Here is a 54672-nt window from a genome sequence, read left to right as displayed (position 1 = left end):
GTCAAAAGAGAAATATGTTTGATTAGTGCAAGAAGAAAAACGTAGCAATTAATTGGGCTGATGAATGGCAGATCAAAGTGGCATTTTTTTCGTATCAAGTAATGAAATGGTTTGATGTTTATATGACTAGCGTCTATGTATTATATTATAAATTATAATCTTACAATATCATAATATTTTATGTGTCGAAATTATTGACCAGTAGTCATTTTTTTATGGCACGTTTATAATACCAATTGTCTGTGGTAAGCAGTAAAATGACGTGCGATAGAGCAGGCGCACATTTGACTCGAATTAAAAATACAAATAAATTGTAATATGTTAAATATGAAGTTTGTAGTTCGTGTTAGTCTTTTGAAAGAGAGGAGATAAATATTAACTTGACATTGTTTTCTGCTGAAGCACCTGATGACATACATGATGTCCGTTGATTATACATTGTACCCATGTTCTTTAAATTACGCCAACTACAAAGAGATATATATATTGCTTTGAAAAATAATTGTAGTGCAACTACTCTTAAAAAATAAAACAAAATTGTTGTTATAGAACTCAACCCAAGTGGTATGTATCTTTGTATTCCTGAGGATCTTTCTATCAACCCAAGTGGTAGTAGTTTTAATTCTCCTTGATAAAATTATAATATTACAAAGAATTATTTAATCATTTAATCACAAAGAATAAAGAGGTAACATTATAAAATAAAAATATTTAATTAAAATAAAATAAATAAATTTTCTTGTAATATGTATTTACGGTGTATTCATAGAAGATATCCATATGTATTGTAAAAATTGCAATTTTATTTATATATATTTTTAATATGATTTTGAAAATACGTATTATTAGCAAGCTATTTTTTATGTATTTTTACAACATGCGTTTTGTACAATGCAACATTAAACATTGCTATTTTATTACTTGGTCAAATAATAACAAATACCTAATCATAAGTTAAAAATTTACATATCTAAAAAATATATTTAAGTGTTATTATAAAAGTATAAATTATCCTCTAGAATTATAATATTACATATCATATTTATATTTAGTTTCAAAAAGAAGAAAATCATTATACTTGTATAGTTAATCATAAAAGGCATGGTGATAATAGTTTATCGCTGCATTATTATATATCATAATTTAAATAAGACTTCATATGTATCACATTTCGTTACTTGAAAAAAATGCTTTTTAATTTTAATTTATGTAACATACATGTACACGCTTATAAATATAATTGACTGTATTTTTCATAGATGAGAACAGTTACGGGCGAAAGATGGAACAGGAAGTTTCGAAGAAACAATCGTATCATTAGACGAAAGATTTACTAAAGTATTGACACGACTTCTAGATCGAATTTGTGATTTGGGTTGTGATAATAACAATGGAGAAATTACTTAATGTTTATGTCGGTAAGAATTTTATTTATATAAATTTTTATGCATCCTTTTTTTCTCACACAATTGATATAAAATTAGATACTAATAATTTCTAAATTATTTATGTTTGAATTAGACTTGACTTCAACATGTTTTACACCGACATACTAATACGTCGAGGGAAAGAAAAGGACCCAAAGGACCGCCCGCAGAAATATATCTGGCTAGTAATATATTATTTCTCATTTATGCGTACATTGCACATGCAGACGTTGTACGCATGCATGCATGAAAGATGGAGTAGACAATAATCTGATCAATATTACAGTTTTTATTGTTTTTTTATTTTACAAAAAGAAATGATTTCAGGGTATATAAGAGTACATAATATAATGGAAGTATATTAATAATATAATGGAAGTATATATATAATGGGTATATGGAATGGAATATCTATCTATACTGTCTGCCTCTGCCTCTGCCTCGTCTAATGCCCCAATGATAGTATGGTGATGAAAGTCTGTACAGAAAGGCCATAAATCTTTCTTCTGCCGCCGTATCCCCGTGGCTCTGCTCTTGGTCTTTGAACTGTAAAATAATATGTATATTGTATAAGAAATTTATGAATTAAATACATATAATATGAATTAAATTTATATATAACGAGAAGATATTTATTAATTTCGATAAACATATACCTTGTCTATTATCTTCGGTATAAATTACGGTACTGCACAACTTGTATCAGTTGTATTGTGGAGTCCACTCTTATAATGTGGCATACTTTTGAATTGATAGATATATAATTACTGTCATTAATAACAATTCTTTCCACTGAAATATTATATGGTAATAGGAGAGAATAATTATATATAAATAACCAGTACGTTATAGTGAGCTATGTTCTCTTCTAGCTATATTAATTTTTGCCATCATATTGTGACAGCAGGCCATGCACCATTTCTGCTGTGTTTCTGCTGTTATTAGCTCATATGGCTCATGTCCAATTCTTGCTACATTTTTACTATCACATTGTGACTGCATGTTGTGCACGATTTCTGCCGCGTTTCTGCGATTACATTGTGGGCAGCAGATCGTGCTGCTAGAAAATAAGCTTAATGAGGACGCAGGGGACAGGAATCTGCTCGATGGTCATGCTCGGATCTGCTGGCATACTGTCGGCATTCTGCTAGCATTTGGCTATTAGGGAATAGTGTAATAGTAATAGCATAATGTTAAAGCTAAATGGCGCGCGCGAAGCGCGCGCGTCTGTAATGTCTAGTGTCATATATTGAGAGACCGACGTATCTTACGAAGAAGTATCTTAATAAATAAAATTTTTACATTTGTTTGGACTTTACGTCGTAATATCTTCGCTTATTAATTTACCTACTAGATCGATCGATAACAATGCGAGCGCGATATCGAAACTGGCGATACTATAGTATCGCCAATGTCGAAAAAGTGAAAGTTACATTTCTCTATATTATAATATATATATGAGATATATTGAGAGACGTCGACGTTAGTAGAAATATCTTAATATAAAATTTTCGCATTTCGACTTTGCGTCGCAATCGCAATCTCCGCTCGTAGGACACGTAGCGGAAAAATAAAAACACGTTGGCCTTTGGCCAACTCGAACGTGCGTATCCCATACGTATAAAAGTAAAGTACCAGTTCAAATAGACAGATAGCGAATTGGTTTCAGTCATAAAATGTTCCATAATTTATGTGCTTTAAAATATGCACAATGAGATTTCCGTGCTTATTCCCTTTCGCCGACCTGAACGTGAATACCCCATACGTACAAGAGTAAAGAACCAGTTTAAATACAGATAGCGAATTGATTTTAGTTTTAAAATGTTTCACATATTATATGCTTTTAAATTATGCATAATGAGATTTCTGTGCTCATCCCTTTCAGCCGATCCAAATGTAAGCACCCTATACATACAAGAGTAAAGTACTAATTCAAATATAGATAGCAAATTGGTTTTAGTCTTAAAATGTTCCACAATTTATATGCTTTTAAAATATGCACAATGAAATTTCTGTGCTCATCCCCTTCAGCCGACCTAAACGTAAGCACCCTATACATATAAGAGTAAAGTACCAGTTCAAATACAGATAGCGAATTGGTTTTAGTCTTAAAATGTTCCATAATTTATATGCTTTTAAAATATGCACAATGAGATTTCTGTGCTCATCCCCTTCAGCCAACTCAAACGTAAGCACCCTATACATACAAGAGTAAAGTATCAATTCAAATACAAATAGCAAATTGGTTTTAGTCTTAAAATGTTCCACAATTTATATGCTTTTAAAATATGCACAATGAGATTTCTGTGCTCATCCCCTTCAGCCGACTCAAACGTAAGCACCCTATACATACAAGAGTAAAGTATCAATTCAAATACAAATAGCAAATTGGTTTTAGTTTTAAATGTTTCACAATTTATATGCTTTTAAAATATGCACAATGAGATTTCCGTGCTTATTCCCTTTTGTCGACCTGAACGTGAATACCCCATACGTACAAGAGTAAAGTACCAGTTCAAATATAGATAGCGAATTGATTTTAGTCTTAAAATGTTCCACATTTATATGCTTTTAAAATATGTACAATGAGATTTCTGTGCTCATCCCCTTCAGCCGACTCAAACGTAAGCACCCTATACATACAAGAGTAAGTATCAATTCAAATACAAATAGCAAATGGTTTTAGTTTAAATGTTTCACAATTTATATGCTTTTAAAATATGCACAATGAGATTTCCGTGCTTATTCCCTTTTGTCGACCTGAACGTGAATACCTATACGTACAAGAGTAAAGTACCAGTTCAAATATAGATAGCGAATTGATTTTAGTCTTAAAATGTTCCACAATTTATATGCTTTTAAAATATGCACAATGAGATTTCTGTGCTCATCCCCTCAGCCGACCCAAACGTAAGCACCCTATACATACAAGAGTAAAGTACCAATTCAAATACAGATAGCAAATTGGTTTTAGTCTTAAAATGTTCCACAATTTATATGCTTTTAAAATATGCACAATGAGATTTCCATGCTTATCTCTTTCGCCGAGCTGAACGTGAGTACTCCATACGTACAAGAGTAAAGTACCAGTTCAAATACAGACAGCGAATTGGTTTTGTCTTATAATGTTCCATAATTTATGTGTTTTTAAAAACACTACAAAAAAGCGTGATATTCGTACAAAATTACCTTTTTCAAAAAATGCGCCAAGTACACGCATAGTAGTATATATGTATTATGTTGTTACCTCGAAAAAAACAAAGTGGTAGTATTATACCTCGAAATAACATCCTGTACATACTGTTTATAAAATGCGTAATACTACAAAAAGGCGTGATATCTATACAAAATTACCTTTTTTAAAAATGCATATTTACCCTATTATATATAAATAAAGCAAATTATAATTTTGAAAGAAAAAATTTAATAAATATTTTTAACTGTAGAAACGTAAAAAATACGTTTCTTAAATCATGATTTAAATCATATTTTAAACACATTTTTGTTCAAACGTTTCTTAATGGTTCTTTACGGTTATGAAACTAACTATATATACGTTCAAAAAACGTATAACTAATATTATGTGCTACCTGGGTTTTTTACGAGCAGAATCAATCACTATTTGTACTTGCGTTTGGGATAATTTGTACTGTAAAAATATAAAGTTTTATTAGTAGAATCAATCACTACTTGTACACTCGGGATAATTTGTGAAAATATAAAGTTTTAGATTTTGTATCCTTACCGTTCGTTCGGAAACTACCCTCGATTTTCTCTACTTTAAAGTATTTAAAAAAATTTGAAGATTTTAAAAGTAGGGGAGACCGGGGTTAACTCGACACTATTTTTTCAAAGGTAATTTTTAATATTTAATTAAAATTTTTAGGCAAATTTAATGGTATATATTTAAAGAGTGTTCCTTCAGGTACAAAATTGATTCAGAAAGTTTTGCTGTACGTCGCTCTGTTTTGCCGCCAGGAAAGGAAAAATGACGCAAAGACAAATTTTCGAATTGAAAAATGCCGGGGCAACCTCGACACCCCGCCGGGGCAAACTCAACACTTTGTCTGATCGACACAATTTGATTTGGAACTTATTTTTACTGTCTGAAATAAAAATACATTGTTTATTGTGTATTTAAAAAGTACAAAAATTCGGAATAAAGTAGCTAGAACAATCATTTGAAATCATGAGAACAAAAATTGTTGAACTTTCAATTATCTTCATCTAAACTCATTTCTGAAAAACAATTAAGGCAGGTAAACTCACGATCGGACGTACGCATACATTTGTCATGATGAGCCATACGGCTGCATGACAAGCATCGTTTTGTTACTGGGAGCCGATGAAACGGCCGTGGTATTGACTTTGCCTCGGACGTCGTTTTTTACTTTTGTCACTTCAAAAATATGAAAAATTTTGAAAATATCTAAAAACGATTATCGGATTCATATAGAGCATCAAATTTTCCATGAAAATCACTTACATATAGGGTTTGCAAGATTAAAGCTTGATGAAAGAGTAGAAATTTTCGAGAGATCAGAAAAATTACTTTTCACCATCAAAAATGCTTATGTCGCGCTAAAAATTACACCATAACTCAGAATGTCATCAAATCCTGTTGATAATACTAGCACATAAAGACGCATTTACAGTAGGAAAGGCAAGTTTTTACGATAGATTTAAATTAGCAAAAAGTCTAGTGTCCAAGTTTGCCTCAATGTCGACTTAGCCCCCGGTCTTCCCTACATAATTTTAGAGTTATTTAAACCGACCCAGCAACTAATTCCTTTAATATATTTACTTCTGTCATGATGCTAATACCCCCATTCTTTATTCATTTGGTTGAGATTCGTAGTCGGATCTCATTTTTATGATCGTCTTAAGTACAATCTTAAGATAATCAATCACAAAGCATTTTAAGACATTACTAATATGGTCTTGAAATAAGATTTGACTATAAATAACGGGCTATTAAATTAAATTGTATTATGTAAATATATATTTTTCTTTTACAGGTCTTCTGGGAAAAAAAAATATATATATATATATATAATCCGGCTGCTCTTTGGCGCTATATAACGGCTGCCACAAGCGCTGGCAAAACATTGGCTGCTATTAGCGCTACATTTTGGCTGTTTACGGCTATAGTTTTAAAAAAGCTGCATTAGCAGTCATAGAAAAACATTCTTATTTTTAACAACTAACATGTCTGTACACACAAAAAAAATACATTACTTTAATGCATACAGACAGAAATATAATTGTCCAGGGCCAATGGCTGATGGACATACATGTGGATCATTTCCATCGACTTTTACAAAATTGTTCCGATTATAGACCGGTAAAACACGGCAATTGCCTGATACGATTCAATCTGTATCACAAGATAAAAAACACATTCAAATATTGTATAGTAGTTCGTCACATTGGGTGTGTAGTTATTATGATTGGAAAAAGTTGGTAAGAAATAATTTATACAAGCAACATAATATAGATGCATATTTTACATAAAAGCAATGTCTGACAATGTTTATATATATATTAACAACTTCAGACACATTTCTTTATAAGGTGTAATTTTTTTCTGTTAAGATTAAGATGCGTAATACTACAAAAAGGCGTGATATCCGTACAAAATTACCTTTTTCAAAAAAAGGTAAAAAAAAGGCGCCAAGTACACGCATAGTAGTATATATGTATTATGTTGTTACCTCGAAAAAAACAAAGTGGTAGTATTATACCTCGAAATAACACCCTGTACATACTGTTTATAAAATGCGTAATACTACAAAAAGGCGGATATCCGTACAAAATTACCTTTTTTAAAAAAAAGGTAAAAAAAAGGCGCCAAGTACACGCATAGTAGTGTATATGTTGTTACCTCGAAAAAAAAAAAACAGTGGTAATATTATACCTCAAAAAATCTAAGTAACAAGTGGTAGACCTAATCTTGTATCTCGAAAATCTCGAAAAAACCTAAGCAGTAGTATCTTTACCTAAAAAAAACCGAAGTAACAAGTGGTAGACGTAATCTTTGTATCTCGAAAAATCTTGAAAAAACCTAAGCAGTAGTATTTTTATTTAAAAAAAATTATAACTCAAGTGATACACACCTTATTAAAGATGAGTCGCGCTTCAAGTGATCCTATTACAATTACAAAAAAGAAATGATATCTCTTTTTAAATTACAGCGCCAATTACAGAGAGAATATACATTGAGAATCTTTGTATTTCGAAAAATCTCGAAAAAAACCTAAGCAGTAGTATTTTTATTTCCAAACATGTTGTTACCTAGAAAAAAACAGTGGTAATATTATACCTCAAAAAAATCTAATTATATATATACCTTAACCCTTAAATGCCCCCCGGGGTCCAGCGGACCCCAGACCCTTTAGAATGATATATTTTCAAATGTTCCCTCCAAAAATGGAGCTCATATTTATTTATTTATTATTTTTTATTTTTTTGATTTTGGAGCCAATATTTTAACTGTTGGCGATCTTAATTTTTTATACTATGTTGAATTGAAATGTTAACAATATAAGCATTTTATTCTCTTTTCTAAGCCTTGAACAACATTGAAAATAATTTTCATAACTAAATATCAAAAATCAATAAGTAAGGAGACATTTTTCATGCTGGGGTCTTTTAGACCCCATGTGTCATTTACGAGATTCTTGAGAGGTGTGGCATTTAAGGGTTAACAAAATTATTATTATATCACGAAATTGCGTTACCAAACTCAATCCAAGTGATATATATTTCAAAAAATTATCTCACAAAATTGTCTCACAAAAATTGTCTCACAAAATTGTCTGATAAAAATTGTCTCACAAATTGTCTCACAAAAATTGTCTCACAAAATTGTCTCACAAAAATTGTCTCACAAATATTAAATTACAAAATGTTACTTTGTTCAATCCAAGTGATATCTACCTCGAAAACCCCAAATAACAAGTGGTATCTATTTAAAAAAAAATATGTGAAATCTTTTAATACTGCGCCAATTACAAAGAGAGAATATATATATTATATATATACCTTAACAAAATTATTATTATATCACGAAATTGCGTTACCAAACTCAATCCAAGTGATATATATATTTCAAAAAATATATGAAATCTTTCTTTAAATTACGCCAACTACAAAGAGAATATATATTGCTTTGAAAAATAATTGTAGTGCAACTACTCTTAAAAAATAAAACAAAATTGTGTTACCTAACTCAACCCAAGTGGTATGTATCTTTGTATTCCTGAGGATCTTTCTATCAACCCAAGTGGTAGTAGTTTTAATTCTCCTTGATAAAATTATAATATTACAAAGAATCATTTAATCATTTTAATCACAAAGAATTAAAGAGGTAACATTATAAAATAAAAATATTTAATTAAAATAAAATAAATAAATTTTTCTTGTAAAAAACTTGGCGCTGCTTTTTTAACCCTTAAATGCCACACCTCTCAAGAATCTCGTAATGACACATGGGGTCTAAAAGACCCCAGCATGAAAAATGTCTCCTTACTCATTGATTTTTTTATATTTAGTTATGAAAATTATTTTCAATGTTGTTCAAGGCTTAGAAAAGAGAATAAAATGCTTATATTATTAAAATTTCAATTTCAACATAGTATAAAAAATTTAAAAAATTAAATAAACTGAGTACTGCTAAGTGTACAACCGGGTAGGTCAATCACTCAACTATCATCAATGGGAGCATGAGCTCCATTTTTGGGGGAACATTTAAAAATATATCATTGTAAAGGGTCTGGGGTCCGCTGGACCCCGGGTGGCATTTAAGGGTTAATAAAGTCTATCCAGACAAACTTGCATAGGTGCATAAGCATATGCATAAAGAGATGGATTGGTCTATTTCCTTTTGCACATATATCTGAACCAATCAATTTCTTACGCTTATGTTTATGCGCGATGCAAATTTGTCTGGATAGACTTTAAAAAAGCAGCGCCAAGTTTTTTACAAGAAAAATTTATTTATTTTATTTTAATTAAATATTTTTATTTTATAATGTTACCTCTTTAATTCTTTGTGATTAAAATGATTAAATGATTCTTTGTAATATTATAATTTTATCAAGGAGAATTAAAACTACTACCACTTGGGTTGATAGAAAGATCCTTAGGAATACAAAGATACATACCACTTGGGTTGAGTTAGGTAACACAATTTTGTTTTATTTTTTAAGAGTAGTTGCACTACAATTATTTTTCAAAGCAATATATATATTCTCTTTGTAGTTGGCGTAATTTAAAGAAAGATTTCATATATTTTTTTGAAATATATATATCACTTGGATTGAGTTTGGTAACGCAATTTCGTGATATAATAATAATTTTGTTAAGGTATATATATAATATATATATTCTCTCTTTGTAATTGGCGCAGTATTAAAAGATTTCACATATTTTTTTTTAAATAGATACCACTTGTTATTTAGGTTTTTTCGAGGTAGATATCACTTGGATTGAATAAAGTAACAATTTTGTAATTTAATAATTTTGTGAGACAATTTTTGTGAGACAATTTTGTGAGACAATTTTTGTGAGACAATTTTGTGAGACAATTTTTATCAGACAATTTTGTGAGACAATTTTTGTGAGACAATTTTGTGAGATAATTTTTTGAAATATATATCACTTGGATTGAGTTTGGTAACGCAATTTCGTGATATAATAATAATTTTGTTAAGGTATATATATAATTAGATTTTTTTGAGGTATAATATTACCACTGTTTTTTTCTAGGTAACAACATGTTTGGAAATAAAAATACTACTGCTTAGGTTTTTTTCGAGATTTTTCGAAATACAAAGATTCTCAATGTATATTCTCTCTGTAATTGGCGCTGTAATTTAAAAAGAGATATCATTTCTTTTTTGTAATTGTAATAGGATCACTTGAAGCGCGACTCATCTTTAATAAGGTGTGTATCACTTGAGTTATAATTTTTTTTAAATAAAAATACTACTGCTTAGGTTTTTTCAAGATTTTTCGAGATACAAAGATTACGTCTACCACTTGTTACTTCGGTTTTTTTTAGGTAAAGATACTACTGCTTAGGTTTTTTCGAGATTTTTCGAGATACAAAGATTAGGTCTACCACTTGTTACTTAGATTTTTTTGAGGTATAATATTACCACTGTTTTTTTTTTCGAGGTATACATTTTACACTAAAAAAATGTTTCGTATTAGCAAACAAAATTTTCTTACTGACGCAAAAACTATTTGTTGATATGTGAAAAATAAAATATTTTATTACCGGAATAAAAAAAAATATATTAAGCCGTATATGTGCGTATAGCCGTCGCGCGTTTGTCCGAAGAAATCCGCTCTCTCACCGGTCACCCATCCAAGTAGTATACCGGCGCCTTGTCGCTTGACATCGATGATCGATCAGGGTATTGGTGATCCTCTGACTCTGACGCTTCTTTCTTTCTCATACTTGCTTATTTTGTTGAGCATAAAGCTATCGCATAACAATATTAACAATACAGATATACGAATAAATCTTTTTTGCCAGTCAGCGTCGAATATTATTTTATATTAAATATTATTAAATATTTTATATTTTATATTAAAATGCCATATGACAAAAGAGAAAAAAAGCAATAATTATACAATAATAAATTTAATTTTTTATAAGTTCTAAAGTCTGTCAGCAACTTTTCGGAAATATTACAAATGCAATGTTGTATGTGAAACATTCAAAAATATAACGCGTGCAATGCAAACGTAATAATAGTTTTATCATGTATCAGAAATGTTTCTAAACCATTGCATCTGCAATATTTCTCCCGCAATATTGTAGAAAATTCACTGCCTGCAATTCAATTTTTCATTACCGACGCAATCTTTCGGAAATTTTTCACAGGTATTTTAGATGTGGTGTTGCGTTTGATATGTTACAGAAATATTATTCGTGCAAAGTAAACGTAATAGTGCTTTTGAGTGCTTTGGAAATGTTTCTGAAATATTGCATCTGCTACATTTTTTTTGCAATATTACAGAAACTTATAAATATTGTAAACAACTTTCTGAAAGATTTCAGACATATTGTTAATGCAATATTGCAAAAAACATAGTGCAGGTACATTTTGAAATATTTTAGATTCATAGTTGCAAGTGAGATGTTAATGAAGTGTTTCTGCATTGTTTCCGAATATTTCAATATTTCAGCAACATAACATGCCGAGTGGGTGGTATATGTATTTCAGAATCACAAATTAGTAACTGGTAAATACAAAATAAATAGAATGCATATGCTAATTGCAAATGCTTATACGAGTAACCATTAGGTACTTTGTTTATCATGTGATATACGGTTATATAAGATTAATAAGAATAATTCCTAAAATGATTTTATAAAGTAAAATAGCGAAATGTGATAGCCCACTCGGCATGTTATGTTGCTAAAATATTGAAATATTCGGAAACAATGCAAAAACACTTCATTAACATCTCACTTGCAACTATGCATCTAAAATATTTCAAAAATGTACCTGCACCATGTTTTTTGCAATATTGCATTAACAATATGTCTGAAATCTTTCAGAAAGTTGTTTACAATATTTATAAGTTTCTGTAATATTGCAAAAAAAGTGTAGCAGATGCAATATTTCAGAAACATTTCCAAAGCACTACAAAAGCACTATTACGTTTACTTTGCACGAATAATATTTCTGTAACATATCAAACGCAACACCGCATCTAAAATACCTGTGAAAAATCTCCGAAAGATTGCGTCGGTAATAAAAAATTGAATTGCAGGCAGTGAATTTTCTACAATATTGCGGGAGAAATATTGCAGATGCAATGGTTTAGAAACATTTCTGATACATAATAAAACTATTATTACGTTTGCATTGCACGCGTTATATTTTTGAATGTTTCACATACAACATTGCATTTGTAATATTTCCGAAAAGTTGCTGACAGACTTTAGAACTTATAAAAAATTAAATTTATTATTGTATAATTATTGCTTTTTTCCTCTTTTATTAAGAATTTTTTGATATTCCAAATTTTGTCATATGGCATTTTTAATATAAAATATAAAATATTTAATAATATTTAATATAAAATAATATTCGACGCTGACTGGCAAAAAAGATTTATTCGTATATCTATATTGTTAATATTGTTATGCGATAGCTTTATGCTCAACAAAATAAGCAAGTATGAGAAAGAAAGAAGCGTCAGAGTCAGAGGATCACCACTACCCTGTTCGATCATCGATGTCAAGCGACAAGGCGCCGGTATACTACTTGGATGGGTGACCGGTTGAGAGAGCGGATTTCTTCGGGCAAACGCGCGACGGCTATACGCACATATACGGCTTAATATATTTTTTTTATTCCGGTAATAAAATATTTTATTTTTCACATATCAACAAATAGTTTTTGCGTCAGTAAGAAAATTTTGTTTGCTAATACGAAACATTTTTTTAATGTAAAATGTATTTGAAACATCTCTGAAGGGTTTCCGCAATATTTCGTAGATATATTTGAGAAATACTTCATAACATTGCCGAAATCTTTCAGCATGGTCGCATTTGAAATAATTGCGGACATTGAAACATTGCCGAAATGATGTAGAAACGGTCGTGAAAAATTTCGGAAATATTAATGAAAGATGTAATATTTCAAATGGAATTTTGCAGAAATGCCTTTGAAATATTACATGCCGAGTGGGCATGTGACAATAATTATTATGCATTCTATTTATTTTGTATTTACCAGTTACTAATTTGTGATTCTAAAATACATATCATGTATTTACCGACTTGTTTCGGTAAATAGCAACAATCTGGTTGCTGTACGTTATCATGATTCAAACTCCGCCTTAAGCCTTCTCGCGATATGTTATGCAATTCTTCACGTTGGTTATGATGATATGATCACATAACTGAATGAATTAAAATCACAGTCCTTAAAAATACAATGTAGCTACAATATATATACATATACCTATATATTACAATCTGTTCTATAATGAATCGTATGAATTGTACGATGAAACATAGTTATTTATCTGATTATAATATTTACAGTCCTTTGAATCTGAATCCTTTAAACGAAATTGGACAATTCGTTGAATCTTTTGAGAATGCCGTATAATTTTAGAAGATTGTAAAATTTATAAAAAGCAAATAAAAAAGAGAAAAGTGTAGGGATAATAAATAAAGTGTAGGGATGGATGGGTACGTTCTTTTTGAGATATTTGTAACGATGCGCCCCTTATGCTAAGGCATCGCTCCCGGCCACCACCCGCCGGATGCCGCCCGACCGATCCTCCGTCGGGCGAGGACAGGGCGCGGTGCGCCCACATTTTTTAAATCTCCGAAACGCACCGTGTGCGCGGGAAACCCGCCGCACCGGTGCCTTCTCGCACGGCGCCGACGAGCGCCGACGGGAGCCGATCCCCGCCGAAGACGAACGCGCGGGATCGCGCCGCTCCCACCACCACGCGACACGCCTGACGATCGGCCTCCCTCCTGCCGAACGCGCCGCGCCGCGCGGTATATAAGCCGGCACGCGCGGCGAGACGGCACTTCGTCTACACCACGGCATCCCGCTGTTCCTGACGAAGCATACCCGCCTGCTCCTAGGGCGACACGCCAAACGAGGTCCAGAGTGTGGGCCTCGAATGAGAGTTCTCAAGTGTCCCCGAACTCCAGCCCACTTACGCCCGACGGCCACGGCCCGACGAGGTCGAGCGTGCTCAGCCTCGTAGCGAGGGTTCTCGCTGCCGTGACCCCGGGACCCCGCACTCCTATCGCGCTCCGGATTACTTCGCGTAGCACCGAGTGCACATGCACTGCCGAGCGTCGTAATACCGCGGCCCATCATTCGCTGTAAGACCGCGTCCCGTCGTATTTCGCGTAGCACCGAGTGCACATGCACACCCGGCCGTTGTAATATACCGCGTTCCGCTACGCTTTGTAAAGCCGCGTCCCGTTCTTGCATATGCACCCCGACCGTTGTCATATACCGCGTTCCGCTTTCCGCTACACGTTGGAAAGCCGCGTCCCGTCCTTGCATATGCACCCCGACCGTTGTAATATACCGCGTTTCGTTATAATTTGTAAAGCCGCGTCCCGTCTTATTCCCGAGCGTACCGAGTGCACATGCACTGCCGAGCGTTGCAACAGACCGCGTTGCGTTATACTGTGCGTCGTACCGAATCCCGAATCGAACGCCGAGTGCACATGCACTCCCGGCCGTTGTCATATACCGCGTTGCGATATACATTGTGTGTGTAATACCGACTCCCGAGTCAAATAAAATAAATAACCCGTGTGTAGTACAAACTGATTATTGTCTCTGGGCCTTTCATCGAACTCCCGATCCGGCAAACCAGTCCGCGTTCGATATTGAAGTCAGGCCGTTACATATTGATTCGATTAAGTTCCAAAGCTATTATAGCAAAACGACAAACGTAATGTTTGTGATAATGTTAAGTGACGACGATATTCATGATCGCGTTAAGTAGAAAAATCTGCAAAATGTTTGTTGATATGCGTATCTTTTTTTTAGTTTTAAGTTTTCGACAAACAATTCGTATGTACCCATCTGTCGCCAGTGCGTAAAGTGATAGGATTTGCAGGTTTCTTAGAATACTGTTAAAGAAGATTGTAACAATATGGAAGGGAAACTATTGGTATATATAACTTTTTCTAATCCCGCTGTGAATTGACTTTCCAGCTATAACGTATATCTTATGCCTTTGCAAAGCGTAACTTTTAAATCCTTTAGGGAGATCAATCGCTTCAAGACGGCACATTCTTTTTTTTTAAAGCGATTGAAGAGAAAGACAGAGAGCTTGTAAATGTCGCGAATAACGTCTTGAACGAGTATAGTAGCGTATACGTCGAGTCGGGAGGCGAATAGAAGTTAAGCAATCGCTGGAAAAATGTGTTTGTTCCTCTCGTACCATGATCTAAAATAAAAAAATAATATAAGAGAATTATACAAAGTATTCTTTTAATTAATGATAAATACCTAAGTAAAACTTTTCCGGCATGTGATTCCTCGGTTTCGACAGAAGCATCGTGCATAACACGAATATCATCGTGAACGTCAAATGTGATACATTAACTGATCTGCCATTACTGTTTTATGCTCGCTGAATTCACGCCTCAGAACTTCTAAACATCTCTGAAGAAGCTGATAGATAGAATTACCTGTATGTGAAAATTTAATTTATGCAGCAGAACATTATATATCACGCCAATGTTACTCCAAAAGTGACACTGGAGTATTTTAATAACTTAAAAATTCTCTAAATCACTGAGACATTCACCTTTCTTCATTATAACATTCCGACGATGGCCAGATCCATCCCAATAACTGAATGTGATCTCAATTTCTTCTTCCTTCAACGCGTTCTGCTTTCTAGCCCATTCTTGCCTCAATTCTTCCCTAAGTTTATTTTCCTCCTCCTCTCTTTCCTATCTGGCACGAAACTTGTATCTACATCTGGATTTTTCTTAATCTTTTTAATCGCGGGGCCATCAGATTGCACATTTTCTGACTGCGGGGATTTTTCGGCATTGTCTTCGTCAGAAGACATCTCAGCTTCATCTTCGTCTTCGTCCAGATTAAAAGACAAAGCTTGAATCTGTCTCTTCTGTTCTTCTGTTTGTTCTTTTCTGCCTGCTTCGCCGCTAGCGCTCTTTCCTTTTCCTGCTCTTTTTCACGTTCCTTCTATCAAAGCATAAAATATACAAAAACACAAATTATGAGATAATCGGGATCATAAGAAGATCGTAAGAAATTACTTGTGGGTATCAGGATTCGTGAGATGTTCGCTCAATTTAACGGCGGCTTTTCTCTTGTATTCCGCTTCCGCATGACCGACGGTACATGCCCATTTCGTGGCATCTAGCCTTAGCATCTTTGTGATATCGTCATCATTAGGATTTTCTTCGTATCCTATCTTCTGAAGAAGCCCATCGAAAATTCTTGATATGTATGACTAGATGACATTCAGAGCACTGGACAGAAATCACACGCACACACACATACACGCACACACGCACACACACACACACACACACACACACACACACACACACACACACACACACACACACACACACACACACACACACACACACACACACACACACACACACACACACACACACACATATCTATATATATATAAGTCACGTCGTCTGTCTGTCTGTATGTACGCGAACTACTTCCACATTTATGGGCCGATTCTCTCGAAATTGGTACCAAAATGTTGCAAATTTTTCGGGGATAAAAATGTCGCGGCTTTTTTTTTGTTTTACGCCCCCCCCCCCCACTCACCCACGCACGTAATTATTATAAGTACCGTCTTCTGTCTGTACGCGAACTACTTATTCGTTAGTGGACCGATTTTTTACCGAAAGTATATGAAATAGGGGTAGAATTTCCCGGGGAGTGCCAGAATGTGTATAGTTTTTCGTTACCGATTTTCTGGAAACCGGTTTTTTCTAATTTTTCTAATTTTTCGGGAAATAATTGATCGAATCTCAAAGAATTATAGATTATATAGATCAAACAGGGGTAGAATTTTCCGGGGAGTGTTATAAAATGTATAATTTTTCGTTACCGATCTTTTTGAAAGCCGGTACCAAAATTTTTTCAATTTTTCGGGAATTAATTGACCGAATCTCAAAGAATTGTATATAAAGTAGGGGTAGAATTTCTCGGGGAATGCTATAAAGTGTATAATTTTTCGTTACCGATTTTTTTGGAAACCGGTTCAGAAATTTTTTCAATTTTTCGGTTAAAAAATTTTATTAATTTTTCGAAGATGGGTTTAATTGCCACTGGAAACCAGTTCGGATCTATCTATATTCTATCTATATATAAGTACCGTCTTCTGTCTGTCTGTCTGTCTGACCGCGAACTACTTATTTGTTAGTGGACCGAATTTTTACCAAAAGTGTATGAAATAGGGGTAGAATTTTCCGAGGAGTGCCATGATGTGTATAGTTTTTTGTTACCGATTTTCTGGAAACCGGTTTTGCTTCAATTTCGTATATGAACCTTTGATTGCGTATAAGGTTGGGTCTAATCAACCAAATTTAAATGAATTATATATGAAATAGGGGTAGAAGAAACCAAAGAAAAAATTGGTTTTGAATTTTTGATGCTAATATGTTCGGAGTGTTCTAAAACGTCGAAATATTGCATTAAAAAAATGTCCGTATATGTGTGTGTATGTATGGGTGTGCGGATTTGATGTCCGTGGTTGCTCTAACTTTGGCAAATATTGATATATCGGGCTGTTTTTTTTTATCGTAGAGTATTATTCAAGGAAGGTTGGTATTGAATTTGGCGATAATCGGTAAAGGGGTTCTTTTAAAAAAAAAATTTGAATTTTTTTAGAAATGCCCGTCTTTGCTCTAACTTTTGCAAATTTTGAAATATTGGGCTATTTCTAATTTTATTATATTTTTCAGTTTTTTCTACCCCTATTTCATATATAATTCTTTAAGATTTGGTCCGGGGAGCGCCATGATGTGTACAGTTTTTGGTTACCGATTTTCTGGAAACCGGTTTTTCTAATTTTTCCAATTTTTCGGGAAATAATTGATTGAATCTCAAAGAATTATATATGAAGTAGAGGTAGAATTTCCCGGGGAGTGCTATAAAGTATATAATTTTACGTTACCGATCTTTTTGGAAACCGGTTCCGAATGACCAAATCTCAAAGAATTGTACATAAAGTAGGGGTAGAATTTCCCGGGGAGTGCTATAAAGTATATAATTTTTCGTTACCGATCTTTTTGAATTTTTCCGGAAATAATTGACCGAATCTCAAAGAATTGTATATGAAGTAGAGGTAGAATTTTCCGGGGAGTGCGGGGAGAGGGAAAAAGAAGAAGCAAATAGTTGAGTGATTCGAAAATGGTATAATTTAGGCAATCCGGGGACTGCCATAAAGTGTATAATTTTTCGTTACCGATTTTTTGGAAACCGGTTTTAAAATTTTTTTAATTTTTCAATAATTGACCGAATCTTAAAGAATCATATATGAAATAGGGGTAGAAAGAACTAAAGAATGTAATAGAATTAGAAAAATTGCTAATAGTAAAGGGGTTTCCAATTTCTGTAAAAAAAATGTACATGATTGCTCCAATTTCCGCAAACTTTGAGATATCAAGCTGAATTTTTTTTATGGATAATTTTTATAGATAATTTTTTGTTACCGATTTTTTTGGAAACCAGTTTGGAAATTATTCAAATTTCGAGAAATAATAAGTATTAATTGACCGATTTTCTTGAAACCAGTACCAAAAATTTTTTTAATTTTTGGAGGATAAGTTTAATTTTTTATTAATGGATCAATTTTCTTGAAATTAGTGACAAAATTTGTCTAATTTTTTGTTGATGATTTTGATGAAACTGGTACCAAAAGATTACTAATTTCATGGGGATGGCTACTATGGGATTGAAAATTGGAGATTTTATGGGGTTCTATTGGTGCTCCTAATTAATGGGTGAGTTCGGGGAGAGGGGAATGCCGCTTCGCGCGGGCTCAAAATCTACCCAGCAAACACAGATATATAACGATTATATTGCCAGTATATAACGAAATGTAACACCCAATATAACACGATTGTAACAGTTATGCAGACGTTAGTTGTAATTTCGCATACATGGATTATTGCAGTTATATAATATAAATATAGCGATGTTATATAACATTTATATAGCAGTAATATACTTTAAAGCATTTTTGTTATATAACTGCAGTGTAACCGTTATTGTACATTTTATTGTATATTAATTAATTTATAATTTGCCTTTTGTACATACTAATTCCAGAAGGTTTTTAAATTAATTCTAAGCAAAAACAAACTGTTTTATTTACTTTTGCTTGAAATTAATTTAAAAACCTTTTCTGGAATTAGTATGTGCAAAAGACATACATGTTTTTGCGTAGGAAAGGGACAAATATAAATATTTAATAATCATTTTATTAGAAATATTATTGCAAATTTTTTTCAAAGTATACATATATGTAACATTTGCTTATAAAATTCAATTAATTACGAGGGTCGTTCAATAAGTCCTTAGAAAATCTAAAAGGAGATTATTGTTTTTCTATCTTTTTCTAAGGACTTATTGAACGACCCTCGTATAATATGCAACTTTCCATAATTCCGAAAGTTAATAAATATATTTAATATATTAATAAATATATCACTAAAATATCTTCAGCACTCGGAGAATACATATATCTCTTCTCGCAGTTTAATATACATCCTTGGTTTCTGCAAACAAGTCAGCGCAGCTTGTTTCAGAAGCCCGAGACGCTAGTCGAGATGCGGTAAAAGCAATGCAAAATCATTAGAAGCGCACTTCTGTCGTAATTACTTGACGTATCTTACAGCGGCCAATTTCCGAATTGATGAAACTTGATGAAAAATGAAATTCATCTAAAGTAATAGCTGTACGTGCAAATGGTTGCACTGTCTTCACAATCTAGCTGTTTGAAGGCGGTGATGAGTGATATTTTATCACTCCCTCCCGAGCTCCAGCTTAAAATAACATCTTATCTCCCATGCATTGATAAAATCCGTTATAAACGGTATTTGCCATCTTTGGCTATTGATCCTTGCTCAGTCCTCGTCTAATAACATTCTAATACAATTATTTGGTATTGTAAAGTTGCATACAAATCAATTACAAAAAACGAATCAAGATACTAAACAGATAAGCGGAATTTTGATTGATTGCATTGTATCCAACTTATCAGGCTATAACTGACGCAATTTTAATCAGTCAAAACGTGTTTAGGAACAACCACATTAAAACATCATTTAATAGCGTTAATATACACCGCGATGTCTCTCAATATACGAAGGAAGATTAAAATCTACCTAGTGACTAAACCTTGTTGGAATGACCGCTATAATTAATGTGAACCACATCAAATGCATCAACCGTATCAAATGCATTAATTAATGTACACTGATGTACACTGATATACAAATATATGTCGAAAGTTCTATTCCTACCGTGTTATTTTTAATGGCCGATTCTTTAGCCAATTTAGAGATGATTTTTTTTCTTATTAAAAATATTGAATTTGCATATTTGTATTTTCCACAATTTTCCAATATTATATGTCGCAATACATGAAATTAAAATTTTACTAAAATCTACTTGAAATTATTGTAAAAGTATGATTTTATCTATTTAGATAATATAAATTTAACTGTCTATTATTTGTTGTTAATTTAAAAATTATAAAACATTTTCATTGAAAGGTCAACTCCAAATTGACTAAAGAACTTGTTAAAAATGAACACGGTAAGAATAGATTCTGTGTATCTCCATAAAGAAAAAAGTTTTTACTGGAGATCCATGTCTCTTTCTATTTAAGTGTTGTGCCAAATAGTAACGTGTGCCTACGAACTTCGTCTAACATTCGTAATTAAATAGATTATGTTACAAAGCGTCAATTGGATCCCATGGCCTTTATCTTTACATATTCATAGAGCATTACATTCTTGAAGTGCTAAGTATCCGAAAGTAAGTCGGTCGTTGTGTCTTCTTCTCCCAATGTGAGTGGAGTGACTAGTTACATGTTAACCGATACGTACAGAGGATAACATAACTGTTTGTCCAGAGTCATTATCTCGTGCTGAAAATATTAATACGTGACGTAATGCGCACCATATAAATTATATAAGAACACATGCCGTCGTTTTCAATGCTAACTTACTTCTGTGTTCCTCCTCAAACGTAATCTTAACATACGCGAGTCTTGGACATGTTTTACTTGACGTTGTTCATTCAGTGAAAATAGAGACTCTAAAAAAAATTTCATATTTCTGTTATTAACTTCGATCTAAAAGTATTGAATCAATCAACTGATAATCTAAAGCTTACTTTATTAGAATTTTATGCTCTTTGTGATTTGCCTTGATATGCTCACAGTCTAGTCTGTGGTTTCTTTCAATCCGCAGGCTAGTTGTGTCTAAAGTCATTAGTAAATCTAGTCCATAATGGAATGCCTTCCATCTCCAAATGTGTTCGCCTGGCTTCTCGACACATCTGCCGCACCGAAAGCACTCCTTGGAAAATTTCTCTTCCGTCATTTGCGCCGGACTGCACGTGGAGCAGAAAATACGTAGTTCCGTCTATATTAATTCTATTAAAAAAGAAAAATTTAATTGTAGCACTTGTAGACTACCCTCTGTCTTTATTTCCATCCATTCTTAACAAGTGAAGCCACTGTTCTCTGTAAGCACCGTGCAGCCAGTCTGGTGGTATTAAATTATCACTGTATAAGATCTTGTCGTCTTGTTCATGTAACAGCAGATATTTCATCCTCAGTGCTTTAAAAGGCGCTGCATATTCCTTGCTCTCTTTAGTCGTTAAAAACGGCTCTAATTTTTAAAGTATTCATCAATTTTTAGCATCTCCTCGTAATTATAGTGTGCATAAATGTGCAAATAACCTGGAAATAGAGCAATCACATATAATTACACAACAAACACACAGATTCCATTACTTGTTACTCTCAGAAGTCAAATATGAATCATTTATAAACGTACCACAAGCGTAGCATCATGTATATGCAAAACTCTGTTTGCAAAACAACCAAATCAGTACTGGCGACCAATTCTGTCATCAAGTCTGGCGAAATTTCCTTCAAAAAGGACGGATGTCGCCATCCGTAACCCAACAGATTGACTTCCAGCCATCGTTTCGCAGCTGCTTTCACAGTAGACACACCATACGATACAGCTGCGTTATAATACGACACAACAGTCTCACTGTTTGTAGTCTCCACCATTATGTCTACGCACTCATCTATTAAGCCTTGCAGTTGAAACAGTGTAGACGTTGCCAAAATAGAAACCACGTCTTTCGGCTCCAAACTGACCTCGTCTTGATACAACGAACCCAATACCACAGACAATGCTGGAACAATTTTAGATATTATTTCTAGATGACACGATATAAATCCTTTCACATATTATTCTTAGTTATTTTTCTGCAGAGTAATTTGTATGTTTAATTCCACGACGTATCCTTACAATTTATCGTAATATTAGGATCCGTGATTTCGACACTGATGCGTGAAACGGAAAGTACCTCTATATTATATATGTGCACAACGTGTTCTAACCTATAATAGCACATATACATACCTTCAAGTTATCTCTCGTACGAGGTACGAGGGCGAATCAAAGCCACGTCCTTGACCGTCTCTCGCCGACGTCGTGTCCTTTCACGAGCGCCGGGCCGTCGCACGCACGAGACACCCGCGAACGCGGTTCACAATCACGTTCTCCCACGGACGGGCGCGGTCTTCCAAATTAATATCGTCGCGATAGGCACGAGGTACGATGGCACTAGCGGAAGCTGCGGAATTCGTATGTACTTGGCCGGAAATAAACGTTTTTTTAAAGAATCTCTATATGAAATTGTTTGTATTTCGTATGAAGACTTTTGAAGTGCAATTGAAAAGGTTTGTGAGTCATTTGTTTAATTTGTAATTAATTGTTTATTTTTACACCATGCATTTAGCCGAAATAGATAAATTAATAAAAGTTTTTATATGGAATCGTTTGTATTTTGTATGAAGAGTTATGAAGTGTGATTAAAAAGGTTTGTGAGTCACCCAGATAATTTTAATTAAATATTTATAAACTCGGTAATTAGCCGAAATACAGATTTTCAGTTATTCATGTTGAAAGAAGAAAACGCTACTGTTCCCGAAGTTCCATTGACTGTCGCATCACCTACATATTTGAAAATTTTGGCAAATCGCCAAAACACACGTATGCCCCGTATGTTTCAAATTCGATTAAATTAAAAAGTTGAAAAGAGATATCACTGTGGCAAACCCAACAAGGTCAATAAAAAAATGATACAAACATTTTTTTATATTATACATATATTGTGTATATTAATGGTAAATCAAAATAATAATGTGTGAAATAATACTGCCAGTTTTCACGATGCTAGAAACATATGGAGGAGTAAAAAGCCATAGTGCTGTAAGTCAAATTTTTTAAAATATTGACTCGTGTGCTTATATGCAATCTATACAATACATTATATATATATATATATATATATATATATATTAAAAATTTGACTTACACCACTATGGCTTTTACCCCTCCATATGTTTCTAGCATCGTGAAAACTGGCAGTATTATTTCACACATTATTATTTTGATTTACTATCAATATACACAATATATAATATAAAAAAATGTTTGTATCATTTTTTATTAACCTTGTTGGGTTTGCCACAGTGATATGGCAAACCCAACCCCCTCTTTTCAACTTTTTAATTCAATCAAATTTAAAACATTCGATCTGTGGGGCATACCGTATGTGTGTTTTGGCGATTTGCCAAAATTTTCAAATATGTAGGTGATGCGACAGTCAATGGAACTTCGGGAACAGTAGCGTTTTCTTCTTTCAACATGAATAACTGAAAATCTGTATTTCAGCTAATTACCGAGTTTATAAATATTTAATTAAAATTATCTGGGTGACTCACAAACCTTTTTAATCACACTTCATAACTCTTCATACAAAATACAAACGATTCCATACAAAAACTTTTATTAATTTATCTATTTCGGCTAAATGCATGGTGTAAAAATAAATAATTAATTACAATTAAACGAATGACTCACAAACCTTTTCAATTGCACTTCAAAAGTCTTCATACGAAATACAAACGATTTCATATAGAGATTCTTTAAAAGAACGTTCATTTCCGGCCAAGTACATACGAATAGCTGCGGAAGCGGAAAGAGCCCACTCGGCATGTAATATTTCAGAAACATTTCTGCAAAATTCCATTTGAAATATTACACCTTTCATCAATATTTCAGAAATATTTCACGACCGTTTCTGCAACATTTCTGCAATGTTTCAATCGGCACAATTATTTCAAATGCAACTTTGCTGAAAGATTTCGGCAATATTTCTGAAATATTTCTGAAATATATCTACGAAATATTGCAGAAACACTTCAGAAATATTTCAAATACATTTTACACTGAGAAAAATGTTTTGTATTAGCAAACAAAATTTTGTTACTGACGCAAAAACTATTTGTTGATATGTGAAAAATGAAATATTTTGTTACCGGAACAAACAAAATATATTAAGCCATGTGCGTATAGTCGCCGCGCATTTGTCCGAAGAAATCCGCTCTCTCAGCCGGTCACCCATCCAAGTAGTATACCGGCGCCTTGTTGCTTGACATCGATGATCGAACAGGGTAGTGGTGATCCTCTGACTCTGACGCTTCTTTCTTTCTTATACTTGCTTATTTTGGTGAGCATAAAGCTATCGCATAACAATATTAACAATACAGATATACGAATAAATCTTTTTTGCCAGTCAGCGTCGAATATTATTTTATATTAAATATTATTAAATATTTTATATTTTATATTAAAAATGCCATATGACAAAATTTGGAATATTAGAAAATTCTTAATAAAAGAGAAAAAATGCAATAAAATGCAATATTAAATAATAATAAATTTAATTTTTTATAAGTTCTAAAGTCTGTCAGCAATTTTTCGGAAATATTACAAATGCAATGTTGTATGTGAAACATTCAAAAATATAACGCGTTCAATGTAAACGTAATAATAGTTTTATCATGTATCAGAAATGTTTCTAAACCATTACATCTGCAATATTTCTTCTGCAATATTGTAGAAATTCACTGCCTGCAATTCAATTTTTCATTACCTACGCAATCTTTCAGAAATTTTTCAGAAATATTTTAAATGCAATGTTGCGTTTGATATGCTACAGAAATATTATTCGTGCAATGCAAACGTAATATTACTTTTATAATGTTTCAGAAATATTTCTGAAATATTGCATCTGCTACATTTTTTTGCAATATTACAGAAACTTACAAATATTGTAAACAACTTTCTGAAAGATTTCAGAAATATTGTTAATGCAATATTATAAAAAACATGATGCAGGTACATTTATGAAATATTTCAGATGCATAGTTACAAATGAAATGTTAACGAAATATTTCTGCACCATTTCCGAATATTTCAATATTTCAGCAACATAACATGCCGAGTGGGAGACTTAGGGCCGGTCTACAATCAGTCGTATGTCGGAGGATATTTTCCGTTTCACGCACGATGCGCATAATGCATAATTTATCCTTGTTATTCATCGAGTGTTAATAAACAATGATAAATTATGCATTATGCGCATCGTGCGTGAAACGAAAAATACCCTCCGACATACGACTGTACGACTGATTGTAGACCGACCCTTAGGGTATTTCCGTTTCACGCATGATGCGCATAATGCATCATTTATCCAATTGTTTATTAACACTCGATGAATAACAAGGATAAATAATGCATTATGCGCATCGTGCGTGAAACGGAAAATACCTCCTAATGTGCACAACGTGTTCTAACCTATAATAGCTCGATCAAGCTATCTCTCGTACGAGGGCGAATCAAAGGCACGTCCTCGACCCCTCGACCGTCTCTCGCCGGCGTCGCGTCCTTTCACGAGCGACGGGCCGTCGCGCACACGAGACACCCGCGAACGCGGTTCACGATTTCCCACGGACGGGCGCGGTCTTCTTAAATGTATCGTCACGATCGTGGCACGATGGCACTTGGCAGAAGCGGAGAGACCGCGAACTTGCGTGCGCCGCTATGGCGCATGCTATCGAGGTTATATAATTCCGGCGGTAATTGAAATTATGTCATATAATATTTATATAATATCAACGCAACCGTTGTTGTATAACACGCATATATAACAGTTGTATTAATGTGCATTTATTATAACATATAAATAACGGAGCAACATAATAGTTTTATAACCTAGTTATATTATAGTAATAATGTAAAGTTATATAACTGTTATGCTACTCCAGTATAGCACCTGTTATATAATCTGTTACTCCCAGGTTATATATCAATTATATTTGGTGTTTGCTGGGTAGTATATATATATTTTCACGCCAAACCGCATATATAATATCGTGTTATTTTTACATTTAGGAAAATTATTACATATTAACTCAATAGGCGTTAAACTTGCATACATAAGTGAATCTCGCGTTTTATGTAAAATTTTGTAAGAAACCGGTAATCTAATCTATACTATACGTTTACGCGAGCGTTACTTAATTCTGTAGTAACTTCCCATACAGCAACTTCCCATACTGTGATTTCTGCCCAGTGCTCTGAATGTCAACGTGAAGATGAAGAAATTCAAGCAAGCGCGGGTAAACGGCGGGAGTAACTATGAAGGTGCGATTTCATGGGCGTCAGTTGACGCGCGTCAAGACGATTTTGTGACGTCATGTTGTTTCTGCGTCGACGCTGAAGAAGTTCAGATTTTCCAACTTCTAGCGTCAAAGTGTCATATCGGTTCGTTCAAAAAGCGAAATGGATTCATTCGATGTAAGTAGTAACGTAGTAACTTAATTAATTACATACTATTGTAAAATTATTTATATATAATGAATATATGAATGTATTGAAGAAATAAATTTAATTTCAGCAAGTTATTTTGGTAAATACATGTGGTGTTTGCGAAAGTATTGTTAATGAAACGGAGATGGCTCAGCACAGTTGTGTGGCAGGATTTCCAAACATCGTCGTCAATAATGAGTCAAGATATTTTTATCCGCAATGTGGTAAATTAATTCAATTAAAAGTATTGATTTTATGAAAATCCTAATTTTAAGGTTAAAATTATATATTGAGGTTCCAAAACGTCCTACGAGGAAAATTTTCCTGGACATAATATAGTATACGTTACGTGTACTATATATTTCAAGTAAAATTTTCCTCGTAGAGGACGATTTGGAATATAATATGAAATAAAAGACATGATAAGTATCGCACCAAGTAAACGTGCAGTGCAAGACCGTCTCGGTATATTTATACAACATAAAAATATTGTTGTTTGTCCTAATTTAAATTAGGACAAACCTATCAATGTTTGTTATTTGTACGTTTTACATTAAACATAATTTGTAATATGTGTAATAATTGCTTGTAGAAAATGGAGACATAATTCGCAAAAGCGCTCTACCAAGAGGCATGGAAAGAATTGTTGTTGACCCGACAACTTCACAACAGGACCCTGATGTACCCGTTTCTGAGGCGATCAACTCTTTTAACCAATCTAGAGATATAGACGAAAGACTGATTGAAGAAGTGAGAAGGCATGAGCCACTATATAACTTTCAATTGCCCCTTGCCCCGTGGTCGAAAACAAACAAAGCAGATGTGGCAGGATATTTCCACTGAGTTAAATGGTAATGCATTACTTGTATGTAAATGTATGTAAATTTATTGCCTTCCCCGCAGGGTTTACAAGGCGTTTTTGAGAGGAACGTTCCCAAACCTCGTACAACACACAGTACCCTTACCCTGGTCTCTTACGACCTCACAATTATTAATTTCCCCTCCCCCCCCTCGCATCCTGCCCTCTCCTCTTCCTCTTCCTCAGCATCCTCCGCGACTTCTTCTGCTACCTCCCTCCTTCCTTTGCGTCTCCCTTCCGCTCTCTATTTTGCCCATTCCCTCTTCCTCTTGCCTTTTTCCTCCTCATCCGAATCCATGAGGATCTTCTCTTCCATTCCTCTAGAAATCTCCTCCTCCTCGGATCTCGTTTCGCTCCTGGCATCCTCCCTACTCCTTTCTAACCTCTTCCCTTTCTCTTCTCTCTCTCTATCCCTCCTCTCCACCGATTTATCTTCATCTAACTTCACCCCCATACTGCTCCCTGCTCTCCTCCTTGCTTCCAGGACTCGCCGCTTCTCCTCCTCGCCCCCCAGTCTCACTAAGAACGTCAGCCACGCACCTCTCTGTCCGATCAGCCTTACTTCCCTTACCTCCACTCTCACCTTTAGTCCTTCTGTGAACAATTCCTTAACCTTCTCCCAATTCGATTCTTTTCCTTCCCATTTCTCTTTCTCTATCCTTAGAATCACATTTCTCTTCCTCAGCTCTTCCTCGTTCTCACCCCCCACCCCCCACCATTTCTTCTTCTCAGGTCTCCTTTCCTCGTACTCTTCCCTCTTCCTTTTACCTCCATTCTGCTCCATTCTTTCCACCTTCCTTTTCAATCTCCTTACTTCCTCCTCCAGCTCCTCCATCCTCTCCTCCTTCCTTTTATTGTCCTCCTTCCCCTCCTTCAGCATCCTCCTCACTTTCTCCTCCATCATCCTCTCTACCGCGTCCACTAAAGCTCTTCCTTTTTCTTCCATCCTGAGACAACTGAAAATGCACTTATATTAACCACCTCTCTTTTGCTCCGCTCTCTCTCTCTCCTTCCTCTCCTCCTCTGACCTATCGCCCTTCTCTCTTTCACCTCCACCTTACCTTCGCTCCTTCCGCCTCCAATTCTTTCTCTGGCAACCGCTTACTCTTTTCCACCACTCGCACTCGTCTCCTCGGTCCGCCTTCTCTACTGCCGCCACGTGTTTACCTTACCTGTTCACCTCGCTCCGTTGTCCCCTCCCTTCGCTCTCTCGATCTCGCCGCTTGTCCCTGCCACCCGTTGCAGTGCTGCGTGTTGCGAATCCGCCTTAACTGTCGTGCCGCTCTCGCCTCTCGTGCCATCTGCTTCCTCTCCCGTGTTCCCGTCGACCTAACCTCATTCTCCGGCCTCCTCATCTCTGACCAATTTCTGCCGTCTCCTCTTCCTATTCACCTCACCTCCATTTGCTCCACCTCCTCTCTGCTTCCTTCACCCCTATCGCTCTTCCTCCGCCTTCCCTCCTCTCCGTGTCACCCTTTTCCGTAACTCTTCTTCGCTCTCTCTCTGTACTGCCTGTTCCCCCGCCGAGGGCTACGGGGGACCTCCCTGGTAATGCATTACTTTATCTTTGTAATTAATTTATATTTTAAATAAATATTTATAAATATTTTGTACTTTAGGAGAAATAAGCGCTGATGGTGCTGCGAAACGTTGGAAATCATTATGAGACACCTTCATGAAGATTATTGCTGAGGAGCGGCAGCCGAGTGGCTCGGGCAGAGTTTCTCGACGGAAAAAGTGGCGGTTTCATGACCAAATGTCTTTTATTCGTGACACATTGTTACATAAACCGTATTTAAACTTTATATCAATTTTTTGCATTAATAGTAATGGTCACAATATTATTCGAGGTATTTCATTTTGCAGAACAATCTCAAATGAAAGCCAGCGGCAATCTTTTTCTGAAGAGGATGCGTCAAATAGTTCCCAAACGGGTAAGCATTTTTATTCACTTAATTCAAGAGAAGTATTTTACAACAAAGTGACTATTATCCAATGAAGGATATACGAATATTATCTTTTTATAGTTTATACCAATTACATAAATTAATTTTTTCAATAAATTGTCCCTAACAGATAAAAGTTCCAGTAGAAATTGGAAGGACTCCATCGAGCGAATGGCTGAAGCAATAAGTACTCCGTTGCCATCTGTGAAACTTCCACCAATGCCTCAGGTCACTGAGTTTGGTATAGTCGTGGCAACCAAACTGAAAATCTGTCAAAAAGAAAAAGCAACGCAACAATGTGCAACATCTTGCAAATACTTTGCAACGCTGAGCTAGAAGAAAACGTTGGTTGTGAAATAAATACACAATAAAATATATTTAAATACACAAAAAGTTTATAAAATATATTAATACATAAAGAAAGCTTTATATAAAATACTCATGTCTACTTGTATCGCTAGGGAAAGCTCTCAAAATGTTTATTCAATACAAATGTTTATACATGTTAACATTTTATGTTTACACAATAAAATGTTTATCAGAAAATGTAATTCAGGGAATTATTACGTCCTTCTATTTACAAATAGGTTATTTTTCAATAATAAAGTACCTTCAATAGTAAACCACTGTTTAATATTAAACGAGAAGAACTATTGTTTGTAAATCTGTAAATATTGCCATGCTACTGCACCCTCTTCATTGAAATATTCGCAAAAATTATTTCTGATAGCAGCGGAAGTACGAGAATGGTTATTTGTTCCACAGGAATCGATATTGTTACGTCCAACCCCGGGATTAGGATAAGAAAATCTGGGAAGCGAGGGAAAGGCTAACCAGAGGGGTCGGGGTAAGGAAGGACGCAACTAGACGCTTAAGAGTACTGCTCGCAGGTATGCGCTCTGAGGCGCGTGGCACGAGCCGAACGCACTTTTATGACTAAGACGCCTTCCGTGAGCGGTGCGATCGTCGGTCCTCTTTCGAGTCAAGGAATTTAATCCCTGTAACTCAGGATCGGACCTCGTGCAATTTCGAGAGGGAGATTAGTGGTGGGTGAGGTCTTAAATTAAAGAATGAATGGAGATATCTTTAACATAAGTATTTATATTTATTTGACATAAAAAGAAGTGTTATTTAGTATAAAAAAAAAATAATTAATTGTAAACTATATAGGCGTTAGTGTAAAATGTATATATGTATACAAAGGAGAGTTAGTGTGCGCATTCTTCGCGGGTGTCACAAAAGTGCGGGGGCGATAGGGCAGGACCTTTTGAGGGGAAATCTATTTGGAAGTGGACATCCTGCCCGCTATTATTACATCGAGATCGGCATTGAATAGCATAATGATTTGATTAAGTGCGCGTGTGGTGTATATGAGTACTTGAAACTAATTTAAGTCGACATTAAGAAATAAATATAAAGAAATGTTTGGGGAGTGAAAACAGAGGGACAAGAATTTATGGATAAAAAAAAATGATTGTTAATCTAGGGTGACTATTTCGGGAGCGACCATTTCCTCGTGGATGTCAAGGGTCGAGGCGGTCGACGGAGTCGGGGATGGTCCTCGGGAAGAGGAGGGGGAATCGGGAGGTTCAAGCAAGGTGGCGGGATCGGGGTTGACGGGGACCACGCGAAACGGGGCCACCCGACAAACAGGCCGATAAGGTGCGGGAACAAGGCGAGAGGGTAGGACAACGCGACGGGGTGCGGCAACGGGGCGATTCTCCCGTGATGAACAACAGGGCTCCTCCGTAAACGCTGGTGGAGGCGGTGGAATGGCGAGATGCGGAGGACCGGGGTTATCTTGTTCCTGGGGGAATTCCGATCCTTGGGTTTCGACCTCCTTTCGCGCCCGCTTATGTTGACGACGTCTTTCGTGTCTCGCGGCGTTTCGCGACTTCTCATGGGTGGGACCGGCCGAATCCACTACAAGTTAGCGGATTGTTAAATATTAAAATCCGCCAACTGCGGGGAAGTCACCTCAGGTTTTGGAGATTAACGAAATCCAAGGAGTGCCTCGAGTCTACCAACGAGTCAGCTAACTCAAAGCAATATACCTCGAGTCCACTGACGAGTCAGCTAACTCAAAGCAATATACCTCGGTCCACCGACGAGTCAGCTAACTCAAAGCAATTTACCTCGAGTCCACCGACGGGTCAGCTAACTCAAAGCAATATACCTCGGTCCACCGACGGGTCAGCTAACTCAAAGCAATATACCTCGGTCCACCGACGAGTCAGCTAACTCAAAGCAATAGAGAAAGACTATGGCGGATCTACCGATAAATCGGCTAATTCGGAAGTAATAGGGTTAAAAATAGTCGAAGGTAGTTAGAGGGATGGAAGGTTATAACTGAGAGACTTCCCTAACCCGTGAATATATAAACGAAGGGGAGCCGATATATACGTATATATATATATATATATATATATATGTATGTGGGACTAACTTTTTGATGAAGCAGGTATATATGTATGCGTATATATGTATCTCTGTCGGGCCTGGTGCTGACCGCAGGTCTCGCCGGGTCGGTAAGATGGTTGGTGGCACTTAGCGCGCACAGAATTTACTCGCGATTCTTTAGGGTGGCGAACAACAGAAAATTGTTTTCAATATAATAGAAAACGAAACTAGAATGAGTATACGGACTCAGAACTGAACTGTCTCGTGCCGGATCGGAAGTGGTGTAAGTGCTTAAAGTCGCGATTTTTATAGGAAAGTTCCAAGGGTGGAAAGGGTGGATTTCCTTGTGGGAGGTGTCTGGTTTTCGTTTTGGGAACTTTTGGTTGGCGGGATTCTTCTAATTTGTGTTTAAGAATTTCTTATTGGGTGGGATGTGGTCTTCACCCAAGAGGTGGACTCTTAGGTTTTCGCCTATCCTAGAAAGCTAGAGACGGTTGTCGATTTTTCCGGCTGTTCATTGGCGAGTCCCCTCGTAAGGCCCCCACTGTCTTGCTGGGGGTGCAACCTATCGCTTCCTCCAGTGACTCATTTGTTTTTCGACTATCGCCGATTTCTCTTTTATTAGGGTCCCTTATTTATCTCGCGACCCTGCTCGAATTACCGACAGACGACGCATATCCTTCTAATCTTAAGTTCAGTTTTATTGCAGTTTTATTGCTAAGTGCAAACAGAAACTTCCGCCACGTGCTCTTACAAGATTTCCAAAAGCACGTTTTAGATCTTGTTTCTGTTTGTCGGAACATTGCGCGGGAAATTTGAGCTAGTCGCACGATATAGTACAGATCCCCATCAACCCCTGTCTGGAATTAAGGCCCCTTTTACGCGTCGTGTCGCCGGGTTTATAGTTATGGGCCCGATAAGGTTGCTGAGAATCTGGTCACCATATGCCCCGTCTGTCACCAATTCGTCATCTGGAGGGTTGGTTTTATTTGATCATAAAAAAAAGGAATGTGAGGAGGTCTAAACTCACTCCCCGATCGATAACCGTCCGTGCTCGGTTTGTGTATCCCAATCTTAAGGGCCACTCTTAGGCGCACAAGAATTCCCGCGAAAAAGGGAAATCGTGGAGTCTGCAGGACGTAACAATGTCATTGAAAGCGTTGTTATTTGTAACTGTACATCTCCATTGTCCTGGTATTATATCATAATTTTCATCTTCACGATCAACCAATTCCGGATTTCCATAATTTCCTGCGTTATTAATATTGCTCATTCGTAAAAAATTATGCAAACAAATTGTTGCCTGCACTATCTTAATCACGTTTTCTACTGATGCTAAGATAGGTCTTCGGAAGATTCTCCATTGGCTGGCAAGTATTCCAAATAAATTCTCGATCATCCTTCTAGCTCGGCTTAACCGATAGTTGTAAATACGCTGCTCCGTAGAGAGTCCATCTTTTCCCGAATATGGCCGAAGTAAGTAAGGAGTCAAAGGGAATGCTTCATCAGCTACGATTACATATGGCAAATCAGGTCCATTTTCCCAAAGTGGCTTAGGTGCTGGCAAATCCATTGTATTGGCTTCCAACTTTTGGCCAAGTAGCGAGTGTTTAAATATACCCCCATCACTTTGTCTACCGTAAGCTCCAATATCTATCGAGACAAATATGTAATTAGCATCACACATCGCTAACAGCACAATACTATGAGCTCCTTTGTAGTTGTAATATGCGGATCCACTTTTATTAGGACACTAAAAGAACACATAATTAAATTGGTTTTGTATTTCAGTCATATAAATTGCACATATGAAACATGCACATCAATTTATATATATTATTCATTACAATTCTCAGTGAGAGTAAAAGTTATGTCAATGTTAATACATACTTGAATCGTTATATGTTTTCCATCCAAAGCTCCTATGCAATGTGGGAATTGACATTTTTCATTGAAACTTTTGGAGACTGCTAGCCATTCAGCTTTCATATTAGGCTTCAAAACTACAGGACACAACGCATTCCATATAGCTTGACACGTTTCTTTAATAATGTTGCTTACTGTTGTAATTCCCACCAGATATTGATATGACAGAGATGTCATACTATCACCGGATGCTAAAAACCTGAAATACCAAAAAGAAATCTGAAAAGTTTGAACCCAATACTTCTAAACTAAGAATGCTTTTCTCAAAACTGTGAGTGAAATCATATTTCTATAAAGTATATACCAACCTTAAAGTCAATGCTAATCGCTCTGGTGCAGAAATTGGATCACGTACAACATATTGTTTGCTTATCGTTGGCCCTACTAAGCACAACAATTCTTCAAATTCAGTTGCAGACATACGACAATAATTTATAAATCGCGAATCTTCTAAACGCAAAATAGGAAACATCGCGTGGTAAAATCCATGCACTGCGCGATTCTCAAAAATCTCTGCAACCCAGTATTTCTTTTTTTTATATTTCCTCCTTTTATTTTCTTCAATTGCAGCTATCACGGCAAATGCTACTGCTATTCGTCTTTTTTGAATTTCTGAATTTCTTGAATTTATAATATTTGCACATTCTACCATCCACTCATAATATTTCATTGACGGCGAACACATTTTTTCGAAAACTACTGTAATCTGCAATAATAACACTGCAGGTTATGTGTATCAATCGACGCGAGTTCCAAAAATTGACGCATGAAAACCTTTTTCATTGCGCGTCAGAATATCGGCGACATTATACTAATCTAACCTTACCCGAACTTGATTTCGAGCGTCAACTGACGCCCATGAAAAGGCACCTTGACTCTCTTAAAGTAGCCAAATGCCTCGTCATCTAATTAGTGACGCGCATGAATGGATTAACGAGATTCCCACTGTCCCTATCTACTATCTAGCGAAACCAAGGGAACTGCCAAGGGAACGGGCTTGGAAAAATTAGCGGGGAAAGAAGACCCTGTTGAGCTTGACTCTAGTCTGGCACTGTAAGGAAACGATGAATATTTTTAAAATATTTTAAAAATATTTTTTAGGAAGATTAAAATAATTTACAAAAATATTTTTAGAATGTTTCTATGTCTGCCAGATCATGTCAGAAAAATATTTTCAAAAATATTTTTAAAAGATTGCAAATAAATATATTCAATAATATTTGTAAAATTTTTTAGAAATTTTGCTTCAAAAAATAAAATATGTTTGACCCAATCAGCAATAATTGTTTCACGTTTGAAAGATTTGTTTAATATTTGAAAAATATCCCAGTAAGCAAGGAACATTAAATTAACGTTTAAAAATATTGACTTTATGTGTATTTTTAAAATGTTTTTTAATAATATTATATAAATATTTAAAAAATATTATTTCGTAATATGATTTTTTTGAATGTTGTTAAAATATTTTAAAAACGTTACAGAAAATATTTTTCAAATGTTACTCTGACATTTATTTGAGATCAATGCAACAGTTCAAAATTCCTTGTAATTTGGACTTAGAAATAACGTTGGTAGTATATTAATTTTCTGTTGTTATAATGTTATTGTTTTATATTGTGCGCAACGCTCATCGCGACAGTCATGATGTACATGATTATCCTACATACGATGCGTGAGTACGTATACACGTGTGTCGATCGAGCAGTGCGGAGTGCTCTTTATTTACAGCATATTTATATATATAAGTAAGTAACTATTATATTCTAAAAGTTGTATATTAATGATAAGAATTCAATTAACCATACGTGCTATGAATAGTAGCTGGTGATGCAGGATTCATTTTCCGATTTACAAGAGAGATTTACAAAAGAGAGGAAATATCAATTAATTTATCTACGTTCGATAATAGACTTGTCCTTGGACATCAAAAATATCATCAAGGTTCGTCAATGCTATTATTTCGATGGTACCGCAAACAGTGTAACTTTCTATAAAATAACCTCAAAATTTGGCGAAATATGTAAATGATAACGTATAAAGCTGGTACAATATGTATGAAGACAATTTGTTGAAGAAGTATTGTACAGCTTTAATACATCATCGTTTGCATGTATCACTGAAAGAGTAATTTAGTATAAAATTAGTATAAAGTTGATAGATGTAACAAACGATCAGTACAAACAAGACCAAAACTGACTTTTTATTTATTTCTATATTTTTTTCCCATATATGTGCTATCACACTCTAAAGTATATAAATATATTATTGTAAGCATATTTTATATGTACAGGGCAATGAATATGTCTTAACATATGGGATCAATTGTTGTATTAAATTCAAGAAACCACCATTTGAAAAATTTGACCCTGGCTAAGATAAACATCAGTGAACAATATATCATAAGGAAAACTCTGTACAAGATACTAAGATTGGAGAATATCTTTCCTTAACTCCTATTAACAGTTTTCTTACTTTTGAGGAAATGCTAAAAGATGACCAAGAAGCTTTTACGCAAGTCGTAAGTAAAGCTGCTTATTATAATTAAATTATGTATATATTAAATTACAACTTTCTCTTATTTAAACTATATTGAATTCTTCTTGTTTTAGAGGCTATTAGACAACAATCCCTTGTAATACAGAGAAAGACTTGGAACACTCTATAATGGAATGGCTTAGATTTGCAAACACCCGTAAACAAAGAAAAAAATCTTAAAAGGTAAAAAAGTAACATAATGTATTTATGTCTGTTAGGTTAACATCCCCCTCCCCACAAAAAAACCGGAATAACACATATGCAGAAATTAAGTGCTCTTTATTTAATTATGTGCTCTATTCACGATTTTTGTGCTCGAGCGGTTTCGTGGGAAATTGCAATTAAAACTGGGAATACTGGCTTAACGTAAGCTAGCACCCCCACTCATTAAAATTACATATAAAATAAAAAACTCAATATGCTAGAATTATTTGCTTTTTATGTGCTTTCAAATGCCTCAAACAAAATTAGTCTATCTGTAATAGTTTAAAAGATATACGCAAAAAAAGATCTATATACTACTGATATAAGAGTAAAGTATCAGTTAAAATACAGAAAGCAAAATAATTCTTGTCTTAAAATGTTTCTCGATTAATGTATTCTCGAAATATGCACAATGAGATTTCCGTGCTCATCCTCTTCGGCCGACCCAAACGTGAGCACCCCATACGTACAAGAGTAAAGTACCAGTAAAAATATAGATAGCGAATTGATTTTAGTCTTAAAATGTTCCTCAATTTATGTGCTCCCGAAATATGCACAATGATTTTAAAAGCATAAAAATCACATTAATTTTTTTGGTCAATGTAATTTTTTGATACACATTTTGATACTCGTTTCGCTCGCTATCGTTCGCTCGCTTGTGGACGGTAGGATGCGCAGTGTCGTGGAGTCGCAAATGATGAGATGTTGAAATCTGGCATATACAGTATTTATTCTTACGTCTAGTATATTTAAGGCCATCGCACACAAAATTGCATAGGCTGCATAAGCATAGCATAAGACCGCTGGACCAATGAGCATCTTATGTAAATCAATATGGCGACTTTATGCTGGATGCTCATTGGTCCAGCGGTCTTATGCTATGCTTATGCAGCCTATGCAATTTTGTGTGCGATGGCCTTTACAGTTTCTATGTACAGGCATGGTCCTGAGAAGGACCGTTTGTGTGGGGCGTTTGTGTGGCCCGGAAAAGTGCCGATGGTATCCCGCTACGGCGGTGGTCCCTGGTCGGCCTCGTCTCCTGACGAAGGCGGCGGAGGTGACGGGGCGTCGGCTCCGTCCGGCGTGGAAGAGTCGACCTCCGCAGCTGTATATCCCGACTAGTTGTCGGCTCCCTCGATGGCTGCGTTGAGCGTAGGTTGACAGGCGTCGCTAATCTCTGGTGGCAGCTCGATCGTTGGTTATCCAAAAAGACTATCACTCTCTGTGCTCCGGTATCAGGAGTATGTGAGCCGTGAATGCTGCTGGGGCTTTCCTGGTGCGGTCTTATATACACGTCCTTGCAGAACATTGAACTCGCGAAAGCTCAGCCGCCTATCGGCGGAAGCTTGTTGTGTTCATCCTCGCGCTGGTAGCGCGTGTTTACCGCGCGCGGCTGGTTGCCGTGCCGCTGGCGCGCGCGCTCTGGCAGGGCGTGTAGAACGGGCTGCCGTTTGGCAGGGGCGCGCTCGTGTGCGCTCGGTGTGGCGGTTGAGCCGCCGTCTGTCAGGGCGCTCTTAGCCGCCATAATAATTATATGTGCAATATCTAAATATTCTATTACCATATTCTTTTATATACATCATAAAACAAATATATCCTTCAAGTATTAGTCGCGCAATTGTAGAGTGAACTGCACTATCTTCATATAATATTGTCATGAAAAACAATACACAAGAGATTCTATATAAATACAAATTAAAGTTTACTAAAGAGTAACTAATTTTGAAAATTACATTTTGTTTCTATTATTAGAAAGAGAATGTTAAAAATTAGTTAAACATATGTTTATTTATATATATTTATATATTGTTCAGAATCTCAGTGAAAAATTCTCCATAATATTTAGCAACTTTGCAATACTTACTCATAACTCATATTGGGGGGAATCTCTTTTTTTCCGCTAAATTTGTCGCTTTTTCTAATTTTCTGGTGAAGAAACTATACAACGGATCAATGCGAAATTTGACATGTGGATTTATTTATCTTTTATCTATTCACAAAAAAATTGAATATTATTTCCTCCCAAAAATACACCTCCCATCCCCTCGACGCGCGATGATCCCCAGTTGACGGTGTGCACGATTTGAGTCTTCCCATTAATCCTGCAACAAAAACCCAAGAACATTTTACTTTACACACATGTAGCTAACGTTTGACGAAAAAAAAGCAATACGTTGAATATTTTTTTGTTTATAACAAAAAGATCGATCTATTTTTTTGGCTAAATCGATATTTTGAGTTCAAAACATCACCGAATCCTCAATTTTTTTTCGCTTTATCAAACGATAGCTACATGTGTGTAAAGTAAAATGTTACTTTATTCTTTATAATCACATTACTCTTTATAATCACGTACCTCGAGATTTGGAGAGCAAATATTATTGCAGATATTACAAAATTTCCACGCGCAGAAAATGTAACTTTCACCTTCCGAAAACACGTTTGCCCTCGTAAAAATCATAACACGGCAGGTAACCTGCCGAAACTCCGTTGGTCACATGGGTACCATAAGTAGCGTTTACAATGTTAATAGCGAGTTCGCACAATATACAGATTCCGAGATATTTGATTTGACGGTTCAACCCCGGCGACGGTTAGGCCCCGGTCTCCCCTACTTCTTCCATTTACTCCCTATCAAATATTTGATACTGATAACTAACCTACGTTTTGCTAACAATTTTTCGTATAACAATATTTATGCAAAAAATACTAATTTTAAAAAATTTTCTAAAGTCTTATTAAACAATTTAATCAATACATTAACAAAAACAATTTTAACTAATTTAATTTTGTAAATTATTGTTTCTGTCTTTATAGCAAAATCAACATCAAATTAGCATTAATCTTAAATATATTGTACGTATAGGAATAACTAGATTAGAAAAAATTATAAAATAAAAATTACAAAATAAAATTATAAAATAATAATGTTTTAACATTTTCGTAAAACAATTAATGTTATTTAGATTTTTTCATAATTTTTTTCATAAAAAAAGAGTCAGCAGTAAAATTTTATTGTACATATTCCACAAGCTCATAAAACATTTTCAGCTTATAATCAATAGGCTGGAAACGAATCGTTATATTAGTAAGAACTTTACTCTTGAAAGTATAGTGGTGCTCACTTTTAGGAAGGTTTGTCAGCTGAAGGGGATGAGCACAAAAATCTTATTCTGTATATTTTGAAAGCACATAAATTGAGGAACATTTTAAGACTAAAATCAGTTTGCTATTAGTATTTTAACTGGTACTTTACTCTTGTACGTATGGGTTCTCACGTTTGGGTCGCCGAAGGGGATAAGCACGAAAATTTCATTGTGCATATTTCGAGAACACATTAATCGAGAAACATTTTAAGACAAGAATTATTTCGCTTTCTGTATTTTAACTGATACTTTACTCTTATACCAGTAGTATATAGATCTTTTTTGCGTATATCTTTTAAACTATTACAGATAGACTAATTTTGTTTGAGACATTTAAAAGCACATAAAAAGCACATAATTTTACCATATTAAGTTTTTTATTCTATATGTAATTTTAATGAGTGGGGGTGCTAGCTTACGTTAAGCCAGCATCCCTACTTTCAATAGCAATTTCCCGCGAAACCGCTCGAGCACAAAAATCGTGAATAGAGCACATAATTAGCACACAAAGAGCACTTAATTTTTACATATGTGTTATTCCGGTTTTTTGTGGGGGGGGGGGGGTGCTAACTTAACAGACATAATGTATTTTGATACACAGAATGAATCACTGAAGATGTTACTAATATTTATGAAATTGAACGAGAAATTCTTATTGTCCAGCAACTGTTTGGTAAAGATCCGGAAATATTAATAATCTATTTAAAAGGAAAGAATAAGAGTTTAGAAAAAAAATAGTAAAAGAGTTATATTGAACTAGAGCATCTGTATCGTATTGCCTAAAGAAGAGTTAGAAGGCACCTTAATTTCCCTTATCCGAAGGCTGACTTCAAAAACCCCTTCCTAGGATCCCTTCCTAGGATCAATACTTTCTGAGATAATTGGTAGAGATAATTCGCAGAGATAATTGGCACACGAAATAAATCTAATAATAAAACCTATATATGTATATGTATATATGTTTGTTCATATAAATAAAACTACTTTTTTATAGTAATTAGTGTAGTGTATTTTATTGAAAATAAATACATATTGCCTGAAATGAAAACAAAATATCAATAACAACTTTAAATAAATGTTAGAATTAATATTACGGTAATCTTAATATAATATTGTAATAAAGTTGATAGTACGTTTAAATTTTTATCTCAAAAACATTACAGGAATGATAGAAAAACCTTAGCGCAATGTTATTTGCAACGTTATGGCACTTCCATTTCAACATTACTGAAATTTCGGAATCGTGGTCAAAGTATGTTCATAATGATGTTCTATACAACATTAAGAACTACATATTTAACAACATTACAAGTTCTAGAATATCGTTGCAATAACATTGTAATAATGATTTTTTGCTTACTGGGATACATCTTTACATTTTATTTTGGAAAATATTTTGTATATTTATAGCATCGCAGTGTGTGTGGTGTTGGGTAAGCCTTGCGTTGTATTGCTGGCAAAGATATGTGTTGCGAATTTCATGATTTTGCTCCGCCGGAGGCCTGCTTATATTAGATCCCAACTAAAATTTACTTACGAGTTAGTCTTACCATTATGCGCCGCCTAGCGGCGTCGTTGCAAACTAGCACGAAAAGATGTGCTACCATGCATCTTTCTTAATTAAGAATATTTCATAATATTTCAAAAAGATTTTTAAAAATATTTGAAAAAAGATTATAAAACCAATAAGAAATAAAAATATTTATTAAATATTTTGAAACAAGATTATGATACAATAAATATGTAGATTTAAATTAATATTTCAAAAATATATTTTAAATATTTAAGAAAATTTTGCCTGGGTAATAAAAAAAAAACATTTAAAAAAATATTTTTAAAATATTCTTAAAATATTCTTAAAAATGTTACCACAAAAAGTTTTTAAACCATTTTAAAATATTCCTAAAACCATTTTAAAATGTTTCTCGCAATATTTTTATAGAAATATTTAGAAATATTTTTTGAAAACATTTTGTGCTGTATGGGTTACGATACGATAATTCCTCTGCATAAACGGGAGATTTTATAGTAACTACGATGATATCGTTTGTATAAGTTACTACAGAAGTAATACTCACGTAAACGTAAACTACTATAATTCCTGTCACATGCACTTACAATTAGTCGCGTAAAAGAGTCACAGTGCGGTCTCGCTTCGCGTGTACTTGGCGCGAGACACTGCCGTGTCTCTTGATAATAATAGGATAATTACATATAAATAAAACAATTACCTTGAATCAGAAAAAATATTAATCGTCGCGTCGCGTAAAGAGTCACGGTCGATATCGCTCCGCGCGTACTTGACGCGAGACACTACCGTGTCTCTTGATATATAGGTTCTTCTTCTCCTTCTTCTTCTTCTAAAGACCCAATGGATTTCCGACTCACTGTTGAGTCAAAGTACCACGATACTTAAGTCCCTAGAGGAGCCTCTAGTTGGGTCGGAGGCGCCCTCTCGGTAATTCGATATCCAAATGTAACTTGTTCTCAAATTACCCTATGAGTACTCTAAGGTTTGCTAGCAAAATTATATTTTAACGTTTAAACTATTAATAAACGATACGATTAATTTAATCACTTTCACATTCAAGTTTCCTTTCAAGTTTCAAGTATTCCACAGAGAATGGTGCAAATAAATGTTCCTTTAACAATCCTTCGATTAATACTGATCTTTCCTCATCATATAAAGAACAAGACCAAAAAATATGATTAATATCCTGAATTTCGTATCCGCATATACACTCCGGGGAGTCAACCCAACCAAATTTATATTTCGTAGTACCGACTAGTGGGTATCCTGTAATTAGGCGTATCAAAGAACAAAAATCGGAACGAAAACCTCAGCTATATTTTGATAAAAAACTCAATCTAATAGATGTAAAATTATTCATATAATACATTCCAGATCCCACATTAATGTCATTGAGAAATTGGGTATCTATATTCTCGTAAACACGTAAGTTACAAGAAAGTGCATCCTTGAACGAGATCTTATTACCAATAAAGGACCCTTCGACTGAAGCCTCCTTAGCTGCCCTATCCGCTATCTCATTACCCTGAATCCCTTTATGGGATGGGCACCAGGTAAATCTAATAACCTTGTTTTCACAAGCCGCCAAAGTAAGCTTCATTTTCAAATCTGGGATAAGTGGAGAAAGTTTATAATTATGTTTCGAGTTCTTTAATGCCTGAATAATACTGAGAGAGTCCGTACATATGTTAACGAAATTCCATGACTGAGTCCATACAAGGTCAATAGCCTTGGTAATTGCAACACCTTCCGCCGTAAAAGAGCTCGACAGATCGCTCAATTTATATTTAAATAAAAGATCGAACTGAGGGACCCAAACAGAACAACCGACAAGACTTCCGTCAGCTGATTCCGACCTAGAGCCATCTGTATACACGACGACCTCCTGAGGAGATGTCCTATTAAAAGAAATAAGATTACTAAATGCCTGATTAGGAGAGTCGTTATTCTTTGCTAACACACCGGATGTTATATCAAACGAAGTAGATGATAGATCAAACCTGAAGGGATAAGAAAAAGTAGGATGAAAATTCCAGATGTACCCAGATAGCAAAATGTGTTCGTTCTGAGTACATATTGTACTCACGTTTATTAAAAACATGATGGCAAGAATAGACACAGATGCGGGCTCATATGTTGCTCAGAATGCAGACATGTGATGAAATCTATAAAAGTTTACAAAATAGTGACATAATAAACACATAAATGTTCAATGAAATACTGCATATTGTGTGCATATAAAGCTCAAGAAATGACAACAATTTTAAATATTTCATAAAAAAATTATTTAAAAACAAGTAAATAAATAAGTAAGACATATCCAACAATTTATCAAAAATTGCTTCGCAGACCTCTGCACTATGTGATACCAGAGGTATCACTTAAGCTGATCTGCAGCAAAGAACATTGTAATTAGGCTTCTCACAAGCTCGCCTCTTATACTAGCGCGTGATGATTTTTGATTACGAGAAAGTGACGCGTGGTATAGCCGCGTCGCGGCAGCGTGCGGTACTAGCGCTCGCGGTAATTGTTGTAAAATTATTTCCACCAGGGTCAGCATGTGATTATCATGAGTTGGCTAAGTAACGTCAATATCTGAGCTCATATATTTCCTCATATACATGTTAACTTGTACTCATGATGTGTATCATCACAATATGATCACAAGACATACATCACATTTCGGTCAATATCAGAAGATCATGACGTGATAAAATCTGATCATCAGGCATTGCTATCTGGGTACAAACTATATCTAACCATCGGCCATTTTTTAATTATAAACGGAATATTGCTAGGAGCCGCATTAGTAGACAAATTATAGAGATTATCAATCCTATTTATAAGCCTATTATTCTTCAGCTGAATTGCCTTCAATAAAAATTTATCACACTTGTATGCAACTCTTCTTCTAAATGATTTCTGCTCACCGAAAAACCAGCATACCCTATTAGGGGACGATTTAGGTAATCCCAACACTATCTTAAAGGCTGAACACAAAAGACTCTCAACAATAGACACGTATATATTAGCTGCACTAAGGTACCATATTGCACTCCATTCAAGTTGTGCTCCGATGGTGGCGTTGACAAAATTAATAGCCTTACGAGGATCAATACCCCATGCACGACCCGTCAGCCATTTCAATATGTTAGAAAAGCACATGGTTCTAGTACGTAAAAACCTAATATGATCTCGCCACCTGAGGCCCACGTCCATATTCATACCCAAATATTTAATTGTATTAAGAAAAGGAAGGAGTCCATTAGCAACTTCCAAATTAGCCGGGATAACAATCGATCTTTTCCTATAAAAAATAGTAAATTGAGTCTTAGGAAATGAGATATTAAGACCCAAGTCCCACAACCAACTCTCAACTATATCGAAAGTACTTCTCAAAGTTGATAAAATTATGTCAAGATTCGAGTCAGAACACAAAAAGGCCACATCATCGGCAAATTGTATTACTTTAACATTATGCGGGATAATCTGAAGAATGTCCTTCAAATAGAGCTTGAAAAGATCGGGGCTAAGAATTGAGCCCTGAGGAAGACCATTCTGAAGAAGATGGCTCCTACAAAATCTACCCGACTCATAAAAGTTTACATTTCTTGGACCAATCAGATTCCTAAGAAACCTCTTATAACCCATAGGAATATTAAGTCCATTAATCATCTTGAACAAGATCTGAGGATTGACATTATCATAAGCTCCCTTAATATCCAGAAAAATTGCCCCAATCATTTGATGTTGGACAAAGGATTTATAAATTTCCAGGTTAATGAAGGCAAGGCAATTCTCGCATGATTTACCTCTTCTAAATCCAAATTGACAATTAGGAATTATCCAATTCAAGATATTTCTCCAATCTTACCTTAACCAACCTTTCCATAATCTTAAGGGTACAGAAGCCAACGAAATTGGTCTGAATTCGCTCCTACCGGGCTTCGGAATCAACGAGACATCAAAGAACCTCCAACAATCAGGAAATGAACCATCCTCCATAATCAGGTTGAAAATCTCAAGTAATTTATTTAAGGCCGTTTCAGGCACCATACGTAACAATTGATTTGATAGATCGATTAGATAGATTGAGCTCTTTCAACGTTCACATTGACCCTTCGGAGTTTTCGATCACTCCTGAATCTTCCCTTACGCACATTAGGGAGAAATGGTTCATTAATTTAACCCCGTATTCAATACCGGATAAAGTTTAATGTTTGTTACAATTGGGGGATAATTTTTCTTTACCTACAAACAACAAGAAAAAGACGGTCATTGAATTTATTAAAAGTACGGAAGGCAACACTTGGGGCTTACACATAAATAAGATTCTGGCCATCAGGAACCGTTCCATTCCGATTATTAACAATCTTCTTTCCTTCGCTCCGAGATTTCCGTTTTACTCCGAAATTTCGAGTCTGGTTAAAGCCACAAAAGTGTTTATGAACGATAATCCTGATATTATTTTTACAAGAGCTGACAAAGGCAATAGCACGGTAGCATTGGAAAAAGAATCGTATAAACAAAGAATCACCGAGATGTTATCTGACACAACTACTTACATAAATATTAGTAAAGATCCAACTTTAATTCTCACTAGGAAAATAAGAGATACGATCCTGAGGTGGAAAAATCAAAAATATATTTCTGAATTGCAATATAAACAATTACTATGTACGGATGGTATTCTCCCACCTATGGATTACCTATGGATTACCAAAGATTCACAAAACAGGTCATCCTTTTAGAATCATAATTTCATCTATCGACAGTCCTACCTACGCTTTAGCTCTCTTCTTACACAAGATTATTTCGGATAGTGTTCCTATACCCGATAGTCACATAGATAATAGCTTTGAATTAGCCAAAAAATTAAATGGAACACATTTGGATAGAGATTACTTATTAATTTCTCTGGATGTCATCTCTCTTTTCACGAACATCCCGACTAACTTAGTGTTAGAAAGCATTACCAAGAGATGGTCACACATTTCGAAAAACTGCAACATCCCTAAGAATGATTTTATAAAAGCTGTCGAATTAATTCTGGATTCAACCTACTTGTTGATTCGAAAATTTATAAGCAGAAATTTGGTTCTCCAATGGGCTCGCCGTTTTCTCCCATAGCGGCCGATATTGTCATGCAGGACCTGGAAGACAGTGTGCTGCGACAACTTACTTTCATTATACCTTTTTACTTTAGATATGTAGATGACATAGCGATGGCGGTACCGTCTGACTCTCTTGACATTATTTTGCAATTATTTAATAATTACCACCCTAGACTTCAATTCACTATGGAAGTCGGGGGTGATAAACTTAACTTCTTAGATTTGACAATTATTAATAATGAGAACACTTTAGAATTTGACTGGTTCCACAAACCTACGTTTTCAGGGAGATATCTCAATTTTTTGTCGCAGCACCCTGTCTCGCAAAAAAGAGGTACGATTATGGGCATGGTAGATAGGGCATTTTTACTTTCTCATCCGAAATTCCATTGTAAGAATATCAAGTTCATAATAGACACTCTCTTGAAGAACGATTACCCATTGACATTTATCTTTAACACTATCAACACGAGAATTAAATCTTTACTCAACAAACGCACTTGCAGACAGGACGAACCTCTAAGCGAAGAGGAACGGCGTACGTGGTTCACTGTCCCATATGTTCAGGGCATTTCGGAAGATTTTAAAAGAACTGTTAAAGAGCATAATGTTAACCTATCTTTCTTCAGCTTAAATAAACTTAACAAATTTATCAAGGTACAAAAAGACGTTCTCCCAACTCAATCTAATAAAAATGTGGTTTATAAAATATCCTGCAAAAATTGTGACGCTTCATATGTAGGCCAGACGAAGAGGCAATTAAAAACGCGAATTTCAGAGCATCGTAACCACATTCACAGAAATACCACGACACAATCTGTCATCACGGAACACAGATTAAATTTGGATCACGAATTTGATTGGGAGAACGTGGAAATCCTTGATAAAGAAAGATATTTATCCAGAAGATTAGTCTCTGAAATGACTCATATAAAATTACAGAGAAATAGTATTAATTTGCAGGATGACACCGAATTTTTACACCATGCATATATAGCCGTTTTAAATAAATTGGAAACTATGCCCATGAACGCTTCTCACTGGCTAACTGAACTCGGTGACGTGTCGAGTTCTGGCGTTGTCATTGGTACTTAGACCAGATATCATAACAATCCATTATCTTATTGACACAACTATCTATGCTAAACGTTATCGATGGCGTGACTTGTGACACGCTCCTTCTTTTCAAATTTTTGTCATTTTATTGCTGCGTAACGTGTGGACGGGACGGATAAGTCCTTTCGCTACTTTTATTGTATACGGCTTCATGCCTTTTGGTGAGTCTATAAAGATTTTTCGCTCTTATTGCATCTAACGTTTTTATAAAAATTACAGATAAGGTTCATTTGGTCCACGTTAATTCGAGTCTGTAAGCTCGCCAGTTGACAAGGGGAACGTAAGGCAAATCGCTTGTTAATGCTGAGGATGGCTCAAAAATGAGCCGAAACGTTTATTTTCAATGTACTCCAAGAAGACGAATAAACTGATTCCACGCACGAAGAACCGCGTTCGACCCTAATAGCCCCTTTTTTTCTATTATTGTAATTCCCGAGGGTCATTCTATGATTTTAATTGATTGTTAATAAGGTCCGGTCCAGGAGTGCTTTTAGTTTTTAGGGATGAAATGATAGATTTAAGCTCGTCTATCGAAAATTTATCCTCAAAAATGGACGACGAAGGAGAGTCGATAGTCTCCTCAAAGGAATCCGAAACCCAAGGAGGGGACAACCTATCAATCGATCTGTCGATAGCCAGGGATCTACTCTCAGAAGGAGGATTTGGTCTATTAAAATAAACACTTCTCTTAAATGCACCAATAGTATCCCAGAATGTTTTTACATTCCAATTTATATTAATATCATTAATAAAATTATGGAAGTTTACTCTTTTTCTACGACTGGTGATCTTTCTGCATTCATTAGACGCAGCTTTATACCTCGCACAATTCTCTGTAAAGAAATTCGACAAATATCTCTTAAAAGCTTCCTTCCTGTTATCTTTAGCCTCTTGGCATTCCTCGTCCCACCAAGGCAGGTTAACTCTTTTCCTTGAGGATTTCACCGGGTAGCTTTTACAAATCCCCGAAGAGTGATCGAATATTATGATCTCCTTAGAATCCACAATTTTAGCACCAGCGCGCAGGGCACAGTCGATTATATTTTCGTTCCAGAGTTCATAAAGTCTACCAGCAGAACCCAAAGTTGCCGAAATTCCGCTCACACCAGCATCCACTAATAGGATACAAAACAGAGTTTTGTCAAGGTTAGAGATATTAAGTCTCTTCTTACCCGGATCAGTAGCAGGATCTTCAAAGTGATTAAAATAGAACTGGATAATAATAATCGGGTAGTGATCACTACCCATAGGTTCTTCAAGCGTATGCCAAGAATAGTTCCGACAAATATCTTCTGACACCAAGGTGAGATCCGGAACGCTGATCTGTTCACTATCATCAGAGACTCTCGTAGAACAGCCATCATTCAGATACAAAAAACGATTATAAACCAAAGCCTCCGCTAAGGTTTTTCCATCCTGGTTTGATCGGGACGAACCCCATGAGGTATGTTGAGCGTTAAAATCGCCACAGATTATGACCCCCTTCGTATTCAGAGACGAATCTATTGAGTGGAAAAAAGAGGACCAACCAGCTTCATTTATATGAAGATGAGGAGGTCTGTACAGCGAAATAATAAATATCCTATCTGGAGATGACCTATTACATTTAATAGAAATTATGGAACATTCAATACCCAAAAACCCAGTGAGATCTATATTAGCAGAAACAGGATCCAACTTCTTCCTACAAAGAATAGCTGTACCTCCACCTATATGATCCCTGTCATTTCTGAATGTATTAAAAAGAAAGAATAACTCTGACCCTGAAGCCAAGTTTCCTGTAAACAAACGATATCATACTCCCTAATTAAATTTGAAAATTCAGATTGTTTATTACCCACACTTCTAACATTCCATTGCAGAATCTTCAGAGAATTAACGAATGTTAAAATAATCCAATTCGAAGTACTAATAAGTGGAAGTAAAATAAAATTATATTAAATTATATTATATTAATATTAACATTAATTGTATTGGGTTTTAATTATTATCTTTATTAATAAAGAAGTGTGTGAAATGACAGAATTTTCAAATTATTAATAATTAACAAATTGATAGACGGCGATACGAGTCAGGCGCGGTACGTGGTGCGCAAGTAAAGAAATTAATAGTTACAGAAGTAACGAATTACAATATTAAGTTGGAATATATGTATATATATATATATATATACATTGTAATTCGTTACTTCTGTAACTATTAATTTCTTTACTTGCGCACCACGTACCGCGCCTGACTCGTATCGCCGTCTATCAATTTGTTGACATTTTCACGAGTCTAATGATATATTTGAATTTACGCAGGCTGAAACATGCGTTTGTTAAACTTATTAACCGGTTATTGCGATAAATATTACCACATGCCTCGGTAGTCGAATTGGTACGACGCCCTTCACGGAATGAGGGAGGTTCCAGGTTCGAATCCTGGCTGAGGTAATATTTTTTCGCAATAATTTCTTTACAGTTTTTAAAATAATTAAATCGTGTAGATTTAATTCCGGGGAGGGAAGGGTATTAATTTTTCAACGATAGCTGTGTTTCAAGACCGACAAATAATCGGCGCGCAGTTTATTAAGTTAGAATATATGTATATATATATGTATATATATATATATATATATATATATATATATATATATACATTGTAATTCGTTACTTCTGTAACTATTAATTTCTTTACTTGCGCACCACGTACCGCGCCTGACTCGTATCGCCGTCTATCAATTTGTTGACATTTTCACGAGTCTAATGATATATTTGAATTTACGCAGGCTGAAACATGCGTTTGTTAAACTTATTAATCGGTTATTGCGATAAATATTACCACATGCCTCGGTAGTCGAATTGGTACGACGCCCTTCACGGAATGAGGGAGGTTCCAGGTTCGAATCCTGGCTGAGGTAATATTTTTCGCAATAATTTCTTTACAGTTTTTTAAATAATTAAATCGTGTAGATTTAATTCCGGGGAGGGAAGGGTATTAATTTTCCAACGATAGCTGTGTTTCAAGTCCGACAAATAATCGGCGCGCAGTTTATTAAGTTGGAATATATGTGTATATATATATACAGGGTGTATCAGAATGTTTGGTACTTTTTTCATATTTAGATAGAGCGAGCCAAACTGAGTCGAAAAGTCATGTACCATTTTGCAATTTTCGCAATAGTTGATGAGTTATTAATGATTAAAAATCGCCGTATTGGCCCGGCCCACCGCCAAATCCAAGCGCGCGGCGAGATGCGGCCGCCCCGCGGTCGGCGCGCGGGCAGTTGTTTACTTCAAGCGGCACGAGCGGCGCGTAACGCCGGGCCCCCGTCCTGAGCGATGATAGTTTCTCGCCTTTTTTAAATAGAAATAAAATTTTCTAACAGCATAGAAAAATTTTTTGTGCGTACTTATGTACATACGTGTGTACATGCATACACAGGAAAATATCAATTGTACTGCTTAAAAAAGCGATTACTCAATTTACTTTTTTTCTGTTAGTAAGTAACGGTTGTCTTTAAGAAAGAATATTTTCTTGATAATAGTCTTAAAATGTACAAATTTTAGAAAGAGTCTTTATCATGTACTCGAAAGAAGAATTTATACTCCTTCAAAGAACATAATAAAATTTTATTAAAGAAAAGTCAAAATAATAAATAAAGTAATATGAGGACCCTCGAGATTAAAATAGGAGAAGTCAAGGCTATGAGGGTCAGACGCAGATCACAGTGCGTAATATCAGAAATAACTGATTTATTCGTCGTTTTGATACATTACATCGATCCGTACGTTTCGGCTCAGCTTTGAGCCATCTTCAGCGGTAGTTACAAAAGTAGTTACGCGCCAGAGAGACAGGATCTCTTTTGCCAAATTGGCGACATGCTGGTGCACCGTTGCAACGTCGCGTAATCGACGAAGAGAGAATCCTCCAAACATTCGAGGATTTCGAGGACGACCCCGAGAACCCCCAGATACGACCTACTATACGCCGTGTCGCTGGTATGCTCGGTCTCTCCCATAGCGCCGTACATCGGGTGTTACGTCAGGACGGATTGCACCCGTTTCATTATCAACGGGTGCAGCAACTTCTTCCAAGAGATGCAGAGCAGCGCATCTATTATTGTGAAGGTACTTTTATCATCTTTCTTTAATGTTTTTACGCTGCTTTTAACAAATAATAATTATCGGCGAAATACACAGGGTTCCTCGCGCAGTGTCGGCGGAACGTTCTTTTCCCCGACCGCATCCTGTGGACGGACGAAGCGACCTTCACACCAAATGGCGTGTTTAACTGCCATAATTTTTTATTATGGAGAGGTGAAAATCCGCACGCCATTCGTCAAGGCGCGTTTCAGTATCGCTGGTCGATAAATGTTTGGGCAGGAATAAAAGCGAACCGAATTGTAAGTAGTAAGTTTATGAGTTAAGAAAGTCCGTCTTTGTCTCCCTCACAGTTTTTTCAAATCACACTCTTTCTATGATTTTCAGATCGGTCCCTACATTCTCCCGCCACGCTTAACCGGGGAAATTTACGCGCGGTTTCTGGAAAATGAGTTGCCCGGTCTTCTCGAAGACGTTCCCCTTCGTGAACGGGAAGAGCTCATTTTCCAGCACGACGGGGCTCCCGCGCATTTTTCGCGACAGGCGCGAAATGTTTTAGACGCGCGATATCCGGACAGATGGATGGGTCGAGGTGGCCCAATCATTTGGCCGGCGCGGTCGCCAGATCTTAACGTGCTCGACTATTTCGTTTGGGGTTACATCAAAGATTTAGTCGAGCACAGGCGTGGTGGTACAGAAGCTGAGGTACGAGAAGAAATTCTCGCAGCTTTCGGTACCATCACGCCGGAAATGGCGCACCGCGCGACGCGCAATATTACTCGAAGGGCCGGACTCTGTATACGAGAAGGAGGAAGGCACTTCGAACAGTTCTTGCATTAAAATATTCTCATATTTTAATGCAAAGTGGATTAGACCTACTGGGGATACCACTTAAAAAAAAATGCGCCATGCTATCTACCGCAAGGTGGTGTGGAAATGATAGCGCTCTATCATTTTCTTGCCACAGAAAAAAAAATTATTTTTTGGCTCGCGATCTTATATCGCGATTGCTATTTATGCACAATTCACACGCAAAAAATATCATTCTAGTGCTAAGAAAACCAATTACTCCATTTCCCTTCTTTTAACGGTTATCTTTACAAAGAATATTTTTTTGTTAATAATCTTAAAATACACTCATCACTCTCTTTACTTAAAACAAATAATATTCTGAATTCTAATTGTTTAACTTTTCAATTAAGAATATAAAATTAAAACAAAAATTCGATTTGCTTATTATTTTGATAGGAGAAGTCAAGGCTATGAGGGTCAGACGCAGATCACAGTGTGTAATATCAGAAATAACTGATTCATTCGTCGTTTTGATACGTTACATCGATCCGTACGTTTCGGCTCAGCTTTGAGCCATCTTCAGCGGTAGTTACAAAAGTTAAGTTACACGTTCTCCGTACCGTATGGTGAGTTTACTGATTCAAAGTATCAGAAACATAGACCAATTGATCCATATCTGTAAATTTGTTCAATTAATGTTGAGATATTAAAAAGATCCCTTAGGAAACTCACCATTCGGTCTGAAAAACGTGGAATACAGAGCCATGTACATAATGAATACTCTCTGCGAGAAGACTTGACTAGTTATAATCTTCGCCGGTGTGTTGACCTACGACATGCCTCTTCTTGCAAGACCTTTCATATCATTGTGTGTCGTGTCGACAAGATCGTCAAGTCTTCTCGCAGAGAGTATTCATATGTACATGGCTCTGTATTCCACGTTTTTCAGACCAAATGGTGAGTTTCCTAAGAGATCTTTTTAATATCTCAACATTAATTAAACAAATTTACAGATATGGATCAATTGGTCTATGTTTCTGATACTTTAAATCAGTAAACTCACCATACGGTACGGAGAACGTGTAACTTAACTTCTGTAACTACCGCTGAAGATGGCTCAAAGCTGAGCCGAAACGTACGGATCGATGTAATGTATCAAAACGACGAATAAATCAGTTATTTCTGATATTACGCACTGTGATCTGCGTCTGACCCTCATAGCCTTGACTTCTCCTATTTTAATCTCGAGGGTCCTCATATTACTTTATTTATTATTTTGACTTTTCTTTAATAAAATTTTATTATGTTCTTTGAAGGAGTATAAATTCTTCTTTCGAGTACATGATAAAGACTCTTTCTAAAATTTGTACATTTTAAGACTATTATCAAGAAAATATTCTTTCTTAAAGACAACCGTTACTTACTAACAGAAAAAAAGTAAATTGAGTAATCGCTTTTTTAAGCAGTACAATTGATATTTTCCTGTGTATGCATGTACACACGTATGTACATAAGTACGCACAAAAAATTTTTCTATGCTGTTAGAAAATTTTATTTCTATTTAAAAAAGGCGAGAAACTATCATCGCTCAGGACGGGGGCCCGGCGTTACGCGCCGCTCGTGCCGCTTGAAGTAAACAACTGCCCGCGCGCCGACCGCGGGGCGGCCGCATCTCGCCGCGCGCTTGGATTTGGCGGTGGGCCGGGCCAATACGGCGATTTTTAATCATTAATAACTCATCAACTATTGCGAAAATTGCAAAATGGTACATGACTTTTCGACTCAGTTTGGCTCGCTCTATCTAAATATGAAAAAAGTACCAAACATTCTGATACACCCTGTATATACACATTGTAATTCGTTACTTCTGTAACTATTAATTTCTTTACTTGCGCACCACGTACCGCGCCTGACTCGTATCGCCGTCTATCAATTTGTTGACATTTTCACGAGTCTAATGATATATATTAATAATTAATTAGTATCAATAGGCTCGTCCTCAAATAGCAATCTCAAATAATCCATAACAGCCAAAGCTTTGTCCTTATTATTTAAATTAGAACAGTAGAAATTCTTAAGGTCATGTAAAATGACACCTA

The 54672-nt window shown here is 35.5% G+C and overlaps 3 protein-coding genes, 2 long non-coding RNA genes and 1 pseudogene across 5 annotated transcripts; 2 read left to right on the top strand and 4 right to left on the bottom strand.

The window, feature by feature from the left end:
* Window positions 1–15153: 15153 nt before the first annotated feature.
* LOC139785865 (uncharacterized) lies at window positions 15154–15846 on the bottom strand. The gene is made up of 3 exons (XR_011722105.1): window positions 15753–15846; window positions 15452–15633; window positions 15154–15389 (listed from the first exon to the last, which is right to left on the bottom strand). It is a non-coding gene; the product is annotated as an uncharacterized lncRNA (long non-coding RNA).
* A 3769-nt stretch (window positions 15847–19615) lies between these two features.
* Window positions 19616–26096, bottom strand: LOC139785866 (protein germ cell-less-like; annotated as a pseudogene).
* A 1699-nt stretch (window positions 26097–27795) lies between these two features.
* Window positions 27796–29321, bottom strand: LOC139785863 (uncharacterized). The gene is made up of 2 exons (XM_071725033.1): window positions 29176–29321; window positions 27796–28734 (listed from the first exon to the last, which is right to left on the bottom strand). Exon 2 carries the CDS (start codon window positions 28722–28724, stop codon window positions 28023–28025), a length of 702 nt encoding a protein of 233 aa, XP_071581134.1. The 5' UTR covers window positions 28725–28734; window positions 29176–29321; the 3' UTR covers window positions 27796–28022.
* LOC139785864 (uncharacterized) lies at window positions 29191–30275 on the top strand. The gene is made up of 4 exons (XM_071725034.1): window positions 29191–29326; window positions 29398–29569; window positions 29645–29712; window positions 29855–30275. The coding sequence occupies exons 2-4, from the start codon at window positions 29454–29456 to the stop codon at window positions 30058–30060; spliced, it is 390 nt and encodes a 129-aa protein (XP_071581135.1). The 5' UTR covers window positions 29191–29326; window positions 29398–29453; the 3' UTR covers window positions 30061–30275.
* A 2799-nt stretch (window positions 30276–33074) lies between these two features.
* LOC139785862 (uncharacterized) lies at window positions 33075–34904 on the bottom strand. Its single transcript, XM_071725032.1, has 3 exons — window positions 34359–34904; window positions 34015–34249; window positions 33075–33877 (listed from the first exon to the last, which is right to left on the bottom strand). Exons 1-3 carry the CDS (start codon window positions 34733–34735, stop codon window positions 33212–33214), a joined length of 1278 nt encoding a protein of 425 aa, XP_071581133.1. The 5' UTR covers window positions 34736–34904; the 3' UTR covers window positions 33075–33211.
* A 40-nt stretch (window positions 34905–34944) lies between these two features.
* On the top strand, window positions 34945–40865 carry LOC139785860 (uncharacterized). The gene is made up of 6 exons (XR_011722104.1): window positions 34945–35103; window positions 35690–35795; window positions 35869–35991; window positions 36341–36568; window positions 36660–36768; window positions 40537–40865. It is a non-coding gene; the product is annotated as an uncharacterized lncRNA (long non-coding RNA).
* The last annotated feature ends 13807 nt before the right edge of the window (window positions 40866–54672 follow it).

This window comes from Temnothorax nylanderi, unplaced genomic scaffold, assembly GCF_030848795.1.
Source record: "Temnothorax nylanderi isolate EJ_2023f unplaced genomic scaffold, tnyl_v1.0 TNYL_tig0904_pilon, whole genome shotgun sequence".
NCBI lineage: Eukaryota > Metazoa > Arthropoda > Insecta > Hymenoptera > Formicidae > Temnothorax > Temnothorax nylanderi.
Note: the sequence above shows the minus strand (reverse complement) of the source record. Positions and strands in the feature narration are given on the sequence as shown.

What these genes read in the sequence shown, in the direction of transcription:
- LOC139785863 (XM_071725033.1), bottom strand. Translation starts at nt 28,724, where the DNA reads ATGGAAGAAAAAGGAAGAGCTTTAGTGGACGCGGTAGAGAGGATGATG.
- LOC139785864 (XM_071725034.1), top strand. Translation starts at nt 29,454, where the DNA reads ATGAAGATTATTGCTGAGGAGCGGCAGCCGAGTGGCTCGGGCAGAGTT. An exon ending in GACACATTGTTACATAAACC is followed by an intron (nt 29,570 to 29,644) that starts GTATTTAAACTT and finishes TTCATTTTGCAG; the next exon opens with AACAATCTCAAATGAAAGCC. An exon ending in GTCAAATAGTTCCCAAACGG is followed by an intron (nt 29,713 to 29,854) that starts GTAAGCATTTTT and finishes TGTCCCTAACAG; the next exon opens with ATAAAAGTTCCAGTAGAAAT.
- LOC139785862 (XM_071725032.1), bottom strand. Translation starts at nt 34,735, where the DNA reads ATGTGTTCGCCGTCAATGAAATATTATGAGTGGATGGTAGAATGTGCA. An exon ending in CGATTAGCATTGACTTTAAG is followed by an intron (nt 34,250 to 34,358) that starts GTTGGTATATAC and finishes TTGGTATTTCAG; the next exon opens with GTTTTTAGCATCCGGTGATA. An exon ending in GAAAACATATAACGATTCAA is followed by an intron (nt 33,878 to 34,014) that starts GTATGTATTAAC and finishes GTGTTCTTTTAG; the next exon opens with TGTCCTAATAAAAGTGGATC.